Source organism: Macaca fascicularis, chromosome 19 (assembly GCF_037993035.2).
Source record: "Macaca fascicularis isolate 582-1 chromosome 19, T2T-MFA8v1.1".
NCBI classification, from domain to species: domain Eukaryota; kingdom Metazoa; phylum Chordata; class Mammalia; order Primates; family Cercopithecidae; genus Macaca; species Macaca fascicularis.
In genome coordinates, this window is record NC_088393.1 from 20,464,888 (window position 1) to 20,519,483 (window position 54,596).

Sequence of the window (54,596 nt, forward strand, 5' to 3'; positions counted from 1 at the left end):
GCCTGTGTAATTTTCATAATAACCATCTTAATGACTCTATAGTTCGAAGAAAAATAATAAAAATGTAACCTATGGAAACAGTATTCTCCAACGTATTTGAAGTTTAAAGTCACTAAGGATAAGAATCACTAGAGACGCCATGCCACCATATTACTGAACAGTATGTTGTTACTGTCTGTTACCTAAAAACTTGAGTAAGGTAAAATAGGCTAATGTTGGTGGCAGGATAACACCTAATTCAATGCACAACTGTCTTAACACATTAAAACAATTTTGTTTTATTAAAACAAATGAAGTTCACACAGTCTAAGAAAAGCATTACAAAATCCACTATATTAATGTACAATCGGTAAAACAATTTACTAAAATTTGAATAATGCACAAGACTATTACTCTGAACATCTATCTCATGCAGCACTTACAACAGTTTTATAAGTCAACCACAAAAGCTTCTCCGTGTAGACTTTCTTCACACACCTCACATTTCAGTGTCCTCAATCTTCTGTTGAAAAGTATATAAATGATATCCTAATATGGAACCTCTCAAAGCTCCGAGCAGCAGAAATTGACCACATGCTTTTACACAGATACTAGGAATAAAGACACAGCATCAAGTAATTTGAGAGTTGAATTACATCAAAATTTGCCTTTGTAAAAATCTAAAACTCTTTCAATGCAAAAAACAGTGTACTTTGAATACAGTTTTAAGTTCTAAAATATTAGTCTCTTATTCCTGTTTAGCCTAACTAAATTATGTTAACTTTGAATTATTCTTTGTAATCAATACCCTGATTTAGAATAACATTGAAAGTGTTAGCATCTTAGTGGTTTCTACTGTGAATCTTCTGATATTCATTCAGACTTGATTTTTGATTAATTTTTTATATTTATTGCATCTGTTAAATGCTTTCATATAAACTCTCTAGCGTTTTCTAAGGTGTACTTTTAAAACATTTTTTTCATATTCATTACAGTTGTAGGGTTTCTTTCCAATATAAATTCTCTAAAATTGAATAAAATTTGAGCAACTGTTAGAGGGTTACCCTTCAGCATAAATTCTCCCATGTACAACAAAATCTGTAACATAAGTAAAAGTATTGCACCAATCTTTGTATTTGTAATGTTTTTCTTCAGGATAAAAACTCTTATGTTACTCTAAGGCTTATATTTTTGAAGCCTTTCCACGTACAAATGTATCACTAACATTACACCTTGTGCACTCGAAGGCTTTTATTTGGTGACATCTTTCCACAGATAAATGTAATGTGTATCATTATACTTTTATTGCTTTTATCTAGCATAAAACCTCTCATGAGTAAGCTCATAGCAGTTATTAAACACTTTGCCACATTCTTTAAAATCAGAATTTTTCTCAGTATGAATTTTCTTATGTGCAATAAAGTGTGAGCAGTGGTTGAAGACGTTCCCATATTCTTCACATTTGTAGTGTTTCTCTTCAGTATGAATTATCTTGTGACTTCAATGGCTTGAGCAAGATTTAAGGACTTTGCCACATTCCTTATATTTGTAGGATTTCTCGATAGTAAAAATTCTTACGTAGTAAGGTTTGAGCAGTGAGTAAAAGCTTCCCCACATTTTTTATACTTGCAGGATTTCTCTCTTCTTTGAACTCTCTTATGTTCATTAAGATGTGAGCATCGTTTAAAAGCTTTGCCACATTCTTCACATTTATAGTGTTTGATGGCAGTATGAATTTTCTTATGTCTAGTAAGGTGTGAGCACCGATTAAAGGCTTTGCCACATTCTTCACAGTTGTAGGGTTTCTCTCCAGTATGAATTCTCTTATGTTCAGTAAGGATTGAGGACCAGTTAAAAGCTTTGCCACATTCTTCACATTTGTAGGGTTTCTCTCCAGTGTGAATTCTCTTGTGTTTAGTAAGGTATGAGAACCTCTTAAAGACTTTGTCGCATTTTTCACATTTGTAGGGTTTCTCTCCGCTATGAATTACCTTATGTTCAGTAAGAATTGATGATGAGTTAAAAGCTTTGCCACATTCTTCACATTTATAGGGTTTCTCTCCCGTGTGGGTTCTCTCATGTACAGTAAGTAGGGAGCAGTGGTTGAAGGCTTTCCCACATTCTTTACATTTGTAGGGTTTCTTTCCAGTGTGAATCGTCTTATGTTTGGTGAGATGTGAGTGCCGGTTAAACGCTCTGCCACATTCTTCACATGTATAGGGTTTTTCTCCAGTATGAATTTTCTTATGTCTAACAAAGGGCGAACACCAGTGAAAGGCTTTTCCACATTCTTCACATTTGTAGGGTTTCTCACCAGTATGGATTCTCTTATGTTTAGTAAGGGTCGAGCACCAGTTAAAAGCTTTGCCACATTCTTCACATTTGTATGGTTTCTCTCCAGTGTGAATCCTCTTATGTTTAGTAAGGTATGAGAACCATTTAAAGGTTTTACCACATTCCTCACATATGTAGAGTTTCTCTTCAGTATGAATTATCTTATGATAAGAAAGGCCTGAGTGAGATTTAAAGACTTTGCCACATTGTACACATTTGAAAAGTTTCTCTGTAGTATGTCTTATGCTTTGTCTCTTTAGACTTGATGATTTACTAAAGACTTTCACACATTTATTATATGGGAAAATTTTGCTAGGTAGAGTTGACAAACACTGGTTAAGTCCATTATAAATTTCTTTTTGATCCTTACACTCACCCACATTTTCCCCATCTTTCCTTAAGTGTAAATCCTCAAGTCCACAGCTTCCATATCTTCTCAGTATCACCTTTTGGAATGAATCTTTCATGCCCTGTTCTGGCAAAAAGTCTTCAGTGCAATGAGAAGACACAGCTGGAATATAAAATTAACAAAATATCCCACTGGTTATTTTCAGTCAGATACATATACTTTACAAAGCTAACATAGAAAATTAAGAAAAGGACAGAATGACTTACTAGATGCAGCTGGGAAACACTCACTCCAAGGAGAGAAAACAAAATGTTGAGTAAAACATCACACTCTAAACAGATCTTTTGAGAGAAAGCTTAATTCAGAAGAAATGCAGACACTGTGGCTGAAGAGGAAGATGGAAAGCTTGCTCAAAGTCACTGGGCACCAGGACTGCCTCCTAGATCCAGACCAGACTTAAGGAAGGGATATGTGAAGAAACCCCATGGCAACACAGTCTAGCCATGGACCTCTGAGATTCTCACTTTGGTTCCTTCTCCTTGAAAGGCATTTCCCAGCTAAATCTAGCCTGAGCTCCTGATTATAGGATCTCATATGATCCCTATACGTCTGTGAACTGGCAGGGGGAGCCACCTGGAGAATAGGCAGAGGCACAGCTTAAACTCTTGTGGAAATCTTAAGTTTTCACTGTGCTGTGCAGCTGTAGCTGACCATAGGTGCCCATCCTCCGAGGCTCTGCATCTTGCACTGAGGGGATCCATCTCCTGCTGTCTGCTAGGCTGAGAAGGAGCAGGATTGTAGCTGTCATGGGACTGAGGTGAATCTGATCCATGCACCATGAATCTGGCTGGTCCTGCAGAAGGGTGCCCACAGCACAGCATCCACTTACATCACAGATGGTGCTTGACCCCAAAGGGCCAGAGGACAAATCCATGGGCCCAGTGCCAGCTGCCCAGGTCTTCCGCACACTGACTAATAATATTCAGCTGATATATGTGGTCTGAGCTTCAGTGGGGTAGAAGCCCACAGTGTCAGCACACAGAGAAGAGTGTGACATGGGAACATGAGCCAGCTTGGGAGCTGGCTTCCCCTTCATTCACATGAATAAACTGGGAAGGGTGTGGCCAGATGACCAGCCATGGTTTATATCCCAGGAAGCCTAGCAGCCTAGAACATCTGGAAGAGCTCAGCCATTTCAATGCAGATGGCTTGGAACAAGCCTCGCCAATTCAGCCTGCTCCCAGGGAAGACACTGGAGACAGACCTGCTGAGTTGAGGGACCACAGACTGGGTGGGCCCCACAGCCATCCGCTGGACTAAAAATCCTGGGCTGCAGGTGCAATACTGGTTACAAACCCATGGTGCAATTGCCCTGCCTGGTGATTTTCCATCCTCGAGCCGCTGCATCACCAAACAACTCACAGAAACATTCCAAAACCCACCCTTACTTTTGCAAACAAAGGAGAACGGCAGGACCCCTGATATAAATACGGGTCTCCTGGTGACCTAAAAGTGTGAACTGTCCCTAAGGGAGGGGGGAGCACAGACCACCAAAGCCCTCCTTGAAGCAAAGGAAATGGGTGCAGTGCCAGCAGTTGAAGGGAATATCACCAAGGCCCCAAAATAAATTTGGAGAGAAAATAATTTCTCACACACGATCTTCCCTCCCCAGAACACTCTTAAGCGCCATGTACTTGGACTGAAGCCTGAATTCCACCACAAACAAGAATCCATTGCTTCAACACGAAGCACTCTATGAAATCCACTGCAGGAACTTATCTACAACCCAGGGACCTAGACAGAGCCTCTGCCTCTGAAAACAACCTTAAATGACACCAGCTGATTACACACAACATACACCACAGCCAAAACCTCAAGGAAAAAAAAGAATTAAAAAACATTTTCAAGCCCCATCCAAATCACAGAAAATTCAAAAGCAAAAGAAGCACCAGCTCCCTCAGATGAGACAGCAAAAGAACGCTGGCAATATAGAACGCCAGAGTGTTTCATACCTCAAAAGGATCTCATTAGTTCCTTTGAAAGAACCAAACACAACTTTATTTATTTATTTATTTTTTTTTTGAGACGGAGTCTCGCTGTGTCGCCCAGGCTGGAGTGCAGTGGCCGGATCTCAGCTCACTGCAAGCTCCGCCTCCCGGGTTTTTACGCCATTCTCCTGCCTCAGCCTCCCGAGTAGCCGGGACTACAGGCGCCCGCCACCTCGCCCGGCTAGTTTTTTGTATTTTTTAGTAGAGACGGGGTTTCACCGTGTTAGCCAGGATGGTCTCGAACTCCTGACCTCGTGATCCGCCCGTCTCGGCCTCCCAAAGTGCTGGGATTACAGGCTTGAGCCACCGCGCCCGGCCAAACACAACTTTAAAAATTGTAAATTTTACTACGGGACTTTCAAAATACAATGCAAAGCCTTAAAAACAGAATAGACGAAGCAGACGAAAGTATTTCAGAGCTCAGAGAATGCTCCTTTATATCAACCCAGTCAGAAGACAGTAAAGAAAAAAGAATTCACTACAAACAAACACAGCTTCTGAGAGATACGGAATTATGTAAAGGGGTCAAACTTATGACTCATTAGTATTCCTGAGAGAGAAGGAAAAAAAACTAACCAACTTGGAAAACATACTTAAGGATATAATCTCCGAAATATTTTCCCATCTTGCTAGACAGGTTGACATAAAGATACAAGAAATTCAAGGAACTCCTTTGAGATACTATACAAGACAATCATCCCTAAGTATAAGTATAGTATCTGAATACTATACACATAGTATTCAGACTTTCCAAGGTCAACATGAAATAAAAAAACAAAAGGCAACCAGAGAAAAGGGTCATATTACCTAAAAAATGAATTCTATCAAACAGTGGACTTCCTCACAGAAACCTTACAATCTGGAAGATATTGGGGGGTCTGTTTTTAACATTTTTAAAGAAAGAGGGCAGGTGCAGTGCTCATGCTTGTAATCCCAGCACTTTGGGAGGCCAAGGTGGGTAGATAACCTGAGCTCAGGAGTTCGAGACCACTCTGGGGAACATGGTGAAAGCCGGCCTCTATTAAACACAAAAAGTTAGCTGCCTGCCTCTATTAAATATAAAAAATTAGCCGGGTATGGTAGCGCTCACCCGTAGTCCCAGCTACTGGGGAGGCTGAGGCATGAGAATTGCTTGAGCCCCAGAGGTGGAGGTTGTAGTGAGCTGAGATTGCACCACTGCACTCCAGGCTGGGCCACAGAGTGAAACTCCATTTCAACAACAACAACAACAACAACAACAACAAAAAGATTAAAAAAAAGAAAGAAATTCCAGTCGGGAATTTTATGTTCCAGCAAACTAAGTTTCATAAGCAAAGAATTCACAAGCAATCACTAAGTGAATTAACTACCACTCAACTGGCATCACAAGCTGCTTAAGAGTGTTCTAAACATGGAAATGGAAGAATGATACCTACTATCACAAAAACACACATACGTACATAGCCCACAGACCCTACAAAGCAACTGCACAATCAAGACTACAGAGCACATGAAGCGAACAAAAACTAAGATATCAATATTAACCTTGAACACAGCAGTCTAAATGCTCCACTTAAAAGACACGAAGTGGTGGCCAGGCATGGTGGCTTGTGCCTGTAATCCCAGCACTTTGGGAGGCTGACACAGGTGAATCACCTGAGGTCAGGAGTTTGAGACCAGCCTGGCCAACATGGTGAAACCGCGTCTCTACTAAAAATACAAAAATTAGCCCGTAGTGGTGGCACGTGCCTGTAATCCCAGCTACTCGGGAGGCTGAGGCAAGGGAATCACTTGAAACCGGGAGGCAGAGGTTTCAGGAAGCTGAGATCATGCCTGCACTCCACCCTGGGTGACAGAGTGAGACTCTGTCTCAAAAAAAAAAATAAAAAAATTCTAAAAATTAAAACGAAAATGACACAAAGTGGCAAATCAGATTAAAAAAAATAAGACTTAACCTTCTGCTGGCTTTAAAAAACTCATCTCACGTATAATGACACCCATAAACTCAAAGTAAAGGGAAAAAGTAACATCTATCACACAAATGGGAAAAAAACCAACAAACAAAAAAATGCAGTGGTCACTATTCTTATATTAATAAAATAGATTTTAAACCAACAATAGTAAAAAAGACAAACACATTACATACTAATAAAGGATTCAATAAATAAATAGATAAATCAATAATATTTAACTATCCTAAATATGTATGCATCCAACATTGGCACACCCAGGTTTATAAAGCAATTATTACTGGACCTAAAAAAAAGACTTAGCCAGCCATAGTGGAAGACAACACCTTACAGATAGCATTACAGATCATCAAGGCAGAAAACTAACAAAGAAATTCTGGACTTAAACTCAGCACTTGACCAACTGGACCTCATAGACATCTACAGAATAATTCATCTAATGAACACATACATACATTCTCATCTGTGCACAGAACATACTTTAAGACTGACCACATGCTCAGTCATAAAACAAACTTCAAAAATCCAGAAAAATTGAAGTCATCTTCTTGAAACAGAGTGAAATAAACTCAAAACTCAATAGCAAGAGGAACCCTCAAAACTACACAAATAAAGAAAACAAAACAACTTGTTCTGGAATGACTTTTGGGGAAACAATGAAATTAAGGCAGAAATCAGAAACTTACTTGAAACAAATAAAAATGGTGACGAGGCTGGGTGCGGTGGCTCACACCTGTAATCCCAGCACTTTGGGAGGCCGAGGTGGGCAGATCACGAGATCAGGGGTTCAAGACCAGCCTGGCCAACATAGTGAAACCCCATCTCTACTAAAAATACAAGAAATTAGCTGGGCGTGGTAGCAGGTGCCTGTAATCCCAGCTACCTGGGAGAGTGAGGCAGGAGAATCACTTGAACCCAGGAGGCAGAGGTTGCAGTGAGTGGGAAATAGCGCCACTACACTCCAGCCTGGGTGACAGAGTGAGACTCCGTCTCAAAAAAAAAAAAAAAAAAAAAAAAGTGACAAAATGTAACAAAACCTTGGAATGTGGCAAAAGCAGTGTTAGGAGGGTTTATAGTGCTAAACTTTTATACCAAGAAGATAGAAAGATCTCAAGTTAACAACCTGATACCTTGCCTAAAGAAATCAGAAAAACAACAAAGCAAATCCAAAGCTAGAAGAAGAAAAGAAATAATTCAAATCAGAGCAGAACAAAAAAATATTGAAACCAAGAAAACCATTCAAATAATCAATAAAATAAGTTTTTCTAAAAGATAAACAAGATCACTAGATCTCTAGCTAAGTTAACAAAGAAAAAAAAAAAGATCCAAATAAGCACAATCAAAAATGACAAACTATCAATAGACTAACAGACAACCTACTGGGAGAAAGTATTTGTAGACTACGCATCTGACAAGGGACTAATGTTCACGATCTATAAGAAATTTAAATCTACAAGAAAAACAGAAATAATCTCATTAAAAAGTGGTCAAAGGACATGGTCATTTCTCAAAAGACATAAAAGCAGCCAAGAAACGTGAAAAAATGAGACAAAAAGGGAGAAAAAGAAGGACAAAACAGCAACAAAAATCAAAACAATCAATAAAATGGCAATGGTAACCCTTCTCTATCAGAAAATAAATATTCATGGAATAAACTTCCCAATCAAAAGACATAAACTGGTATAAAAACAAGATTCAACTACATTCTTTGTACAAGATACTCACTTTCAATCTGAAGAAGACAATAGACTAAAAGAAGGATGGTACAAGTCATTCTATTAGAATGTTAACCAAATCAGAAGAAACTAGGTCAAAATTACATAAGGCAAAATACATTTTAGGTCAAACACTGTCATAAAATATACTTTGGTCAAAATTCTCACAAGAGACAAAGAAGGACATTAAATAATAGTAAAAAGATTAATTTACTAGAAAACGATAACATATATATAATCATCAGGTTCCCAAATATATAAAGTAAACATTAACAAAATTGAAGAAATATACAGCAATATAATAATAGTAAGATATTTCAATATCCCACTTTTAGTAATAAGTTATAAAGCAAGGTAGAATATTAAATATAAGAACAGAGGACTTCAAAGCACTCTAAAAATTATACCTAACGGACATATAGCAAACACTCCACACAACAGCAGAATACACAATCTTCTCCATAGCTCACAACACATTCTCTTGGATATATCACTTGTTAGGGCACAAAGCAATTCTTAGCAAACTTTTTTTTTTAATTTTGAGACTGAGTTTCGCTCTTGTTGCCCAGGCTGGAGTGCAATGGCACGATCTTGGCTCACCATAACCTCCGTCTATTAGGTTCAAGCGATTCTCCTGCCTCAGCCTCCGGAGTAGCTGGGATTACAGGCATGTGCCACCACATCCGGCTAATTTTGTATTTTTGGTAGAGATGGGGTTTCTCCATGTTGGTCAGGCTGGTCTCAAACTCCCGACCTCAGGTGATCTGCCTGCATCGGCCTCCCAAAGTGCTGGGATTACAGGTGTGAGCCACCATGCCTGGCCTAGCAAACTTTTAAAAATGGAAATCTTATAGACTATTATTATGACCAAATGGAATGAAACTAAAAATTAGTAATAGAAAAAAATCCACAAATATATGGAAATTAAACACAGTCTTAAGCATGCTCATGTTCAAGGACTGGAAGAATTAATACTGTACAACATCTTTACAGCACCCAAAGTAATGTTCAGATTCAATGTGATCCCCTTCAAATTCCCAATTTCATTTTTTGCAGGAATAAAAAACAATGCCCAAATCAAATAAAATCTCAAGAGACCATGAAGAGCTAAATAATCTTTAAAATGAGGAAAGGTGTTGGAAGCATCACACTTCCTGATTTCAAAACACATGACAAAACTACAGTAATAAATGCAGTTTAGTACTAGCATAAAGGCAGACAATTAGACCAATGAAAAAGAATGTAGCACAGATATTATCTTTCATGTATATGGTCAAATAGTTACTTGCACACCCATATTAATTGTAGCATTATTCACAAAAATCAATAGGTGAAAGAAACCTAAACTTCTCTCACCACATGAATGGAAAAATACAATTTATAATATACAAATAATGGAATAATACTCAGCTTTTAAAAAGGAGAAAATCGGGTCAGGTGTGTAGGCTCACGCCTATAATCCCAGCATTGTGGGAGGCTCAGGTGGGCGGATCACGAAGTTATGAGCTCGATATCATCCTGGCCAACATGGTAAAACCTCGTCTCTACTAAAATACAAAAAAAAAAAAAAAAAAAATTAGCTGGGCATGGTGGCACATGCCTGTAGTCCCAGCTACTCAGGAGGCTGAGACAGGGGAATTGCTTGAACCCGGGAGGCAGAGGTTGCGGGGAGCCGAGATTGCACCACTGCACTCCAGCCTGGCAACAGAGCGAGACTCCATCCAAAAAAAAAAAAGGAAGAAATCTTCTAACATTGACAATAAAGTTAAATCTGATGGCATGATGCTAAGTAAAATAAGCCAGCCATAAAAAGACAGATATTGTATAAATCCATTTATATGAGACATCTAAAGTAGTTACACTCAGCAACAAAATAGAGAGGTGTTTGTAAAGGGTCAGTGAGGAAAATGAGTAGTTTCATGTATGTTGAGTTCGAGTTTCCCAAGATAAAAACATGTGGAGATATACTGCATGACAGTGTCAATATACCCAACATAACAGAACTGTATAACTTAAAAATATTTAAGATTCTAAATTTTATGTTATCTATTTTGGACAATTAAAAATAAACAATTACACCTAAAAGAAATACAGAGTTATAAAGCTTTTTAAAAATTACCTTCAAATCACAAGTGTTTCTCTCACAAAAAGAAAATATACATTCACCAATGAATAGATGTTGAAATTACAACAATTTTCATGACTCCTCACCTAAACAGAATAAAACCACCATTGATGACCAACAAAAATATAAATATAAGAGTCATAAACAAAATGGGGTGATACTTATTCAGTCAAACACAGAGATAATTAAATTGGCAATAAACATACGGCTGATTCATATTTGACTTTTGCCTCACACTGCCTTAAAATGTACAGAGCTGAATACTGTCATACAAAATTATATGAATAAAAACTAAAAAATACTATGAATGTGAAATGGCCTATTATAAAAATTGTAACAAATAAATACAAAATTGCAAAGCAAAATTAAAAGAAACTATAATCCATAAAATTCTGAATAAACATAGTGGACTACTGATGAAGAATCCTTCTAGATAGCTACAATTTTCAACCATGACTGGCTATCCATAAAAAGTACACATTTTTGAATCAGGAGTATACAGTTAGAGCACTGTTTCACAGAAACCCCATTATAATTATTGATAAAAAGCTTTGAGAAAATAATTTTTAAGAAACAAGCACTTACATAATACTAGAGAAACTTATTAATATGTTGCTCTTCTTTTTACACAAAATGGTAAGGTGGTAATCTAGCCTGTAGAAGCAGAGAAAAGACTTACATTTTTTACTGGAGGAACAATATAAATATTGCAAAATATGGTATAAAATACTGATTATGAATTAGGAATAAATTATGCTATCATTCAGATAAAGGTAGAAGAATATAGATGAAAATGCAAAGAAAGCTTTTTACATGCCGGCAACTTAATTATACAAACTAGGCCGGGCATGGTGGCTCACGCCTGTAACCCGAGCACTTTGGGAAGTTGAGGAGGGTGGATCACTTGAGCTCAGGAGTTCAAGACCAGCCTGGACAACATAGTGAAACTCCGTCTCTAGAAAGAATACAAAAATTAGCCGGGCATGGTGACACGCACCTGTACTCTCAGCTACTTGGGGGGCTGAGGCAGTCTATAGAGTCAGTCTATTTCCAAATGTCATCAAAAGATCACAAGGCATAGAGAGAAGACAGGAAATAATATTCATTTAAAGGAAGAAAATGACTCTTTGGAAATCAGTTTTTAAGAAATTAAGATCTTTGTACTATCTGACAAGGAATTCAAAATAATCATTTTATACATGTTCAATGAGCAAAAATAGAATGTAGACAACTAAACAGAATCAAGAAAACAGTGCATGAAGAAATGAATATATCAACAGAGATTTTAAAAACTATTAAAAGTATTTTTTTAAAAAACAAAAATTGTGGAGCTGAATACAATAATTAAGTTAAAAAAATTATTACAGAGCCACAGCAAATAATGAGGAAATAGAAGTTATCACCAAATTAAAGACATTTAACTTAACAAATACTGAGTTATAAAAGCAAAAAAATACTGCCAACAAAGAAAATTTTATCTGGAAAAATTTACCTCTAGAATAAGGGGAAAAAAAAAGATGTTACAAGATAAACAAAAGCTGTCAGTCTTTGTCACCATGTGTATAGTTCTATAAGAAATGGTAAAGTAAATATATACATAGATCTACAATTCTCTACTATAATAATGGTGCATAACACTGAAAATCCTGCCATAGAATTTAATAAACCAAAACACAAATTTGCGTAAATCTCTTAATAGATACACAATACGAAATGATATAATATGTGACATTAATAACAAAGGATGTAAAAAGGTATAGTTTTATATTCAATTGAAGTAAAGATGTCATGGGATTTAAGCATATGTTTCATAAACTCTCATTTTTCAAGGTGATCACAAAAATACCTATAAAAGATATGCAAAAGAAAATGAAAAAGGAATCAAAGTATGCCACTACAAAATTAACAAAACAAAAACAAAGGCAGTAAGAGAGGAAATGAGGGAAAACGTATTTATGACAAGCACAGAAAGTAATCAAAAACAAAACACTACTAGTAATTTTATTTCTTTCTGGTATTATTTTAAATATGAACAGATTGAACCCCTTAAAAAAGTAAAATAGCTGAATAAGTTAAAAACAAAATCTTACAATGTGCGTCTTTAGGGGACTCACTTTAGTTTTAAGGAGACAAACAGACTGAAAGTGACAGGATACAAAAATATATTCCATTCAAACAGTAAGCACAAGTGGGTGGGGTGGCCATAGTTAGACAAAATCCACTTTAAGTAAAAAACTTACAAAAGATAAAGACTGGTATTATATAATGGCAAAATGGATCTATTTACCAGGAATCTATAACACATATAACTGTTATATAAGTATAACATTAGCACTCTCAAACATATAAAACAAATATTGACAGAAGTTAAGAAACAAATACACAGCAGCACAATAATTATAGACTTCAAGGCCTCATTCTCAATCATAAATATAAAAAACTCAGATAAATTAGTAAGAAAATAAAAAACTTAAACGTTACACACCAATTAGACCTAAGAGACATATACAGAACGTTCCAGTTAAACGCAGCAGAATACATAATATTCTCAATCACACACAGAGCATTCTGTTTGGACGCATAACAAGTCTTAATAAATTTAAGGAGACTGAAATCATACAGTGTATATTTTCTGACCAAAATGGAATGAAACTAGAAATCAGAAGCAGAAGTAAAACTGTAAATCCAAAAAATGTGGACATTAAACCCACTCAAACATATTCTTGCTCAAGGATCAGATAATTTCATTTTGTTAAGATGTCAACATGCACAGCCACATACAAATTCAATGTAATATCAGAATCTTCATGGTACTTTTTTTTTGCAGAAATATATTTAAGTTTCTCAAATTCTTTTAGGAGCTATAACTAGCAAAACACCCTTTAAAAAGAATAACAAAGAGGTATTGCACTTCCTGGTTTTATAACACATTACCCAAAGCTATAAAGATACAAATAATGTGGTATTAGCACAAAGAAAAATAAATGGATGATAAAACAAAATAGAGAGCTCAAAATTAAGCACGTGTGTTCGTAATCAATGACCTTATATAAGATTGCTATGGCCACACAATGGGGAAGAAAATAGTTTTTTTAACAGATGATGTTGAAAACTGAGTATTTACATGAAAAAAATAAGTTGAGCCCTTCCGTTACATGCACCATATAAAAACAGTATTTAAAATGGATGAAATACTTGAACATAAAAATATAACAAACTTCCTAGATAAATATATGGGGGGAAATATGACATTGGACTTGGCATTAATTTCTCGTTACAAAAGACAAAGAATTTGATGTCATTTTCTTAGATATGAAATCAAATGCATAAGGAAAAAATAATAGAGAAATGGGACTACATCAAACTTCAAAATTTCTGCACATCAAAGGAAAAATTTAGTGGGGTGAAAATGCTGCCTAAGAAATGGGTGAAATATTTGAAAATCACATATTTGATAGGAGTTAATTTTCACAATATATAAACAATGTCTAAAACTCAACAATAAAAAGTGAGTAGCTTAAGAAATGGACAAATAATTGAACTGGCATCTCTCCAAAGAAGATACATAAATGGCTTATAAGCATTTGAAAGGATGCTCAAGATTACTAACTTTTAGACCAATGCAAAGTACAAACCACAGTAAAATATTACCTCAAACCCATTAGGAGAGCCATTAAGAAATGTAACCACCCCCCCAAAAAAAATTGTTATGGATATGGAAAATTGAGAGGCCTTTTGAGCCACTGGTAGGCAAAAATGATGCAGCTACTGTAAAAAACATACTATGAAGGTTTCTCAAAAAATTAAAAATAGAGTTACTATATAATCCAGCAAACATGGAAAATCCTATTTGATACTGTTCTTGGCAGTTATTTTTTGGGGTATGACACCCAAAGCACAGAAACAAAAGCAAACATAAATAAGTGGGACTGCATCAAACTGAAATTTTTCTGCACAGCAAAGAAAATAAAACAAGGAAACTTACAGGATGAAAAAAAATATTTGCAAGCCATGCATCTGATAAGAAGTTAATATCCAGAATATATAAGGAATTCACACAAATCAAAGGCAAAGACAATAAGAAGAATGATAATAAGAACTAAATTGAAAAACAGACTGAATGGATAGGTATTTTTCCAGTGAAGACAAAGAGCGAACAGGTATGAGAAAAGGACCTCAACATCACCAGTCATCAGGCAGGTGCAAACCAAAATGATGATAAAATATCACTTCACATTTGTTAGGATGGCTATTATCAAGTGACACGTATATTTTTTGGGTGATGGATACCCTAAAAGCACTGACTTCACCACCATGCAATCTATCTGTGTAACAAGGTTGCACTCATATCCCACAAATTTATACAAAAAGAATAGGGCTGGGTATGGTGGCTCATGCCTGTAATCCCAGCATTTTGGGAATCTGAGGTAAGAGGACTGCTTGAGCAAAGGAGTTCAAGGCCAGCCCTGGCAACACAGTGAGACCCCTTCTCTGTCAAAAAAAAAAAAAAAAAAAAAAAAAAGAAATTTTAAGCATAAAAACATTTTTAAAAAGAGATAACAAGTGTTGACAAGTGTGTGATGAAAACAATCTTGTACATTGTTGGTGTGTTGTAAATTGGTAGAGTCATTATGAGAACCAGTATGGACATTCTTTAAAAAATAAAATTAGGCCAAGCACGGTGGCTCACACCTGTAATACTAGCACTTTGGGAGGCTGAGGTGGGTGGATCACGAGGTCAGGAGTTTGAGACCAGCCTGGCCAACATGGTGAAACCCTGTCTCTACTAAAAATACAAAAATTAGCTGAGCGTGGTGACAGGCGCCTGTAATCCAAGCTACTCAGGAAGCTGAGGCAGCAGAATCGTTTGAACCCGGGAGGCGGAGGTTGCAATGAGCTGAGATCATGCCACTGCACTCCAGCCTGGGTGACAGGGTGAGACTCGATCTCAAAAATAAATAATATTTTTATATTTATATTATATTATTTATAAATTTTATATATTAATAAATAATTTATTTATATTATTTATAAAATAAATAAATTAAATTTAAAAAAATTCCACATAATCCAGCAATCCCACTTCTGTGTATGTAACCAAAGGAAATAAAATCACTATTTCTAATATTTGCATCTCCATGTTCATTTCACAATTGCCAAGACATGAAAACAAGAAAACATGAAGACATGTTTGTGGACACTGACTGGATAAAGAAAATATGGCATATATACACAATACAGTATTATTCAGCCATAAAAAATCATGAAATGCTGCCAACATTTCAACGACATGGATGGACCTGGAAGACATTATACTAAGTGAAATAAGCCAGACACAGAAAGAAAAATAATGCACGGTCTCACCTCTATGTGTAATCTACAAAGGATGAACCCATAGACACAGAGAGTACAAAGCTGGCTGACCCAGTCTAGAAGTAGGGAAAATGGGAAGATGTTCAATGAGTGCATACTGCCAGTCATGAAATGAATAAGTTTTGAGGATCTAATGCATAGCATCATGGCTATAACTAAATCGTAATGCTCTATATTAGGGTACCCAGTCTTTTGGCTTCCCTGGGCCACACTGGAAGAAGAATTGTCCTGGGCCACGCATAAAATACACTAACGCTAATCATAGCTGATTAGCTTTCAAAAATCTCATGTTTTAAGAAAAATTTGTGTTTGGCCACATTCAAAGCCATCCTGGGCTGCATGCAGCCAGCAGGACACAAGTTGGACCAACGTGCTCCATATGCTTACATTTTAATAAGACAGCAAACCTTCAGTATTCTCACTACAAAAGAAAACGCTGCATGGTGGCTCATGCCTGTAATTCCAGCACTTTGGGAGGCCAAGGAGGGTGGGTCACATGAGGCCAGGAGTTTGAGACCAGCCTGTAATTCCAGCTACTTGGGAGGCTGAGGCACAAGAATCACTTGAACCTGGGAGGCAGAGGTTGCAGTGAGCCGAGATCCTGCCACTGCACTCCAGTCTGTGTGACAGAGTGAGACTTGTCTCAAAAAAGAAAAAAAAAACAAAAAACCAAATAACTCTGTGAGGTAACAGATGCATTCATTAACTGTATTAATCATTTCACAATGTTTACACATACAATATCATTACATTTTACATAATAAATAGTTATATACTTTTAATTTGTGGAAAGTAACCACACGGTCCACACACGTATATGTGTGGGTATATTTGTGTGTATATGTGTACACATCTCAACTAGTACAATTGAAGACGCTGGGAAAATAAAGTTTAAATTACCAATTTTAGTTCACACTGAAAATATAAAATGTAGAAATAAAATAATATTAGATTTTCTTATATTTAGGGAGATGCTTAGCATTATAAAAAAATTACTGAATAGGAATTTCTGTAGAATCACTTTTGAAAATTCTGTAAGGGGCTGGGCACGGTGGCTCACGCCTGTAATTCCAGCACTTTGGGAGACCGAGGCGGGTGGATCACCTGAGGTCAGGAGTTCTAGACCAACCTGGCCAACATGGTGAAACCCTGTCTCTACTAAAATACGAAGGTAGCTGGGCGTGGTGGTGCACACCTGTAATCCCAGCTACTTGGGTGGCTTAGGTGGGAGAGTCGCTTGAACACAGACGGCAGAGGTTGCAGTGAGCCAAGATGGCGCCATGCACTCCAGCCTGGGTGACACAGTGAACCTCCGTCGCAAAACCAAACAAACAAAAAAATTTATTTAAAAAAAAAAAGAAAGAAACTTCCATAAGAAATCATAAAGCAGAAAACATACCACATCTGTTTATGGTGTTACTGGGATTTTGGAACCAAATATGGTTAACACTAATACTCTCACACATTTCAGACATAATGCAAACAATAACAACAACAAAAACCCAAACCAAACCAAAACAAAACAAAACAAAAACCTTAAAAAAAAAGTTTAAAGGCCGGGCGTGGTGGCTCATGCCCGTAATCCCACCACTTTGGGAGGCCGAGGTGGGTGGATCACCTGAAGTCGGGAGTTCAAGACCAGCCTCAACAACTTGGAGAAACCCCATCTCTACTAAAAACACAAAATTAGCTGGGCCTGGTGGCACATGTAATCCCAGCTACTTGGGAGGCTGAGGCAGGAGAATCACTTGAACCCAGGAGGCGGAGGTCATGGTGAGCCAAGATTGTGCCATTGCACTCCAGCCTGGGAAACAAGAGCGAAAATCTCTCTCTCAAAAGAAAAGAAAAAAATAGTTTAACATAGAGTTCCTCAAAAGTACACATATATTCCTGTGGCCCCTGAGACAATGAAAGGGCAGTCAGATAATAAAGTCTGTTATAAGCCATGAAGAGGACTTTGGCTCTCACTGTAACCTCAAAGGAAGGTTACTTTTTAGAGAATTTAGGAGCATTAGACAGAAGATGCCTCCATGTGAGAGCAAGAAAAAATAACCATGCCCCTCAAAATCATCTCCATTGAAGCAGAGCTTCTCAAATAACTTTTGAAGCCCGTCTTCCCCCTTGGCCTTTGGAGCTTTCACCTGTGGCATGTGTTTCATTCATCCAACCTACCTGAGGGTTTAGCTATGGTCTCATGTCTCTTCACATTCCAGGGCTCCTGTCTTTGCTCCAGACAGCTAATCAGTTCTGGCTTAGAAACAGTCAGACCTGTTTTATTAGAAAAAAGTAATGTGATGCTTGTTGGGATTCTCCAATTACCAAGCTAGTGTTGTGCTCTGTAGAGAAGACAGAATATTATAGATGATTCTAGAAAATTAATAATAAGGCCGGGCGCATTGGCTCACGCCTGTAATCCCAACATTTTGGCAGGCCGAAGCGGGCAGATCATGAGGTCAGGAGATCGAGACCATCCTGGCCAACATGGTGAAAACCCATCTCTATAAAAATACAAAAACTAGCAAAGTGTGGTGGCACGTGCCTGTAATCCCAGCTACTTGGGAGGTTTAGGGAGGAGAACCGCTTGAAGGAGGCAGAGATTGCAGTGAGCTGAGATTGCGCCACTGCACTCCAGCCTGGCAACAGAGTGAGACTCTATCTCAAAAAAAAAAGAAAAAAAAAAAAGAAAATTAATAACAAAATAATATTTCTAAACAGAAAGTTTAGAATATTTTATATTTTTGGGTGTTTAGCTTCCCTACCCAATACTACTTAATCAAAAATTGGTGGTAGAAGTTGGATTTTAAGGTCTGGTCAATAATATTCTATAAAGGAATTTTTATAATGGAATTCCAAGAATTACCACTAAAGGCTGGGTATGGTAGTTCTCACTAGTAATCCCAACACTTTGGGAGGCCAACGAGGGTGGATCACTTGAGGTCAGGAGTTTGAGATCAGCCTGGCCAACATAGTGAAACCTCCTCTTTACTAAAAATACAAAAATTAGCTGGGTGTGGTGGTGGGTACCTGTAGTCCCAGATACTCAGGAGGCTAAAACAGGAGAATCACTTGAACCCAGGACGTGGAGGTTGCAGTGAGCTGGACTGTACCACTGCACTCAAGCCTGGGCAACAGAGCTAGACTCTGTCTCAAAAAAAAAAAAATAAAAACAAACAAAAAGAATTACCACTAGAGTGAAAAATGCCCATCACCTCAAGGCAGAAGAAAGTTAATGTAAACATAAAACTTCTTGAAAATTTTCTTCTCTATCCCAACAAATCCCCAAGTTTTCCTTGAAAGCAGAGATCTAAAACTCATTTACACAAAGCAGAAATCCCCACCAAACATTCTACAGAGGAAGAAAGTAAAATCTTTAGTGTGAAATAGGAATTGTGTATTGAAATTCTTCTCACCCAGAGAGACCAGGTTTCTGTAGTTCTCTAGCATCACTTTCCTATACAAATTCTGCTGAGCAGGTTTCAGAAACTCCCACTCCTCCAAAGAGAATTCTATGGTCACATCCCTGAATGTCAACAGCTCCTGAAAAACAAAACAAAACAAAACATAGTGACCAACTGTGAATGGGCAGTTTTTGACTCCATGTGAAAAGAGAATTGCTGTGACTTATATCAGTTACTGGAATTATTCAAACCAGTTAAAAATACTGGTATTTTTAACAAAAATATTCTCTGATGTATTCTCTAACACTGAGGAAAGAAAATAGAATCCACGTGGCCAGGTTCGGTGGCTCACGCCTGTAATCCCATCGCTTTGGGAGGCCGAGGCAGGCAGATCACCTGAGGTCAGGAATTCCAGACCAGCCTGGCCAACATGGTGAAATGCTGTCTCTACTAGAAATACAAAAATTAGCTGCGTGTGGTGGTGCATGCCTGTAATCCCAGTTACTCAGGAGGCTGAGGGAGGAGAATCGCTTGAACTTGGGAGGCAAAGGTTACAGTGAGCCGAGATCATGACACTGCACTCCTGCCTGGGCTACAAACCAAAAGGAAAATAGAATCCACAAAACCAATGTAGATACTTTTTTAAATAATCAGTATAAAATTAAGGGCATCAACACAGGCATATACAGTTTGAGTTTTATGTCTGCAGATTACAGAGTAAGTTGTAAATATTACTCATACAGAGAAGTCACGATGGGTTAGAAGGTATCTGTCAAATTTTAATGTACACAACAACGAACTACAGATCTAGTTAAAATGCAGTCTGATTCAGGTGATCTCAGGTGAAGCCTGAGTTTCTGAATTTCTAACAAGCTAGCCAGTGATACCAATGCGTCCGAATCAAGAATATTTTGTCAAACAGAACAAGTGGTTGAGCCCGTTTATCTGACTAGTAAACAAAGATAAGCCTTCATTTTCCAAAGCAAGCTTTAAGCAAAGAGAATCTAAAAAGAAAGGGGGAGTTTGCAGATTAAATGTGATGGTTTATGTACATCAGTCAGTAAATCTCCCAAAGTACTTATGAAAAATAAAGATAAAAATAATTAACTTTATAGTTTAAAAAAACCTGTCACAGACAGCCTTAACTTAGTGATTGAAATTAACATGAACCGGGCTGGGCATGGTGGCTCACGCCTGTAATCCCAGCACTTTGGGAGGCTGAGGTGGGCAGATCACGAAGTCAAGAGATCGAGGCCATCCTGGCTAACACAGTGAAACCCCATCTCTACTAAAAATACAAAAAATTAGCTGGGCATGGTGGCACGCACCTGTAATCCCAGCTACTTGGGAGGCAGAGGCAGGAGAATTGCTTGAACGTGGGAGGCGGAGGTTGCAGTGAGCTGAGATTGCGCCACTGCACTCAAACCTGGGCGACAAAGTGAGACTCCGTCTCAAAAAGAAAAAAGAAGAAATTAACATGAACTACAACAGAACAAATTGATGTGCAGTATCAACACACATGGGTGGACACATCGTCAGAGCTATGATATTATTGGCAACAAAAAGTAAATTATAACCTTAATCTAAGCATAAAGAACACCTTTATGCAAAGTTCAAGCTACAGATATCTCCCAGGTTTTCTAACCTCTAATAATGTATTTGAATAGTCTTTCCTCAGCATTTTAGAGAGCAAGTCTTATCTAACTATTCTCTTTTCCAGAACCTTCTGAGTTATTCTGGGCAATTAGTGCCATCCCCTTTAAATGTGCATTTTAAAAATCCTGTTTCTGCATAGAGTTGATGGAATATCCAGATGGAACCTAAACAATACACATTCCCCCTTCACTAATATCTGAGGACCCTACACGATCCCTAAGAGAGATCTTAGGTATCTACACCTTTCCACATTGATGAGACACAAAGAGAACTTTATTTATTTATTTATTTTTGAGACAGAGTCACTCTGTCGCCCAGGTTGGAGTCCAGTGAGTGGTGTGATCCCGGCTCACTGCAACCTTGCCTCCTGGGTTCAGGCAATTCTGCCTTAGCCTTACAAGTAGCTGGGACCACAGGCACGTGCCACCACAGCTGGTTAATTTTTTGGATTTTTAGTAGATACAGGGTTTCGCCATGTTACCCCAGCTATTCTCAAACTCCTGGCCTCAAGCGATCCTCCCGCCTCAGCCTCCCAAAGTCCTGGGATTACAGGCATGAGCCACTGTGCCCAGTCACAAAGAACATTTTTATTCTTGCAGGTCATACACTTCATGGTGAGAACTGGTCATGGTATGTAAGAAGCCTAGATAGAAAGAATAAAGGAGAAGGCTCCGTTATATAAAACAGAAGAAGCGTCTCACACAACTGCAGCAGGTCAGAGGACAACATCTGGAAATTTTCAAGGACCACACTTTGAAGGGTGGGGCTCTAAGATGTTGATGCTGACCTGCCATGATGCAGAAAATGTTTCCTATGGGCTTTCTGTACATTCTCAATCCGAAGTCAGGCCCTGTCTCATGAGTCCCAGAAGCCAGTGCTTATATGTAGTTTCTAGTGACATCAACCTGGCTGTACATTATCGGGTGTTATAGCATGCTGCGCAAAACCAGAGGAGAGATCCTGTCATGGAGATTCCTTTAACGCATTAGAAATGATGTGTCGCCGGGCGCGGTGGCTCACGCCTGTAATCCCAGCACTTTGGGAGGCCGAGGCGGGCGGATCACAAGGTCAGGAGATCGAGACCACCGTGAAACCCCGTCTCTACTAAAAATACAAAAAATTAGCCGGGCGCGGTTGTGGGCGCCTGTAGTCCCAGCTACTCGGGAGGCTGAGGCAGGAGAATGGCGTGAACCCGGGAGGCGGAGCTTGCAGTGAGCCGAGATCGCGCCACTGCACTCCAGCCTGGGCGACAGAGCGAGACTCAGTCTCAAAAAAAAAAAAAAAAAAAAAAAAAAAGAAATGATGTGTCAACCAAAAAAAAAAAAAAAAATTAGGTCAAATTAATATAAGTAGAGAGTTCATACGTGCCACATTTGAGAACAGCAAGAACAGCAACCCGGAAGCATAGATTCAAGTTGGCTTGAATATACACTTTGAATAGCAGCAGTGAGAAGCGGATTTTTTTTTTTTTGGAGACAGTCTCACTTTGTCACCCATGCTGGAGTGCAGTGGCATGATCTCGGCTCACTGCAAACTGAATCCTTGGTTCAAGCAATTCTCCTGCCTCAGTCTCCTGAGTGGCTGGGATTACGGGCATGCCCGGCTAATTTTTTTTGTATTTTTAGTAGAGGCGGGGTTTCGCCATGTTGGCCAGGCTGGTCTCGAACTCCTGACCTCAAGTGATCCACCCACCTCAGCCTCCCAAAGTGCTTGGATTACAGGCATGAGCCACCGTGCCCAGCCAAGAGGTAGATTTTTTTTTTTTTTTTTTTTTTTTTTTTTTTTGAGACGGAGTCTCGGTCTGTCGCCCAGGCTGGAGTGCAGTGGCCGGATCTCAGCTCACTGCAAGCTCCGCCTCCCGGGTTCACGCCATTCTCCTGCCTCAGCCTCCCGAGTAGCTGGGACTACAGGCGCCCGCCACCTCGCCCGGCTAAGTTTTTGTATCTTTTTAGTAGAGACGGGGTTTCACTGGGTTAGCCAGGATGGTCTCGATCTCCTGACCTCGTGATCCGCCTGTCTCAGCCTCCCAAAGTGCTGGGATTACAGGCTTGAGCCACCGCGCCCGGCCAAGAGGTAGATTTTTGAAGGTAAAAAAGGGGAACAGAAAGTGGGCTGATACAAAGTTCTTTATCAAGGATTCTCATTAGTTTACAGGAATAACATTGATTAGTGATTGGCTATATAGGGTTAAGCTAGAAGGTGTGGGCTATAGTGTCCTGTGTGACATTATTAGATTAATTTATAGCTATGTGTGGCAGTAACAAGCAGTTTCAAGAGATGAATACATTGCTCAAAGGAGAAGTAGGACATAATTCTGGATTCATTTTAATGTCTCTCTGGGCCCGATAACTAACAGAACTTGCATCCCTCAGATAAAAGCTCTTTTACTTTCTCAAATCCCAGGGTCTGGATTCAAATTTGGGGTTTCCGATTTAGGTTTCAGAGGTGTGGGAAAGCAGCAGGTGCCCTCTGCACATTCGCAGGCATTTGTGCAGGAGCAGGAAAAGAACATTGTAAATTCTTAGGTCTATTCAATGCATATGTGTAACCCTGACAGGGTTTCTAGGCCCTAATTGTCTCTGAATTCATTTCAGATCTGAAGATGCCAGGGACATTGAAAGAGGTGGAATGGCTGTTGCTGCCCTGTAAAGTTATTTTTGTAGAAATCTGACCTGACTGCTCTACAAGGGACTATAGAACACAAATAGGCAGAGAGACCATTTTGCCTGCAAATTTGGGGTTTGCACAACTATGGGTTGTGACTGGAAGCCCAAGAGGGAAAGACCCTCTAGGGTGAAGTCTGATGGGTACCTTCTATGTTTATATCATACCTGGTCTTTTCAGACAGTGTTTTGAAAATGTAATTAAAAGCACAATCATCTCCAACCCTAGAAAAACTCTCCACAGTGGCAGAACAGAAAGCAAAAACTGTATGATTACACAATTAAGCCAGAGCGTGACATTAATTGCAGGCAATTTGCTAAGAGATCACAAAGACAGAAAGAACGTTGTCAGAATTAGACCTCAAGAAGAAGACGTGACAGCACTCACTTGTCGTAGTTTATCCTAAATCCACCTGGGAATTGGAGAGGTCAGTTGATTATATTCTATAAAAGATAAACTTCCCACATCTTCATGACAGGAGGTGGTTTTGCAACTTGGAGTGAAATTCAGGTACCTGGTGAAGGTAGGATTTTACTCCTCTATAGAAACTGTGGTGCCAGGTGCGGTGGCTCAATACTGTAATTCCAGCACTTTGGGAGGCCGAGGTGGGCAGATCACCTGAGATCAGGAGTTCGAGACAAGCCTGGCCAACGTGATGAAACCCCATCTCCACTAAAAATACAAAAAATTAGCCAGACGTTGTGGCAGGCGCCTGTAGTCCCACCTACTTGGGAGGCTGAGGCAGGACAATCGCTTGAACCTGGGAGGTGGAGGTTGCGGTGAGCCGAGATCACGCCATTGCACTCCGGCCTGGGTGACAGAGGGAGACTCCGTCTCAAAAAAAGAAAAAAGAAACTGTGGAAGAGGGATCTATGTTCTTGGCTATTTATATATTAAATCAATGGTTCCTGACTCAGAGTGCTGGGCCATGGTGCTCCTGCCCGTGAAGCTTAGGCTACAGCCTGCAGCCCACACACACCCTCACTGCTACATCTGCGCTCCAGCACCATGCCACAGAGCAGAGCCCTGGGCTGCAGGAGGAGGCACTCCTGGTTAGAATTATATTTTCACAATAATGGAAATGAAAGTGGTGTTCCAGCCTAAGTTTCTGGTTTTTTTTTTTTTTTTTTTTTGAGACAGAGTCTCGCTCTGTTGCCCAGGCTAAAGTGCAGTGACGCGATCTCGGCTCACTACAACCTCCACCTGCCGGTTTCAAGCGATTCTCCTCCCTCAGCCCCTCGAGTAGCTGGGACTACAGGTGCCCGCCACCACGCCTGGCTAATTATTTGTATTTTTAGTAGAGACAGGGTTTTGTCATGTTGGTCAGACTAGTTTCAAACTCCTGACCTCAAGTGATCCTCCTGCCTTGGCCTCCCAAAGTGCTGGGATTACAGGCATGAGCCACCACGCCCAGCCTCCAGCTTCAGTTTCTACTGATAACGATGACATGGAAAAAGTACTACTGGATGCCCAGCACGAAGTCTGGATGGAGTTGCTCCACGAGTTGTCATCGTGACAGCTCACCTCACTCACAGACACAAGGCACCAACAGAGATTCTGAAACATCTAAGGCATTGGAGAGAAAAACAGTTATTAGTCTGTGGAAGATTATATTGAGAGAAAGAAAGAAGTTGAAAGCATATTGAAGGAATACTCAGATTCGATATGGGATTGGTTAAGTGAGCAAGAAAAAATTCCCCCCAGTGTGTTTCTCTTTAAAGAACCAAAGAGCACAGCTTCTCTCAGCATGAAAAACACACGCATTCTGAAGAACAGATACAAATTCTATGTAGAATTTCTAGAGGTTTTTCTTCCATTTTTGCTGCTGTCTCATCTGTTGGCCACTGGACTGGGGATTTATATTGGAAGCCATCTAACAACATCCACCGGCATCTTTTGATGAGGAATAGGAAACAACATTGTTCACATACTGGAATTATATCTGAGCTTGTGGCACAGCTAAATGAAGAGCTATTATCATCCATGGGTGGGTGACTGCATCCATTGCATTTATTAGTTCTGTAAATGCTGCATGCCTAAGTTAGTAAAATGAAAAAATAGGGCCAGGTGTGGTGACTCACGCTTGTAATCCCAACACTTTAGGAGGCCGAGGCGGACGGATCACCTGAAGTTGGGAGTTCGAGACCAGCCTGACCAACATGGTGAAACCCCATCTCTACTAAAACTACAAAATTAGCTGGGCATGGTGGCACATGCCTGTAATCCTAGCTACTTGGGAAGCTGAGGCAGGAGAATCACTTGAACCTGGGAGGCAGAGGTTGTGGTGAGCCAAGATCAGGCCATTGCACTCCAGTCTGGGGCAACAAGAGCAAAACTCCATCTCCAAAAAAAAAGAAAAGAAAAAATAAGGTCAGTCCCGGTGGTTCATGCCTGTAATTCAAGCCCTTTGGGAGGCTGAGGCGGGCAGATCGCCTCAGGTCAAAAGTTTGAGACCAGCCTGGCCAGCATGGCGAAACCCTGTCTCTACTAAAAAATCCAAAAACTAGCCGGGCATATTGGTGAGTACCTGTAATCCCAGCTACTTGGGAGGCTGAGGCATGAGAACTGCTTGAACCTGGGAGGTAGAGGTTGCAATGAGCCGAGATCGTGCCACTGCACTCCACCCTAATCAACAGACTGAAATTCTTTCTCAAATATATATATGTATATATAGACACTAAAATCATGCTGACCTCTAATCATACCTATTGGATTAATTAGTAAGCATATTAATTGATGTGACAGAGGTGGGGTTAATATTTATTGTAACAATTTGTTACTATATTTTTTCTTTTTTTTTTTTGAGATGGAGTTTTGCTCTTGTTGCCAAGGCTGGAGTACAGTAGCATGATCTTGGCTCACTGCAACCTCTGCCTACCTGTTTCAAGCAATTCTCCTGCCTCAGGCTCCCAAGTAGCTGAGATTACAGGTGCCCACCACTACACCCAGCAAATTTTTGTATTTTTAGTAAAGACATTGCTTCACCATGTTGGCCAGGCAGGTCTCGAACTCCTGACCTCATGATCCACCTGCCTCAGCTTCCTAAATTGCTGTGATTACAGGCATGAGCCACCATGTCCGGCCTATTTTCTTTTGATATAAAAAATAAATATCTTAGGATAAATAATTTTAATATATTAGTCATAATGTATGAGTATTCAAAAATTATCTGTAATATTAACTCAGTTAAAATAATTTATATTTCAAAAGAATGCATAATATTAAAATCATTATTTTAAAGGGGTTTGTCCAAAATAAATATTGTGCTGTTATATTCACACTATTGTACAAAATACTGTTTATTTTATTTTTATATTTTTGAGACGGAGTCTCGCTCTGTTGCACAGGCTGGAGTGTGATCCCAGCTCACTGCAACCTCTGCCTCCCAGGTTCAGGCAATTATCCTGCCTCAGCCTCCCAAGTAGCTGGGATTACAGGCGCTTGCCACCACACCCAACTAATTTTTGTATTTTTAGTAGAGATGGAGTCTCACTATGTTGGCCAGGCTGGTCTTGATCTCTTGACCTCAGGTGATCCTCCCACCTCAGATTCCCAAAGTGCTGGGATTACAGGCATGAGCCACTGCACCCGGAAAATACTGTTTAATTTAAATGGATGTAATTTGCCTATACAAGAGTACATATAACTATGCCAACTGTTCTTAAAAAACAAATAGAAACCAGGGTACAGGGTGTACTCTAAGCTGGTCTTGCTACTGCAGCATAAGCACTTCGACCTCCACATATTAGTAATTACCTTGGATCATCAGTTTTCTACCGAAAACACCTATTGTTTTTCTCTCTCCAGATACTGAAGCGATACCCTTCAGTATCTGTGACCCTTTAGCTTTCTGGATTGCTGAATTAAATCCTATCCTTTGTGTTCACTTTTTGTATTTTTTAAGACAAAGTTTCACCCCTGTTGCCCAGGCTGGAGTGAAGTGGGCAAATGACCTGAGGTGAGGAGTTCAGAACCAGAATGGCCAACATGATGAAACCTTGTCTCTACTAAATATACAAAAAATTACCCAGGTGTGGTGATGGGCGCCTGTAATCCCAGCTACTCAGGAGGCTGAGGCAGGAGAATCGCTTGAACTCGGGAGGCAGAGGTTACAGTGAGCTGAGACTGTGCCATTGCACTCCAGCGTGGGCAACAAGAGTGAAACGCCATATTAAAAAAAAAAAAAAAAAAAAAAAGATTTACATATATTTTGAAGAAGCAGAGAAAAATGGTACATATAAAAGTTGTCTAGGCCAGGCACGGTGGCTCATGCCTGTAATCCCAGCATTTTGGGAGGCCAAGGCAGGAGGATCTCTTGAGGCCAGGTGTTCGACACCAGTTCAGGGAACATGGTGAGCTGCTGTCTCTACAAAAAAAAATTAGGCAGGTGAGTTGGTGCATGCCTATAGTCCTAGGCAATTGGGAGGCTGAGGCAGCAAGACTGCTTAAGCTCAAGAGTTCAAGGTTACAGTGAGCTATGATCACGCCGCTGTACTCTGGCCTAAGTGCAAGAGTGAGATTCTGTCTCAAAAAAAAAATTAATCAATCAATAACAGTACTTTTCTAAATTATATCCTTTAAGAAAAGGCAAAAGAACAAAATGTCTTCCCTCATTTTCAAGTGGGGGAATGAAGCCTCTTATTTCTAATTTGCATTTGCTTCTGCAAAAGGTAGGTCTAGGCCCATGGTCTTGAACTACTGGACATCTGAATTCCAGTAGGTGCTGGATTCAGACAACTGAGGGGTGGCGTTGGGCACACTGTGTGCACATAAAAAAAAGGGTTTGTGGGTGGAACTAAAAGGCAAACGAGGGAAAGTTGCTATCAAGAAACCATGGGTGGGACAGTGCAGGCTTAGGGAAGGACTGGTTCATGCTATAGATCGTGTCCCAGGAGAGGCTATGCTCTGACTTCTTCCTGTGTCCATGTAGGCAGATGAGACTATGATTAGGTGGCACAGAAGCCTGGGTTGGTGAATAAAACAGGTTGCCAGTACAGATTGCCTTTCAAGCTCTACTGATAAAATGTGTAAATACATTTAATTAAAAACTGAAGTTAAAATAAGTAAAGAAATCTTTCCAAGGTGACAAACTCAGGAAGCGGCAATGCTGATTGGAACACAGACATATCTGACTCAGATGTCAAGTCAAGCCGTTCTATCACTTGGGATATTTTCCCACCCCCATCCTGCTCACTGAAGGGGACAATAACCGTACTACCAAGAGCCATTGTGCTGTGCCCCACTGTGTCCCTTAGATGCATTTTGCTTTGCAGGTTTGTGCACTGCCTCACCGGGTTGGGTGTTCCTCGTTCTTGGGGATATTTTTTCTCTCTTCACCAATCTGAGAAAATTTTCTCCTCAATACCAGCATCCAATTGCCTGGCCAGCACTGTATCTCTAAGAAACGGAAACTGGGAGCTGGGGAAGAAAATCTCAATGTCCTAATGGATTTGCTTTTAGAGGAAAGGTATACCTGATTTCTCCCAGGCACAATGCACCAATCACTCCACAGACAGGCGGCATTCCCATACCTCAGGCTGCCCCTGAGAGGAAATGACCCAGGGGCTGATATTCACTAGACACCGCAGGAGACACAGCCACTGTTCTGAAACTCAAAACCAGGAAAATAACACAGGGTGGCTGAGGATGCATTGCCCTGTGAAGTTTCCAAAGTGGAACCTCAACCTAAAAACATTCCGATAAGGTGTCTGTGCCTAGGAAATATTAAAGGGAGACTAGCACAAAGGTTTTGTTTTTTGGTCTTTTTTTTTTTTTTTTTTTCCCCCACAGTGGAGTGTTGGGATTATTCTCTGCTTTCATCTCCTGTAAAATGTTTGCAAATGAAAAACATTTATTTTTCTAAAAAGTGCCATCCGCTGCTCTTTGAAATAATGATTAATCAAAATACTGTATCTGAAATGTACAAAAAAGGACTAAGAGTTGATAATGTTGTGAATTAGAGAGGCGAAGTTGGTGTTGAAGACTGTCAGGAAAGAACTGAAAATTTAAAATTCGACTGCAAGCCACAGTTAGGCTGGGGCAACAGAGTGGTGGATTTGAGACTCTGCTTGTCACACATTTGGAAAATACAAGAGAAAATCACTTCTCCTGTGGAGTGTTAATTAAATAGCAGGCAGTTGAGGTGGCTCTAGTGCCCTGAGTTCCTACATTAAAACACACACACACACACACACACACACACACACGCAAATACATTTCTTGTAAATTGCTACCTTAGGGGGAAACAAAATTCAGATTTAAGCAACCACAAACCTTAAATTAACTTCTGATTACATAACCAGGCAATGACAACCTGAATAGTCTAAATAAGATGATCACATAACTGGAACGAGTCAGTTACTGAATTCGGTTTGCTTCTTCCTTCACCTATGAAAAACTTTCCTTCAAGCCCTTCGGTTGGACCCCAAACCACAAACCGTGGCTGGGTGCTCTCCGATCATGAATCACTGTTAACTTCAGTAAGTTTTTAACATTTTAAAGGTGACTCCCATTGTTTTTTAACAGGAGAAGGAAAAGACTGAGGACCCCCAGGATCACAGCACTTCCCACGCACAAACTACACACAGGGTCTGGACTCTGCCCTGAGGACCCTTCCATTGTCCCCGCAATCGGGGCAGACGCGAGAACGCGCGCGGTGCTTCCCAGGGTGGGCTCCGGGCGGGATGCGGAAGAACGGAACGAGATGCCCGCCGGGATTCCCGGTTGCTGGCCCACCTCGCACCCTGTGCCCGAAGGGGACCGAGGGCCGAGCTGTGCCTGCAGGGACTCCAGTCCGCAGACCCCGCAGCTGACAGCTGGGAGGCCCCGGTCCCGTCACAGCCGGTTCCGGCCGCTTTCAACCAGCCCTGCCCCCACCTCGGGACGCGCGGCCTGGCACACTCACCATTTTTCGGCTTCCGGGATGTCCCGGAGTCTTAGCTCTGGATCTCACAGCATCTGCAGGTCAGAGGGTGACAGAGGCTGCAACAGAGTCACTGAGACCTCCTAGCGCAAAGGATACTAAGCAACGAAGATGGACCCTGAGCTCTGGCTGGAGCGAGACAAAGGCCCCGCCAGCTCCAGGACACCGCCCCCTCTACCTTGGCTGCGCACCTGATTGGACAGTTCCCACTCCAACGCCCATGATTGGATACAGTTCCACGCCCCGTCCCCTCAGGTCATGAGTGATAGTAGACGTGATCTGAGAATGGGTTGAAAAAGGCAGGAGTGGCCGGGCGCGGTGGCTCAAGCCTGTAATCCCAGCACTTTGGGAGGCCGAGACGGGCGGATCACGAGGTCAGGAGTTCGAGACCATCCTGGCTAACACGGTGAAACCCCGTCTCTACTAAAAAAAATACAAAAAACTAGCCGGGCGAGGTGGCGGGCGCCTGTAGTCCCGGCTACTCGGGAGGCTGAGGCAGGAGAATGGCGTAAAAACCCGGGAGGCAGAGCTTGCAGTGAGCTGAGATCCGGCCACTGCACTCCAGCCTGGGCGACACAGCGAGACTCCGTCTCAAAAAAAAAAAAAAAAAGAAAAAAGAAAAAGGCAGGAGTTACAGGTTTTTCCTGAACCCTTTTCTGGCGCCCTTCCTTCCTTAACTGGAAACTGGCCCCGCCTGGGGAACATTTGCATTTAACTTTGTATATAAGGTTATCTTTATTTGTGAATAATAGACATATGCTATTCACAAATGGAAACAATATGACAATTATTTTAAAATTTCAGATTTCATCACTTTCCTAGCCTCCAGTCTTTTGAGCAGGCAGCCTGAGATGTCACAAGGGAGGCAATTCTCTAAGAAATAAACTGTGAGGCACATATGAATTTTAAATTTTCTAGTAGCCACATTTTAAAAAACAAACCAGGCATGGTAGCCTGTGCCTGTAGTTCGAGCTACTAGGGAGGCTGAGGCGGGAGCATCACTTGAGGCTAGGTGTATAAGACCAGCTCTGGCAACATAGCGAGACCCCATCTCTGCAAAAAATAATTAAAAATTTCGCCAAGCCTGGTAGTGCACGCCTGTAATCCTGGCTACTCAGGAAGGCTGAGAGGCAGGAGGATCACTTGAGCCTGGGAGGTCAAAACTGCAGTGAGCCACGATCGCACCACTGCATTACAGCCTGGGTGACAGAGTGAAACCCTGTTTAAAAAAAAAAGATCTCTGAAGAAGGCATTTTCTCTTTCTGCAATTTAGCCAAGCAGTTAAGTACGTCTTGAAGTCATCTTCGAGTTTTTTTTTTTTTTTTTTTTTTTTTTTGAGACGGAGTCTCGCTGTGTCTCCCAGGCTGGAGTGCAGTGGCCTGATCTCGGCTCACTGCAAGCTCCGCCTCCCGGGTTCATGCCATTCTCCCGCCTCAGCCTCCCGAGTAGCTGAGACTACAGGCGCCCGCCACCACGCCCGGCTAGTTTTTTGTATTTTTTAGTAGAGACGGGGTTTCACCGTGTTAGCCAGGATAGTCTCGATCTCCTGACCTCGTGATCCACCCGCCTCGGCCTCCCAAAGTGCTGGGATTACAGGCTTGAGCCACCGCGCCCGGCCATCTTCGAGTTTTTAACAGGGCAAGGATGTTTTCTAAAACCCCAATCTCCAGAGTTGCCATGAGGCAAATCCCCCCAGCATACATGAAAATCACTCACAGCTAATGCATTCCTCATCAGATCCAGCGCTTCTTACCCCTGGCAAATAAAAATCACCTGCGGGGCAGGGAGCGGTGGTTCACGCCTGTAATCTCAGCATTTTGGGAGGCCGAGGCGGGCGGATCACCTGAGGTCAGGAGTTCGAGACCAGCCTGGCCAACATGGTGAAACCCTCGTCTCTATTAAAAATACAAAAATTAGCCGGCCATGATGGCACACGCCTGTAATCCCAGCTACGCGGGAGGCTGAGGCAGGAGAATGGCTTGAACCTGGGAGGCAGAGGTTGCAGTAAGTTGAGATCGCGCCATTGCAGAGTGAGACTTCGTGGCGGGGAGGGGGGTTCGGGAGATGGTGGAGAATGACTGGCAGGGCGGGGCAGGATGGAAACTTAAAATCCCTTAAGCCCAAGTTGCAACAGACCAATTAAATTAGAATCCTTGGAGTTGGATCTGGGCAACAATATGGTTTAAAGCTCTCAGGGTGATTACAGTGTGTAGCCAAGCCCCCAAACCACTGCTTTTCACCAACAGTTTGATGAATTAGTTACAAATGGTTTTTCAAATGCATGTAAAAACGTTTGCTGCTGAGTTGTGACCTTGCAATCTTAACTCATTTTCTACTTACTATACTTTGCAGAACCAACCTCTGCTACTCGCTTTGTTCCTGATTCTACCTGGCTCCATATGTGCTTAGTGCATACTATGCACGGGGCACTGTGCTGTGTGCCCTGGTCCCGGTGAGCATCATTCTCGGGGGAGAATCTTGCTGAAAACAAAATCACATCCCAAAAAGTTAAAATCATCCTACTGGCTGGGCACGGTGGCTCACACCTGTAATTGCAGCACTTTGGGAGGCCGAGGCTGGTGGAACACAAGGTCATGCGTTCGAGACCAGCCTGGCTAACACAGTGAAACCCCATCTCTACCAAATATACAAAAAATTAGCCAGGCATGGGGGCAGGCGCCTCTAATCCCAACTACTTGGAGGCTAAGGCAGGAGACTCTTGTAGTGGGCCAAGATTGCACCACTGCACTCCAGCCCAGGGGACAGTGCGAGACTCCATCTCAAAACGAACAAACAAACAAACGAAAAAACCATGCTACTTACAGAATTGAGGTGAAAATTAAAAGACCTAGGGGGTCACCCAAAGTTAGAACCTGAATCAATAACTTGGAATATTAATATATATCTGATGGTGCCCTGAGCACACACGTCCATTTTATTTTATTTTACCTTATATTATTTTATTTTTATTTTTTGAGACAGAGTCTTGCTCTGTCGCCCAGGCTGGAGTACAGTGGCACGGATCTCGGCTTACTGCAACCTCCGCCTCCCAGGTTCAAGTTATACTCCTGCCTCAGCCTCCTCAGCAGTTGGGATTACAGGCACGCACCAACACGCCCAGCTAATTTTTTGTATTTTTAGTACAGACGAGGTTTCACCATGTTGGCCAGACCTTGGGTGATCTACCCGCCTCGGCCTCCCAAAGTGCTGGGATTGCAGGCGTGAGCCACTGCACCCTGCCACATGTCCGCCTTTAAAATAAAACAAAATAAAGCATTACTATTATTCTCAAATATTAATCTATAACTACTATGCAAACATGTAATATTTAAATTTTGATTGATGTATAACATGCATACAGAAATATATGTGCAAAACATTTATGGAAAGCTTGATGAATTATTACAAACCGAACTTGGGTAACCAAGAAATAGAATCAGACGTACTCATGCCCGACAGTCACTTTCTCCTTCTCTTCCCAAAAGTAAGAGCTTAAGAGTTAAGTGTAGATCGACTTTGTCATTTTGTACAAGTGTTTTATTACAGAGCATTAAAAACATATACAAGATACAAAGAAGGTGTATAATAGACCTGTTACCCAGCTTTAACAGCAACCTGACACGTGCCATTTTTGTTTCATTGACATATCAACCAATTTCCCAACCCTTTATTAATTTTTTAGTTTTTTTTAGATACAATGTATATACATTAAAAGGTGCGATCTTTTTTTTTTTTTTTTTTTTTTTTTTGAGACGGAGTCTCGCTCTGTCGCCCAGGCTGGAGTGCAGTGGCCGGGTCTCAGCTCACTGCAAGCTCCGCCTCCCGGGTTCACGCCATTCTCCTGCCTCAGCCTCCGGAGTAGCTGGGACTACAGGCGCCCGCCACCTCGCCCGGCTAGTTTTTTGTATTTTTAGTAGAGACGGGGTTTCACCATGTTAGCCAGGATGGTCTCGATCTCCTGACCTTGTGATCCGCCCGTCTCGGCCTCCCAAAGTGCTGGGATTACAGGCTTGAGCCACCGCGCCCAGCCTAAAAGGTGCGATCTTAACTGTACTTTTTGGACAAATCAACTTGCTCATATAAACATCTCCTCTTTTAAGAACAGAATTACTCCACTTAACAATCATAAATGTGCCCTCAAGTTACCTCAAAGTATTATTTAAAATCTAGATTTTTATAAAGTAGGTCTGAGTTTGGACCCAGAATTCATATTTCGGATCCATAGAGCACACGGCAAGTACAATGTCTCTTTTATCTAAAGTAAATACCATTGGATGAATAAAATTAAGAAAAATTGACTTAAGGTGAAAGGACAATCAAAACATCTGTGCAATATGCTATCTGTAGGAGCATTTGGTTAAGAAAAACAAGTTCACCAAAATTTTTTATTATTTTAATAACCAAAATTTGCAAAATTCCTACTCTTGTTTTCATAGAAATGCTCCCTCACAATAACAAATTTTCATATAGGAATGGGCGCGGTGGCTCACGCATGTAATCCCAGCACTTTGGGAGGCCGAGGAAGGTGGATCACGAAGTCAGGAGTTCAAGACCGGCCTGGCCAAAATGGTGAAACCCCGTCTCTACTAAAACTACAAAAATTAGCCAGGCACAGTGGCAGGCGCCTGTAATCCCAGCTGCTCAGGAGGCTGAGCCAGGAGAATCGCTTGGACCTGGGAGGTGGAGGTTGCAGTGAGCTGAGATCAGGCCACTGCACTCCAGCCTGGGTGACAGAGTGAGACTCCGTTGCAGGAAAAAAAAAAAAAAAAAAAAGGAAAGAAAATTTGTATCATGAGAAGGCACTGGTTAAAAACAGCAAATATTTGAAAGTAAATGTCTTATAACATTAAGTAGCAGATACCTTTTGAAGCCCATAGATGGCCTTTACATAGTCACCCAAACTTCAGTTGTTAACACAGTAAGTGCAGATAATTTTTATAGCTTCCTATTAAAATTGTGTTAATGCCTTTACAAATTTTAACTCAAGTTTTCTTCTAAAATTCACTAACTTAAATTTTGTATATGGCATATAAGTTCCCTTTACATTCAACTTAAATTTCCTTATTAGGCAGTACCTGTGTGTCTACCACCCAATATTATTTGGGGTTCCTTCATTTGCACAGACATCACGGCTGGAGAAACAGGCTGTTCCTGCTTCTTCTTCCTCTTCAGTGCATCAGTTCATCAGTCAACCAAGTCGTGTGGGAGTGGAGGTCACATATCCCCTAGCATAGAGGGTGTCATTCCTGCGCACCCTGCTCAGCGTAGAAAAAGATCAGAAGGTCCTCTTAGGGGACACTTACTCAGGGAGGGCTAAGCCCCTTAAGTTGTGAGAGCTCTAATCAGCAGGTATAGACTGTTCAGGAGGGAGGGATGAGGCAGCCATTCTGAACCTGGAGCTCCGCCACCTCTTGTCCCATCTCCAGACAATTCTGGAGGGCTGTTCTGGCACATGTCTGAAAGGTGCACGTGGAGGAACAGTGTGGGCTTTGATCTGGTTCAGATGATGTCTGTCCTGGAGAGGCAGGAGGTCAGTGCTCAGTATCTGGGCTGGTGTCTTCGAGGTCACTAGGTTACGTTTTTGTATCCAAGTCCATTTTCACTAGGGAAGAGGCCAGACAGTCTAAATGGCTTCCAGAGCCCCTCTCTGCTTCTCTTTGGGAGATAGGGTCTGAAAGAGGCCAACTCAGTATTTTGGGGAAATTCTACAAAGTCTGGTTGGAAACTGGGGAGCCCTCTTGCCTGGTGCTTAGTATTTGCAGTCCTAGCCACATAGATGTTTGTTAGTCCTAGCCACACAGAGCTAGGTTTGCATTTACATCAGCACAACCTTAAGTCAGAGTTGAAGAAGTGGCCAGGATAAATGTCTGGGTTGCAGGCTGGAGAACATAATAAAAGCAAACTGCTAGTTTGCTGATTTTCGTCTTGGCAATGAGCATTGAGTCCTGGCCAAAGTGCTTGAGTGCAGCATGAGGCTGATTCAAAAATCCACCTCCATGCATCGGCTGTCCATAAGATAAGAGGAAGCTCAGTTCATGTGTTGATGAGAGGCTCTGCCAGGTGAAAGAATCACAACTCAGGTGTCTTGACAGCTGGCTGACTTGTGAGAAAAGATCCAGGACAGATCTATTTTTGGATGCATGGACAGGCTTCAGCCTTCTAGAATAATGTGGGAGAAATGGTATGCAAATAAAATATGGTAGGAACTCCTGATAATGAAGAGTAAAAACATGAACTTAATAAAAAGAAGACACAGAACCTATAAAAACATTCCATGGTAAAAGAAATACAAATGGACTTTTCTAGCATAAAGAGGCATTCAACCATAATGGTGATCAGGGGAAAATAAATTACAAAATAAATGTGTTTGGTTGGTGTGTAATCAGGGATACTAATCTGTATCTTTGTTTGGGTTTCATTTTGAGATTGAGGATGGGAAATGGCTTATAGCCCTCAGGGGCCTTTGAGAAATGTGGCAATCATCCCCAAGAGCTATGTTCTTCCTGTTCATTCTTGACACTGGCTGAAGAGCCTCAGCTGAGAGAACGACCCACAAATACAGGTTAGGGATAGACTGTGGGGCTCTGTGTCTAGAGAGAGGAGAGTCACCTAAACTCCTCTTTACCGCAGCCCAATTCAAATGAGGATAATTCCAAGGAAACTAAACTCAAAGTCAGAAACAGCACTGCTAGGTTAGGCAAGAATTTGACTCTTCCAAGGTGAGAAGAAACAGAGGATGGATTAACACAGCCTTCCCTGGGAAAGGAACTGGGAGCTTTTTTAGCAGCTAGGGCCTTATAGATCCGGGACTCTGTGTAAAAAGTAAAGTAGAGGTTCCTCTTCAAAGACTTTCCTCCCCATTTGATTATGAATAAATAGTAACTTCTCTTAGAAGCAAAATTTATTCAAAGACCGGTGCTCCTAAATATTTGCCCTGGCATGCTTATAGTGGTCCAAGCAAGCATTAGGTCATAACCTGTTCCTCTTCCTCATTTAAAAGTGTTTTCAGCTTTCTCAGCATTCCACAAGTTACTTCCTCCTTCCTTCGTTCTCCTCTACCTTTGTCTCTTTTAAAAAGTTCTAAGTTGCTAAACAATCGGGGACAAATACAGAATGTGAGGTCCTGTTCCAGCAGTAGGGTGGATGTGTCAGCTTATAAATAACCCTGTCTCTTGTTCGGTGTACTCTCGTGGCAAAACTGCTGGCGAGTGTACCCTTTCTGCAGGAAGTAAAAATGGCCTCACTAAATAAATTAAATTGATGTTCAAGTGCTATTTCTTTACGGCACTGAAAAACAAACATTTCAAAACACTCTGGAAACAGAAAATGTGGCTCCTGCAGGAAAAGGTCTGCTACTTGTCAGACACTTTTACACTCATTGTGGTAGTAAATGACAGAACCTGTGGTGGTCCTAGGAAAGAAACTTGAACAGTGTACTCAGAATGGTGAACTCTGGGTTTTCTTGAGGGTCAAGATTACTGACATTTCATGTATTATATTTCATGTAAGACATTTGATGTCTTTTGGATATCTTATGACAGTTATGCATTTCTTTATAATCAGAAAAAAATTAGCATATAATCATGCATATATGTTTGTATATTGTACAGTGTACCAAAATGAATATGTATTTATATTCTCCCCCTTCTTTTTTTTTTTTTTTTTTTTTTGAGACGGAGTCTTGCTCTGTCGCCCAGGCTGGAGTGCAGTGGCCATATCTCAGCTCACTGCAAGCTCCGCCTCCCGGGTTCACGCCATTCTCCTGCCTCAGCCTCCCGAGTAGCTGGGACTACAGGCGCCCGTCACCTCGCCCGGCTAGTTTATTTTTTGTATTTTTTAGTAGAGATGAGGTTTCACCATGTTAGCCAGGATGGTCTATGATCTCCTGACCTTGTGATCCACCCGTCTCAGCTTCCCAAAGTGCTGGGATTACAGGCTTGAGCCACCGCGCCCGGCCTATTCTCCCCCCCTTCAATTCAGAAAAAGCTGACGCTCTTTACTCTCTCAGCCTGAGTCCAGGGAGGACTGATATCCACAAATTAGTGGATAGAAACTAATCAGCATTCTCTAATGGAGAAGTGTTTCTATTGTTTGCAGGTTGATAAAATCATGGTGAAATTACCATGCTACTTTTTTTAGTTTTTATTGTTTAATATAAAATCTAAAACAAAATACATTAAATGCTTATTGACACATGTATTTATTCCTCACCTGGTTCATAATATCTGCCTAATTTTAAATTTTCTTCCATTTCATAGGTTTCAATTGATCTTATTTTATTGTAGGATATTAAATCTTATACAGGCATTGTTATTTTATATATTATGTTCTTTTATTTTGTATATTTTCTATTGGCATTTTACACTGAAACAAAGCAGTGTTTCATCATATAAATGACTTTATCTGTATTTTAAAAATAAGTCTGGCCAGGTGCGGTGGCTCACACCTGTAATCCCAGCACTTTGGGAGGCCGAGGTGGGTAGATCACGAGGTCAGGAGATCGAGACCAACCTGGCTAACACTGTGAAATCCCATCTCCACTAAAAATAAAAAAACAAATTAGCCCAGCATGGTGGCGGGTGCCTGTAGTCCTAGATACTCAGGAGGCTGAGGCAGGAGAATGGCATGAACCCGGGAGGCAGAGCTTGCAGTGAGCCGAGATCGCGCCACTGCTCTCCAGTCTGAGTGATAGAACAAGACTCCGTCTCAAAAAATCCCTAATACTATCCACATACGAATTTGGAGAAGGACACAAATATTTAAACCAAAGCAAAAATTTATAAGGAGAAAAAACTATGTGGAGGATGACATCAGTAATACTTGATGTGTCAAAAATTGGTGTTCCTATGACAAAGGAAAGAAATGACTTATTCTTCATGACATAGAACAAAATAAAGGTCCAATGAAAGATAAATCTATACGGAAAAATAAATTGGTGTTGACAAGGTGAATTCTACAGGCTGTATCAGCATTTTGGAGGCTTCTGGGGATGGGCAAGGCCCCAGAGTTTCCTCCTGTGACATTCTCCCTGAAGTTGCTCATGCTCTTATTCAGTTTGAAAGTGTATAAAAATGTTTTTTTCTGTTCCAATATTGAAGAAATTCAAAACAAAAAGGCCTATGTATGCATGATTCTCAAACAATCAGTCAGTGGTGCCCGGCTAAGGAAGGGCAAAGAATCTCACATCCACAGAAGTACGATGTTCTGTCAGATAAAGATGCCTCCCTATGCCAGAGCCACATATTTTACATTTGATCAGAATCTTTCACAGGAAGCATTGCCCTGCAGCCCTACCACAGACTTAACCCTGAGAATCCGACATAAACACTGATGAACACGCGTGCAAGTGTTCTGATCTACATGGATCCTCTCTTAATGGTTCCTTCCAGGGATCTGGGATCTTTCCCAAAGTCATCTGCCACACACAGACCAACTCAAAAATGTGGACAAAAGCTTTGATCCTCACTGGCACACCTGCCCTGTCCTATCACCTTCTCTAGAAGTACGCTGCTCTAATTGCTCCTGAGAGACCCCATCTTAAGGTATCTCTCTGTGCCAACATAATAGATTTCATAAAGTGGGAAGACAATAGGCAAGAGTCAAGTTATGCTGGGGGCTAAGATTCCCTTTACCTATGTCTCTAATTTACGCAAATATTGACTAACACAAATTCATCTCTAAGTGGTAGGAAACGTGAAGGAGGAGCCTCAGTTCACAGAAGAAGGAGAAAATGTAATCAATGCTGCCTAGCGTCCAGCTTAAGCTTACCCATGGGGGACTGAGTCTCTTCTGAAAAAAAGCAATGGTTCTCCATAGTATTAGTCTGTTCTCATGCTACTAATAAAGACATACCCAAGACTGGATAATTTATAAAGGAAGGAAGTTTAATTGACTCACAGTTCCACATGGCTGGAGGTGGGCGGTCGGTTCAAAATCATGGAGGAAGGCAAGGAGAGGCAAAGTCACATCTTACATTGTGGCAGGCAAGAGAGCATGTGCAGGAGAACTGCCCTCTGTAAAACCATCAGATCTCGTGACATATATTCATTATCACAAGAACAGCTTGGGAAAGATGCACCCCTGTGATTCAATTACCTCCCACAAGGTCCCTCTCACAACACATGGGAGTTATGGGAGCTACAATTCAAGATGAGATGTGGGTGGGGACACAGCCAAACCATATCATTCATCACCTGAAGGAACTGTGGTCTCAGACAGCTGGGCATTGAGAATGCATGCTGCCCCCTAGAATTCCACACCTACATCATAGAGAGATAGAACAGTCTCAAAGGATTCTAAAGGGTAATGTGGGGAGTCAAAAGGAGGAGATGAATTCACAGTCCCTGCCTTACCTTCTGGTCTAACAAATACTACTCCTGTCCTGGCCGAACAGGATTCCCATACTCTTTTCTGGGTTGCATGAGGAGTAATTCAGAAAGACAAAAAGTAATTAATGCCCCTCCATTCCCCACAGCTTCTGAGGTTTAAGTTGTTCATTCCCTGGGTTTTAGGTTGTTGTTCTCCCTCTACCTCCACAGAATCAGTGTGTCCCATTCCAATACCTGTAATTTCACCTGTATTCTTGTCACCTCCTACTTTCTCCTAGACATTTTATGTAGTAGAGCCAGGCGAAACAGAGACAAGCATATTTACATAAAACTTAACCAGAACTAAGTTGGAGTTCCATAAGCCCCATTGCGCTGGGATGGCACTCAGGCTGGCCTAAGATTGTGGTTATGGAAAAGAATGTCACATTTTGCCCAGGAATGATCAGTGTGGAATCTCAAATTTGGGAAATGGATCCTTAGAGCTCCCAACCGTTTCATCCTTCTCTTGGAGGTAATCTGGAAGAGATGATGCCCTTTTGGAGGAAACCATGTCTAATCAACTAATTACCTAACCAGCATGTGTGGAAAGAAGGTAAAATCAGACAGTTGACCCATTTCGGTAGATTTGGTAATAAATGCCACAAAGTCAGAGTTCAACTGGTCTCAAAAGCCTAAAAGGTGACACAGATTAGTTTCAAGGAACACATGGTGTCACTGAGTGTTCCAGCTTCCCAGAGGGTGAGAACCACGGCAACTCTGAGCAGGCTGGGAAACGATCCCGGATCCTTGCAGTTCTGTGAGAAATCAAACTTCCGGCACTTTGGAAGTCAAGAAGCCAGAACGTTGGGGAATGCGGGATCACAATTACTTGGTGAGACACGCTGCCCTGGCTACGTTCACTCTCATCAGGTAGGAGAGGTTAAAGAACAGCCAGGTTCCCCCTCCGCATGGCGGAAGTGCTCTGAAGGCATGGAGGAGCGAGGCTGCAGGTGGAGCCTTCGTCCACCATGCCGGGAGCTGAAATTTCTTAACCAATGCCGGCGAGTGATGGCCGGGCTGCAGGACTACAATCCCAGCGTGCACAGGGATCAGGGACTGTGCACAACACTGGAGGAAGGGGCAGAACGGCGCGCGCCTCGCTGATCTTTCTGGGAGATGTAGTCTCATGGCAACTCCCAGCCCTTTGGCTAGAAGGCTACAGGACTACAATCCCTGCCTGTACCAGGCTCGGGGGTAGTTCGCAGCCCAGAAGAAGGGGCAGGGCGTTGCCCGCCGCGCCTGGTATGCTGGGAGCTGTAGTCTCTTCACCATTCTTAGCCAATGGGTAGGTAGCTTCAGAACTACAATCCCAGTATGCGTCGGGGCGGTGCGTAGCCCTGGAGGTAGGGGCAGAGCGGTGTAGACTTACTGGTGTCCAAAGCGTTGCTGGCAGGCAATTCCGTGCCGCTCCCTTGCCAGGGAGCGTGAATACAGCTAGGGACATGAAGAGTAGGTCTGGGCTGGGCATTGAGGAGGGTATTAGGCTAGGAAGTATACTTTACCTTTGTCCAAATCGGGCGGTTCGGCCTCCCCTCACTGACCCTGTGCAGCTGGGTTTCCTCTCTCACCCGCACCTGAGGGTCTTTCCAGAGCATTGCATCGTCTCCAGCCCAGGGAGCTGCCTTCTTTCCTAAACTGCTATGGAAACTGTCCTGATGTGTGAGACAATGTCCATTGTGCCTCAGCCCTCTGTCTTTTCCAGCCAGAGCGCGAGCTCAGCTGCTTTTGAGAGAAATCTGCCACCTGGCCCACCTGCGCACAACTTAAGAACTTTGTAGGGGGTGACAAGGGCTGTGTCTTCGGGGAAATGTCACGGGCACTGGCGACTTTTTCGCAAATGTGAAAGTTGAGAAATCAAGAAGGTTAATTACTGGGTTGCCCAGGATCTGCTGAGAGCAAAGGAGAAAACCCCATTTCCCAGGCATGTGTCTTGTGAGCCATTTTTTATCAACCCTCTTAAGTGGACAAGCTCCAAAACACAACCTGAAGCTGATGATGATTTAGGCCATTTACGCTTGAACTAATTGGCCTCATCTCAAGTCAGTGTCTCAGAGACACAGTGGGACCTGATCCGTCAGGAACAGATAGCATTCCAGATTTGTGGGAGCAACTTTTGAGATGTGGAGCACTGGGGGGTCCTTTGAAACCTGTCAGGTTTCACATCTCTGCTTTGGATGGAAAGACCATCACCCACAGCAGTTAAGGATGTTCCTTAACTCACTGGGGCTCATCTGTTGAATTTTTCTATCTAGATAATGGAAACATCTAGGAGCACTTCTGCTTCCATGTAACCTCTTAATAATTGACGTCCTTAAAATTCTATGTTCTCAGGGACAGTTCCTTTGGTTCCCATATGGTACCAGCTTTTATGTTGTTCTATGTAATATGTAAAAACCTGGATGTTAATCTCCAAGACATTGTTCACATCACACATTCCAGTATGTTTCATTTGTGATTTCTCAATGTAGGACAATATCAAAGAACTGAAAACCTGTTCATAAAAATTGGACTCTATTACTGTAGTTAGTGAATAATTTACCCCTGAGGGTTAATTATACCTGAATTCATTAGCACCTGTGTAAAGAAAAGAAAAAAAACAAAAGCAAAAATATGTGGCATCGGCCAGTCGTGGTGACTCAATGCCTGTAATCCCAGCACTTTGGGAGGCCAAGGTGGGTGGATCACCTGAGGTCAGGAGTTTGAGACCAGCCTGGCCTACATGGTAAAACCCCATCTCTACTAAAAATTCAAAAATTAGTTGTGGGTGGTGGCGTGTGTTGTAATCTCAGCTACTTGGGAGGCTGAGGCAGGAGAATTGCTTGAACCCGGGGGATGGAGGTTGTAGTGAGCCGAGATCATGCCACTTCACTCCACCCTGGGCGACATGCCTTGTACTGTAATGGACAGTCTCTCCCTTCCCGCCTAATAAGCCCTATTCAATTTTAAATAGTAGCCAATCAGGTCAGTTAGATCGTGCAGTACGACTCTAGCCAATGGGGAAAGGACACAGCTACAGGATCTGCTGCGTTAGGGATAAAAACCCGTGCCCTGCCTTGCTCAGTGTGCTCTTGCAGCCACGCCAGGCACAAGTGGCACTCTTCTGCAGAAGTAAATTGCCTTGCTGAGAAAGCTTTCTGCCAGAGTGCTTATTCTTTTTTGTGGCACCAAGCATTTATTTCCAACGATCTTGGGGGCTCGTCTGGGATTCACTTTCTCCTCTGGGGAGAGGTCCCCCATCATCTCTCATGAGGAGATGTATCCGACTGCCTTGTTGCCATGGCCTCAGAGGCAAGGGGATTGAGACTTCCCCTGGAGTGATGAATAAACACGGACTGTCAGCAGTGAGGGTGGAAGGATCCTCACACACTTCCGTGACCAGGTAACTCTGTGCACAGACCAAGGTAAGAAACGTGGCAGGTGCAAGAAAGTATTTCCTTGGTGGTCAGGATATCTTGGAGGTTGAAAGTGCATGAATGAGATCCAAGGACATTGAGTGTGGAGTGAGGGAGTCCAGTCTGAGTTCCATGGTCACCTCATATGGCTTATTGCGGCCCTCCTGTAAAGGAGTCCAGGTCAGGAGCTTATAGTGAACCCACCAATGCTAAGAGGGACCTAAATTCCCTCTGAGGAAGTGGCCAGAGAGGATGAAGCAAAAGGAGAAGAGTGCAAGAGACCTCCAATAGGTGGGGCTAAGCCTCTCGGGAGAGGGAAGGCAAGAGATCTCTAATATAATGGGTTCAGCCTCACCCCAAACTTCCAAGGTAGGAAAGGCAAGAAATCTCTAGTATGACGGATTGAGCTGACTAGCACCCAAATGGGAAATACTCCAAGTAAGACAGGTAGTAAAAAGGATAAAGCTAACAGCAATGATATTCCCCTTGATAGTCCCCTAGGTTTCATGTTAAAATATTGGAAAGATAATGAAAGGACTAAGCATAAGGAAAAGCAACAAATGATAAAATGTTGCTGTTTTATTTGGACTCAAGAATTCATCCTCAAACCCTCAGTCTTCTGGCCAAAGTTTGGGTCAAATGAGGATGTGATGTGTCCGCTTTTAATTCAATATGTGAATGATAAAAGTCCAGTCAAGAAGAGCTGGACTATGCTCTTTGTTGGAGACAAGGACCTGTCCTCCTTTTTCCTTTAAAGAGAATCGGGGGAAACCCCGATCTAGCACCTCTGAAAAATAAGCTTGTTCCAATGCCTAAAGACTCCAATGCATGGGATCCCCTGGACCATCTTCCTCTGCTTAGTACCCCCGATCCCCCTCCTCAGGAAGCCACTGCTGCCCCAGACCCCACTCCAAATCCCCTCCTCCGTACAAGCCTTGTTCTTGGGAATTATCATCCCATCAGCCTGCTCCTTAGCAGCCTAAGTACCATTCCCTAAAAGGACTGTAGTGTGAGGTAGAACAATGTAAAAAGGATTTTTTCCTCTTGCGTCTAAGGAGTCAGCCCCAACCCTCTTCCCCTTAAGGGAGGTGTCCCAAGGAAGGGGGCCATTGGCTTCGTGAATGCTCCCTCAACTAGCTCAGAAGTTCAAAATTTAAAAAAAGCTGCCGGGCGCGGTGGCTCAAGCCTGTAATCCCAGCACTTTGGGAGGCCGAGACGGGCGGATCACGAGGTCAGGAGATCGAGACCATCCTGGCTAACACGGTGAAACCCCGTCTCTACTAAAAAATACAAAAAAAAACTAGCCGGGCGAGGTGGCGGGCGCCTGTAGTTCCGGCTACTCGGGAGGCTGAGGCAGGAGAATGGCGGGAACCCGGGAGGCGGAGCTTGCAGTGAGCTGAGATCCGGCCACAGCACTCCAGCCTGGGTGACAGAGCGAGACTCCGTCTCAAACAAACAAACAAAAAAAAAAAAAAAAAAAAAAAAAAAATTTAAAAAAAGAATTCAAGCAGCTGTTAGATGACCCTTGGAGTGGCAGATCAAATTGACCAATTTTTAGGACCTCAGTTACACACTTGGGCCGAGTTAATGTCCATACTGGACATCCTCTTTTCAGGAAGAAAGGAACATGATCTGTAGGGCTGCTATGGTAGTCTGGGAACATGAACATCCTCTTGGTCAAAACGTTCCAGCTGTGGACCAAAAATGCCCCATCCAAGACCCCCAAAGGGATAATAACAATGCAGCTCACCGGGAAAATATGCAAGACCTCAGGGAAATGATAATAAATTCGGGAGTCAGTACCCCCCCACAAAAATAAAATCTTTCCTGAGCATTCAACATTCAACAAGGGAAGGATGAAGGGCCTATGGAATTCATAGATAGACTGAAAGAGTAATGAGAACATATGCAGACTTAGATTTAGAAGAACCACTAGGGCACAAAATGCTAAAGCTTCATTTTGTCACCAATGGTTGGCCAGATATTTCGAAAAAATTACAAAAGATAGAGAATTGGAAAGACCATCCTATGAGTGAGCTTCTCAGAGAAGCTCAGAGAGTATATGTGAGGAAGGATGAAGAGAGGCAAAACCAGAAAGCAAAAATGATGTTATCCACCTTCCAGCAGGGGGCTCCAAACCCATACACTTCTAAACAAAGCTTCCAGGGGGCCAAAACCTGTGAAGGATCCAAGCCTTCATCTGTCAGGCCCTATAAAGGGCATAGGGAAGCAAAACCAAAGAATCCTAGAGTAGGAAAAGAGGAAGGACAGGATGAGTGTTTTAAATGTGGTAGAGAAGGTCACTTCAAGAGGGAATGTTCTGACTGGGAGAAGGAAAAGAAGTTATTCCACTCGTGACTTTTGAGGAAGAATGGGGGGTCAGGGGCTATGTATTTTTTCTCTCGAATCCCACCAAAAGCTCTTGATAAATTTAGAGGTGGGGCAAAAATATGAGCTCATAACACTTTTAGTAGATTCAAAAGCAGCCCGCTCCTCTGTTTGTTTCCCTCCATCTGAGATCACCTGCTCCTTGGAAGAACTTTCTGTTTCAGGGGTAAAGGGAGAAGGATTTAAAGCCAAAATCCTAGAGGAAGCAGAAGTCAGATACAAAAACCAATCAACTCATATTAAGTTTTTATTAATCCTTGACCTGAGTCAGGAATTAACCAATTAGGAAGGGACTTAATGCTAAACTAGTTATAGGCTTACATGTTGGCACAGAGGGATTCCTCACCTCATTAAACCTACTTATCATCATGGATGAAAAATATATTCATCCTGCTGTCTGGTCAAGAGAAAGAAATCGGGGAAGACTTTATGTGTATCAAGTCCCTTCGATACACATAAAGTTCAAAACGCCTGGGAAAATAGTAAGAAGAAAGCACTATCCCATTCCCCTAGCAGGCAGAATAGGCTTGAAGCCCATAATTGAAGGTCTCATTCAGGACAGGCTCTTTGAACCCTGTTTGTCCCCTTATAACACCCCAATACTGCCTGTAAAGAAATCAGATGGGTCATATCAACTAGTACCTGACCTCAGAGCTATCAACCAGATAGTCCTGGCTACTCATCCCGATGTCCCTAATCCTTACACCATCCTCAGCAAAATCCCATATGACCATCAATGGTTTACAGTAATAGACTTAAAAAACACCTTCTGGGCATGCCCCTTGGCTGAAAACAGCCGGGACATATTTGCTTTCGAATGGGAAGATGCTCATTCTGAATGGAAGCAACAGTACCCATGGGGATTTTTGCCCCAAGGGTTCACAGATTCCCCTAACCTCTTTGGCCAAATTTTAGAACAGGTTCTGGAACAGATTTCTACCCCCAAACACATATGTTTGCTCCAATATGTAAATGTTCTTCTTATAACTGGTGAGGGTGTAGAACAAGTGACTGATTTTTCCATCCATGTCCTTAACTGTTTGCAAGGAGGAAGGTTATGAGTTTCAAAGGGAAAGCTTCAATTCGTAGATCCAGAAGTGAAGTACTTGGCATACTTAATAAGTAAATGCAAATGAGGGATAGAGTCTGAACGAGTTGAAGGAATCGTGTCATTGCCTTTGCCTGACTAAGCAAGAACTCAGAAAATTTCTAGGATTAGTTGGGTATTGTCACTTATGAATTGACTCATAGGCCCTAAGGACAAAACCTTTATATCTAAAGCTTACCCAAGAAAAGCCTAACCTTCTCCCGTGGACTTCTGAAGAAATCCACCAGGTTGAAGAACTTAAACATCAACTTGTAATTGCCCCTGCCCTAGCCTTACTTTCCCTAGAGAAAGCATTTCACCTTGTCGTTAATGTGAACGAGGGGGTAGCTCTAGGAGCACTTACCCAGGAACACTGGGGGCATTGGCAACCTGTAGCCTTCCTATCAAAAGTTTTAGATCCACTAACCTATGGGTGGCACGAATGTGTTCAGTACATTGCAGCTACCACCCTGTTAACTGAAGAAAGTAGGAAAGTAACCTTCAGAGGAAACTTAGTTGTGAGCACACCCCATCAAGTTACAACTATCTAGAACCAAAAAGCAGGGAGATGGCTCACCGACTCAAGAATTTTTAAGTATCTAGCTATCTTATTAAAAAGAGATGACTTAACATTAACCAGTGACAATTCACTTAACCCAGCAGGTTTCCCAACAGGGAGCCCAAATCAAAAAGGGTTAGAACATAAGCGTTTAGATCTAATTAATTATCACACAAAAGTCAGGCCTGATTAAAGGCCCCTTTCAAAATGGGACAACACCTAATCCTAGGTGGTTCTTCTCGTGTGATTGAAGGAAAAGGCATAACGGACATTCAGTAATTGATGGCGAAGCTCTCCCAGAGATAGAGTCGGGAAGATTGCCTAATAATTGGTCCGCTCAAACATGTGAATTGTTTGCACTAAATCAAGCCGTAAAGCACTTGCAAAATCCAGAAGGGACAATTTATGCTGATTCCAAATATGCCTTTGGAGTAGCTCATACCTTTAGGAAAATTTCCGACTGAACAAGGTCTTATTAATAGTAAAGGCCAAGACCTGGTGCACAAAGGTATAATGATAATTATATTAGATAATTAGATTATTAGTATTAGATAATCTCCAGCTGCCAGAAGAAATCGCTATTGTCCATGTTCCAGGACACCAAAAAAATACCTCCTTTGGAAGCTGAGGGAATAACCTTGCAGATTAAATAGGCAAACAGGTTGTCGTTTCCTCTGAAATGCCTTTTTTTCACTTAACCCCTTGCCTTCCTCCCCCAACTGCAGTTCCTATCTTTTCTTCTGCTGAAAAAGATAAATTAATAAAAATAGGGGCCAAAGAAAATTTATGCATGGTGGTGCATGCCTGTAATCCCAGCTACTGGGGAGGCTGAGGTGGGAGAATCGCTTGAGTGCGGGAGGTGGAGGTTGCAGTGGGCCAAGATCATGCCATTGCACTCCAGCCTGGGCAACAGAGCGAGACTCCCTCTCAAAAAAAAAGACCCTACTTTAGCCACAAAGACAAAAAGACAAGATTGTACTTTTACAGCACACATTCATGGGATAAAACAAGGACCTTTGTCCCGATGGAAGTTCTAATGAAGAAGAATAAGCATTGTCAAATGTAGGTGTGTGCCTTTGGACTTGGGCTGGTTTATCTCTGGCCATATATACAACATAGAGTAGGGGTCAACCTTGACATGACAGTTAATGACTCCCATGGCCTTAGTGCATTTACATCTTACAGAAATCAACAACAAAGTCCAGTGCTTTCTTCTTTTATGTTAAATGCAGCAGAGTGGATGTCAGAGCATATTTGTGTACTATTCTGGACATAGTTTATAAGGCAATTAAGTTTATACATGTATGAAAGTTTCTTTCTATATTACTATTAGTACCAATATTTATCAATACTTCCATATTCATTCTACATCTTTATTCTCTATAAATATAAATAAAAATATTGATATATTGGGGTATATATACACACATAGGTAAATAGATTTTTATTTTTATTTTTTTTTGAGATGGAGTTTCACTCTTGTGGCCCAGGCTGGAGTGCAATGATGCTATCTTGTGTCACTTTAACCTCTGCCTCCCGGGTTCAAGCACTTCTCCTGCCTCAGCCTCCCAAGTAACTGGGATCACAGGTCTATGCAACTATGCCTGACTAATTTTCATATTTTCAGTAGAGACAGGGTTTCTCCATGTTGGTCAGGCTGGTCTTGAACTCCCCACCTCAGGTGATCCACCCACCTTGGCCTCCCAAATTGCTGGGATTACAGGCATGAGCCACTGCACCTGGCCAGGTAAATAGATTTTTTAAAGTTATACACAGGATGAGTATGTCTATGTAAATATGTATACAAGAAATATTCCCCAAAAGACCATTTTCAATCACTTGGCATATACACATTATGCAGGTATGTAATTACTTCCAATCTCTTTTACTCAATAGCATTTCAGAATGAAACATATTTGTACAATATTGTTTGTATAAACAAAATAACCTTCACCTTCAGTAGCATAGGCCTCAGAAATGAGCTGACAGCAAAGCCACATTATACATGCTGTTCAGGTGTGCATTTCAGCATCCTGCATTCCTTCTCAATGTATGTATGTGTTCTTCACATCAACTAGTTTGGCCCTGCTTTGATAAATCTGTAGTCATTCCTTAGATACTTAGATAATTGGCTGATTGAATCTACCTAGGCTAAGAAAATTGGCTGATTGGAATCATCTTGGGCTAATCTAGTTGGGTAATTCGATTCACCTATAGTGATATAATTGCCTAATTGGTATCACTTGGGCTAATTTAATTGGCTGATTGGAATCACTTGGGCTGAGCTAACTGGCTGACTAGAATCACATGGGCTGAGTTCATTGACTGAATTTCTGTGTCTTGAGGCGAATGAGTAAGGTAATGACCTCTTACATACTTTTCTTTGGGGCCTTTTTTTCAATACATACTCACAAATGGACATTAATTAGATGTGTATATAAGCCTTTGTGTTTGTATATGTTTTTGTATAACATGTCTTTTTTTTTTTTTTTTTTTTTTTGAGACGGAGTCTTGCTCTGCCGCCCAGGCTGGAGTGCAGTGGCCGGATCTCAGCTCACTGCAAGCTCCGCCTCCTGGGTTCACGCCATTCTCCTACCTCAGCCTCCCGAGTAGCTGGGACTACAGGCGCCCGCCACCGCGCCCGGCTAGTTTTTTGTATTTTTTTAGTAGAGACGGGGTTTCACCGTGTTAGCCAGGATGGTCTCGATCTCCCGACCTCGTGATCCGCCCGTCTCGGCCTCCCAAAGTGCTGGGATTACAGGCTTGAGCCACCGTGCCCGGCCTGTATAACATGTCTTATATCTGTTTATAAATCTACAGAAGTGCCTGGCCGGCTGCAGTGGCTCATGCCTGTAATTCCCAACACTTTGGAAGGCAGAGGTGGGTGGATCACCTGAGGTCAGGAGTTCGAGACCAACATATTTGTGCTACACATGCTCACAGGCACGTAGTATACCCTATATCCTTGTACTTTAATCAGGATATCTGTGCTGCACGTGCTTACGGTCATGTCCCAGCTCACAGCCTATGCCCCTTCCTTATTTGGGAATATTATTACTTTTCTAAGTCTTTTCATAAGTAACTTCCTCTTTTCCTTTGTTCTCCATTGCTTTTACCTATTTAGGAAAGTTTTAAGTTGTTAGCCAATCAGGTTCAGTTTAAATTGTGAAGTCTGGCTCCAGGCAATGAAGACAAGACACAGTAGCAGGGACAAGCTGCGTAAGGGATAAAAATTGCTTCCCTCCTTTATTCAGGTGTGCTCTTACCATTATCCCATCTGCAAGGAGCACCCTTTGCAGAATGTAAATTTGCCTTGCTGAGAAAACTTTTTGTCTGAATCCTGGTTTTTCCTTGTGGTACCAAGGAACAAGCATTCTATTTCTGAATAAATATTTTACTTATAACAAAATGGTGGCCCATATGGGGAGCCATTCTCCTCCAGGGGGGTCTCCAGTCCTCTCTCATGAGGAGGCACCCCACTGCCTCTTGAGGCAGCCTCAGGGGTAAGGAATCAAGATCTACTTGGTATCACAAATAAACCTGGACTCTCAGCAATGCAGGAAGAAACCAGCCAGTGACCTGGAGTAAAGGACCCTCATATACCACGTGGACCAGGCAACCTCATGCATGAACCAAGGAAGGAAATGCCAGAGGAGCCGGTAAAGTATTTCCTTGGTGGTCAGGACTAAGAAAAGAAAAGCAGCGGGGCAGTGAAGCATTCCTTGGTTAGGACATACCAAGGAAAGAGGAGCCACAGGGGCAGTAAGGCATTCCTTAGTTAGGAGTAAGGGAAGAAAAGCCACTGGGAGTGATGAAGTATTCCTTAGTGGGGATGTCTTACAGGTTACAAAAAGGTGAAAAATTCCCATTAGTGGGAGACTGAACCTCACACACTCCTCTGGCAGTAGGAAAAATAGTCAGAACTTCCCTTTCCTCTCTTCTCAGGGGAAGAAAGAGGCTAAGCTCCACTCCTACTGGCCGCTCCCTAGGGGCAGGAGAAGGAGAGGGGAGAACAGCAGTGTAGGTGGCTGGCAGAGGCAGGGAAAGACCAGCAGAGAGGAGAGAGAAACTGAGAGAAGAAGTCAGAGAGAAAGAGAGAGATTGAGCAGCAAGCACAGCTCCACATTGTTGCAGATCGCTGGCACCCAGCAGAGTGGCGGCTGGAACGCTCTCCTCGCACCTGGCCATGCAGCCAGAGCCACTCAGGCCACCGGCCACCAATCTCCAAACCTTCCATGCCACTCGGGAGTGTCTTGCCACCCTCGGAGGACGGCAGGCCATGGACACCTGTAAGTTGGAGCTGAGCAGAAGAGTGTGAGTGCGTCAGGGCCAGGAGCCTGTGCCACCCAGCCAGGCAGCCAGTTACACCAGGAAGGGTGTGGATCCCTCTGCCCAGCCTGGCTCTGCATGGAAGAAGAGGGCGGGCACTGGCGCTGGGAAGAGAGCAGAGGAGGAGAAGTTCTATGACTCATGCAACTTGCCTCGGGTATCTGCTAAGTCTCTTGGCTGGCGGCTGTCCAGGACCTGGACTGCAGCCACGCGGATCACATCCAGCCCAAGAGACTAAGTGGAGAGAGAAGAAAGAGGGGTTGACAGAGAGAGAAAGAGAGAAAGTGCAAATGAGAGAGAAATAGATGGGGAGAATCAGTGAGAGACTGGAAGAGACAGAGATCAGAGAAAGACACAGAGGGTGAGAACAGGGAGAGAAATACTGTAAAAGGAAGTTGGAAAGTTGAGGCATGTCAAAGTTTGTGAAAGTCATATAAGAATGTATACAGGAAATATTGTATAATTTAAAAGTAATTAGACCTCCTGAATATAAAACTATTCAAGAAACAGTTTATATGCAAGGTATGTAAGGAAATTAAAATGTATTTTTAGTAAAAGGATTTTAAAAAGGTGCTAAAGAAAATTCAGAAGAAAAAATATTACTAAACCAAAGACAAATGTTATCCAAACCCCTTATAAAAGAAATCTTGTTCCAACTGCATCGAGGAACCCAGGCCAGCCCAAAGTTAATGCCAACAAATTTCCACCTCCAGCGGCTCCTAGAGAGGCCGCGGCATCAGCCAGCAGGGGGACCTAGCTGTGGACAGACACTTCCCGTGCTGGGGAGGGCGCTGGGCAACCACTGGACAGCGCAAACCAGCCAGAGGTCAGGGGCCAGATGGTGGGGGCTCAGGCAGGAGCAATGTCCAGGGACAACCGGGCGAATCACAAAGACCCTCATCCCCAAGGCCGCAATGCACAAGAGTGGTGAGAGCCACAGCAAGTCTGAAACATTGAGAGGGTGCGAGGCCGCCATGTCTCCCGGGTGGCGCTAAGCGAGTGTGGACGGTAAGCCACCCAGGTGCGGAGGCAAGAGACTGAAGGCACAAGCTGTTCTAGTATAACAAAGAAAATACTTAAAATAAGAATAGTTATGTTAGACATAGACTATAGATTGATTATGTATGGATATTACTAATCATTAGTTTATAGCATTACTCTTTATTCCATTGTGATAATAATCTTTGTTCTACTATTGTAACCTAGGACGAAGAGTGTGAACCCTCTGTCATGCCCGGACAGGGCCACTAGAGGGCTCCTTGGTCTAGCGGTAACGCCAGTGCCTGGGAAGGCACCCATTACTTAGCCGACCAGGAAAGGTAGTCTTTCTTTCCCCGGGGGAAGTTAGAGCTGAGTCTGCTCCACTGCCTCTTGTGAAAAGCCTGACTGATGTCAGGCCCGCCAGCAGCCATCTGGAGGCCTAACCATCTCCCTGTGATGCTGTGCTTCAGCGGTCACGCTCCTGGTCTGCTTTCATGTTCCGCCCTGTACACCTGGCTCCGCCTTCTAGATAGCAGTAGCAGAATTAGTGAAAGTAGGAAAGTCTTTGAAATGCAGGGAAGAAATAATGACTCAAGGTGTCTGTCTCCACCTCCCCTACCAAACAGGGAAGGGCCCCTTGTCTGGTGGACACATGACTCGCGTGACCTTACCTATCACTGGAAATGGCTCACACTCCTTACCCTGTTCCCTTGCCTTGTATCCAATAAATAACAGCACAGCCAGGCATTCCAGGCCACTACAGGTCTCCGCGTCTTGGTGGTCGTGGTCCCCTGGGCCCAGTTGTCTTTTCTTCTATCTCTTTGTCTTGGGTCTTTATTTCTATGATCTCTAGTCTCCGCACATGAAAAGAAAAAATCACAGGCCCTGTAGGGCTGGACCCTATGGCGAGGATCTTCCACTTTCTGTTTTCTCAGAACTAAAAGTCTTTTAGCACAGGCACCACCCCTAGAGTGTCCAGCA

General features: G+C 42.2%; 1 protein-coding gene across 8 annotated transcripts; it reads right to left on the reverse strand.

Annotated features, from left to right (window-relative positions):
* Window positions 1-254: 254 nt before the first annotated feature.
* Window positions 255-30,688, reverse strand: ZNF682 (zinc finger protein 682). Of its 8 annotated transcripts, none has more exons than XM_074026601.1 (5): window positions 30,495-30,688; window positions 19,283-19,409; window positions 18,045-18,140; window positions 10,494-10,585; window positions 255-2,824 (listed from the first exon to the last, which is right to left on the reverse strand). In XM_074026601.1, the coding sequence occupies exon 5, from the start codon at window positions 2,778-2,780 to the stop codon at window positions 1,554-1,556; it is 1,227 nt and encodes a 408-aa protein (XP_073882702.1). In that variant the 5' UTR covers window positions 2,781-2,824; window positions 10,494-10,585; window positions 18,045-18,140; window positions 19,283-19,409; window positions 30,495-30,688; the 3' UTR covers window positions 255-1,553. The 8 variants fall into 8 exon arrangements, with proteins under 8 accessions (XP_073882702.1, XP_073882703.1, XP_065392283.1 ...); XM_074026602.1 differs by lacking the exon at window positions 10,494-10,585 and adding an exon at window positions 15,864-15,928; XM_065536211.1 differs by lacking the exon at window positions 10,494-10,585 and adding an exon at window positions 20,599-20,720.
* Window positions 30,689-54,596: the final 23,908 nt, after the last annotated feature.

Excerpts from the sequence above, each read along its gene's own strand:
- ZNF682 (XM_005588567.4), bottom strand. Across the intron at positions 18,141-19,282 it reads CAGAAACCTGGTCTCTCTGG|GTCTGACTGTTTCTAAGCCA; the intron begins GTGAGAAGAATT and ends CTAATAAAACAG. Across the intron at positions 2,825-18,044 it reads GACCATAGCTAAACCCTCAG|CTGTGTCTTCTCATTGCACT; the intron begins GTAGGTTGGATG and ends TTTATATTCCAG.